The following is a 57,003-nucleotide window of genomic DNA, read 5'->3' as shown; positions in this document are numbered from 1 at the left end:
AAACACTGAAGCGTACTACTCCATTACTGTAAGCACATTATTTAAACAGCATACATTTTTAAAAAGGTTAGAAAGGTTTTTTAACAGGAAGCATGGAAAAAATAATTAAAAGGCTCATGCACACCTTCAGTTTCCTGTAGAGAGGTGCGCAGGAGAAAAATCCCCGGAAAAGAGAAGAACTACGCAACTACACGCTTTGGGACACCCTCGCCTTTCTCTGGTGGAAACAGGAACATTGATCATGATGGATGTTGTGACTGAATAAAGATTAAAACGATGAACGTATAAACAGCGTTGACAAAGATGTAAGTAGAACAATCATTACATCCGTGACATCATGAGCTTGTGAAAGGAAAAGTGATTGATTAAATGAATAAAAACTCGCTGCCACGCTTCTTTGGCCACATCTGTTTTGTTGAACATTTTTTCATCATGTCATTAGGTCAGTAAAGTAACTTAATGCTGATCCTCTGATCTGAACGAACTTCTGTGGCATTTCCTCCATCAAGGACACAACAGAGGTGCTGCACCTGAGAGGAGTCTGGTTTGTGAGCCTGCATCGATGCGGCGCTGGAGAGCTTTATAATCCACTCCCCCTTCAGGCTGACTGGTTTGGGACGACACTCCATGTGGTGGAACCTCCACTGGAACATGTAAACGGAGTGGCAGTGTGTTCGGACTGGTTTGTGACAGAGCTGTACTCTGATTGGACAGGCGATCAGTCCCACAGGCTGTGCACATTGAGCCCATTAGAGCGTACATCCCACCCAGGAGTTAGTTTCACCCACAACTAGCAAACCGAATCATGAACAGCTTCGATAATAACACAGATTCTAACTGTCACAAACCTCAGCCAGATTAAAGATTAATGAGTCAACTAGCTGCTCTGCCACTGCAGCCTCTCTGCTAACAGGGGACTGAGAGCGGGGGTGGCAAGTTAGCAAAGATGAAGCATTTTTGTCATTTTGCTAACAAAGATGGCCTCCCCCCTCATCCCCCTGTGTAGTGACTGTACAGGAATGATTCTGCCCCAAGCTGCAACCATATATATATAACTGTATTTTCTTTCTGTTGAACTACACCCATCAACCAGGGTGGGAAATCAACTAAAAATAATGTTCAAATTCACCAGCCACTCAATAGTAAATCATTACTTTGTGCTATAATTTCCAATCCTGCCGCCAACTATATCAGCGCGCTAGCTAGCTCAGTGTTGCTAATGTTACTGCTCAGCCGAGGAGGACGCCATTAATGTTTACATGCTGCGCCTTAACAAGCAGGAGCCTCTCCTCTATGAGTAGATGCACACTTCCTTCAGACAGTGACACATTCAGTGGATGTAGTTTGGTAGAAAGAAAATAGTTCCTACATGAAGCTACTCTCAATAAGGCCTGTGGTAGACAAGGGTGGACCGATTCTGCGGGATCAATACATCGATTCTATTGATTATAATATTATAAAAATACAAAAGATGGGTGGCAGCATTTTGTAAAATATCGGTGCCAACAAACAGCTAATTTTTATTTATCTGGTCCGTGTCAGATGAGTGTCACAAACGTCTACATCAAGCTTGTGAGATAACGGCAGAAAAGAAATGTAATGTGGTGTGGTTGTGCTACTTTTTACCTACAGATAAAAATACAGCAGATGCATTATTTGTGACAAGAAAGAAGTGCACAACATGAACACAAGTAACTTCTTCAAACATTTAAAAAGAACACAACCTGGAATTTATGAAGCTAAACAAAACAAGAATATAATTATCTTTTTATTATCAATTTTATTATTGCATTTATGTAAAAATAGATGATTTTTACACATATTTATATTTGCTTTTGTTTTGTTTTTTTTACAATATTTTTTCTTTTTTTTTCTAAAAATTTGGTATCCATATCTGTAAAATTGTGACAAAAAGTCTAGATATCATATCAAATTTAAAAAATATATGTTATTATTATAGCAGGTCAATTCTAATTTCTGTAATTCTGTAAAGAGACATCACTGCTGAGTTTTTCAGGCAAACAGCTCTACAGCTGATATCTCTAAAACTTTGCAACACACACCTAAACTCTCTAGATGGATGAGCTGCATTACAGGTAAGAGGTAAATTTTTGATATTGTGGTGAACTGTCCCTTTAAACCTCACTGGACGGTCATTAAACAAACTCACGCTGTGCAGTCAAACATCATTCAGACTCAGAACTTTATTTCCAATTCTCGTCTCAGAAGATAGGAGACACGTCTGGCTGAGTTTGGGGGAAATGTGTTTAAAATGATGCAGAGGACATCTGGAGCATTTCCATTTGATTAAATGGTGCAGCCTTAAAAAAAAAAAAAAAACATCTTGGCTTTGAATATTTTACCCGTCGTGTGGCTTCGGCGAGGAGAGACGCAGACGCTGACACAGAATATAAATGATGTCAGACAGTGTGGAATCAGATGAGGTTAATAATTGTGAAGCTAAAGGGGAAAAAAGGGCGGAACTGTATGTTAGGAGGTTAAATGACGACCTGCTGATCTGCAGGTTGGTCCCACAGGGGAGCTGTCATGCCAACAGGTTCTCAGTGGTGCATTTATATGCATGAGGGTCCAGCTCATAACGTGGTTACTGGAGTAACCAGTCCCCATGTAAACAGTGTAACTCTGTTAGAATAACCCAGCTGAGCTCAAATTTCATTTAAACATCTGCCCCCTTTAAACATCTCACTGCTGCATGCAAACATGGAAGTTGATAAACAGCTCAACCCCCCCCCCCCCCACACACACACACACACACACACACACACAGTCTTTAGGAGGTCCATCATGACAGTTTCCTGTTGTGGCACCAAATCATGTAAGATGACAATGTTCCCAAATACTGAGCTGCAGCAAAATGCAAATAAAGTGATGCACAAGAGAGAAGAGTTCTTTTTTCATGATGCAACAGACATTATCATGCTGATGGGAGCGTTTGTTGTCTCACCTGTGTCTCAGTAATTGGATGATCCATTAAGAAGAAAAGAGACGCTGAGGAGTACCAGTCGGCTGAGAGTTTTTTTGTTTGTTTTTTTTTAATCATTTATGGAGGGAAAAAAAAACACCTTTTGATATAATAGTGCACTGCAGATATTGAACAATGTCTGACAATAATATTGGACTCAAATGTTATTGTTGAACAGGGTGTGAAGAATGACTGTGTATGCTGTAAAAAAAAAAAAAAAATTTTGTATAAAATCACTTTAAAATGACAGACATCTGTAAATAACGCTGCTGTTATTTTAAGATTATTCCAGTAATGACAAATTACATTTATTCCTTTTTTTGCACGTGAAAATTACATTTACAGTACTTTTACGGTATTTTTCTGCTTCTTAAATTCCATGCAAATGTATGCAAAATGACAACAATTAAACATAATTAAATATTTTATAACAACTTATGAAGTCAAGTATCATAATAGCTCATAACTTCTGGTGAGATTTTTTGCAGGGATCATAGTGTATTATAATTCTTACTGTTGTAATACATTATGATTTATAATGGATTATAATCACTGATGTAATGCATTACAAGGTGATTACAAGTTACTCTAAGTGGTCATTGGCTGCGTTTAGTGAAGTCATGAAATTCTATATCAAAATAATCACATTAATAATGAAAAAAACAATAATCATAACACATTTTAAACAGTTTCATAATAACTTATACAGTAAAGCACAGGGCCGTTTCTAGCTTTTTGAAGGCCCTTTGCAAAATGTTGTTTGGGGCCCCTGTTTTGTGAAATGATGGTGGAGGGATTTCAGATCCTGTAAGTTGGTTAAATACATCAATCTGGAGCTCCATCAGTGGATCTTAGGAAACCTCTTAAACACCGAGGCTCCAGTACATCAAGAAACTCCTGAAAACTTACAAGAGTTACAGAATCTGCATTATAATATCTGCCAACTGTGCGTAAATGAGAGAGAGGCTGTATAAAATGTTGATTTCAAATGGAGCAAATTTGTTAAGGAATAAAAAAAATTACTAAATATATAAAAATTTCTCCTTTTCCCTTCAAAAATATTAAATTAAATAAACACTTCCGTTACACAGAATTAATCAAATAAATTTCCCAACTTAACTAATTTGGGGTACTAATTTTAGACTGAAAAAATAAAATAAAAAAAATAAAATAATGGCGAGCATTCTAGTGGGACAGAGTTTCCCCACTGATATCCACATCACACTGTTTTGAGGCCCCCTGGTGGCTGTGGGGGCCCTTTGCAACCACACACACCACACATAGCAAGAATACATCATAACGTCAGAACTTGTTGTCGTTGTTACAGTGATCATAGTGTATTATAATACACCATAATCCCTGACATTAACCCTACAGCTAACCAATCACCCTAACCTTTAATAAATGATTAAATGGAAAGAAAAGATTAATAGCAGGAGTCAAATTGATTATCAGAGCTAAATTTATAGCCTGTGTGAAGTAACAGTGTTTTTCAGGCTGAAATAGGATTACTTTCATTAAGGTTTACATTACTTCAATTAAAACCCCCAGTGACCACTTAGAGTAGCTTATGATCATATTACAGTGCATTATAACAGTGATTATAATGCATTATTAAATGATGATAATAATGTGCTACGTCTACAGGCATTATAATACATTATGATTCTTACAAAAACAAATGAATGAGGTTTTATGATATTTGGCCATATAAGTCATTATAAATTGCTTTTTAATGTGTTATAATTATTGCTATACAGCTTTATGAGTATGTTTATTACACATCATTGCGCATTGTTATAAGCAGATTATAATGACAGAGGTGTTATAGAAAGTGTTACTGATATTAGGGCAAGTTGTAAACACTTTCCTTAATCGATCATTTGAAACATGAACAATCAATTACTGGATTAATTGTTATTTATAAAAGCCTATGCATATTCTCAGACATAAATATAAAAGCACATATACTTGAATTTCAGATATCATGTGGCGCACACTCATAAAAATAATCTGTTATACTTCAGATGTCTGTTTGATAGTTGATTGATTAAATGTTACTTTTTAATTGTTGTCATTCCTAACCAATATGTCTTCATATAGATGTTATAAATACTCTGCATTAACGAACACTTGAAAATGTCCCCATATCTGCTTACAGCTACATTAGGGTGCGTAATAAATACTACATAGGGAGGATTTTTTTAACCAGTTTTCTCTGACAGCTGGAACCTGATCTCATTCACATCTGGAAGCTGCTGGCCACAGAGCAGCTCCACTGCAGCTGAACCAGATTTATCCTGCTGGTCACAAGTTACTGTTAAAAACCAGAGCAGAGCCAACAACTGAAGGACTTCATAGTAAAGACAGCAAAGAGAGAGCAGCCTGTTGTTGTCTGTGATGCTTCAGCTCCATCTAGTGTTCAATCACTACAACTACAGTCTGATGTTTCCAAAGGCCAAATTCATCTAACAATCAGGAATGAAGCTTGACAGAAAGATCAGATCTGAACTCTTGACAGCACTCTTATACAAATTCACATCTTATAAAGTTCTTTGACTGGAAGACAAGTAACTGCGGATGCCAAGACAGTTCGTGGATGAAGCTGCAGAATGATGGAGAGGCTGCAGAAAAGGCCGAGGATGATGGGAGGAACCAGAGCAGACAAACTTCAGATGTGGTGTAAAAAGCCAGACTGAGTTATTATTATCTGAGCTCATCGACTTCATCTATACAGCAGCTGGAGGTGGACGGTCTGACGAAGACTAAAGTCCAGTCTCTGATCTGAGGCCACGTCACACGTTAACTTTCTGTAAAATTTAACAGATGGTGACGAGGAACAGCATCACAGCTGGCGTCACAGGTCACACACAACTGTACAGATGTTTCTGACTGTGTGTGTGTGTGTGTGTGTGTGTGTGTGTGTGTGGCTTTAAAAGTTTCTTTCTCCACCGAACACATGGAGTTAAATGATCACAAGTAAAATACACTACAACAAAAAATTACACTGGCTTTGTTAATGTTTTCTTTATTTGTAACTTTATTTTTGAAGATGTGAAGCAGCATAGTGACATATGACCAAAGAATAGAACAAATGAAAACCCAATAAATATAGAATTAAAAAGCCATTTTCTAATAAAAAATAAATATATAAAAAAAATAATAAAGGGGAAAAAACAAAAATAAACACATACATATTATAATACAAGGAGGAAAAAAAAGAAATACTAATAAATAAATAAATGTATATATCCTCCAGACCCCCAAATCCCCACAACATCCAGTCCCTGTACACTAACCTCCGTCCTCCACCACTTTTTGAAAACAGGTCACACAATAATACAATTACACAACATTAAGAAAAGATGAGTTCTAATGAGCAGGAAGCTGGGGTACAAGTTAATTAAACAATCAAAATTAATTTCATGAATAATTCATAAACAGATCAGCAAAGTAATTAGATAAACAACTGAATAATAATCACACTGACGAAAAAAGAAAAACAAAAGGATAAAGGGATATTTTATCCTTTTTAAGTAATTAAGTTAAAGTAACTCTAACGTCCTCAAAGGATCAGTCAGGTGAAGCACATTATGGATCCATGTTATATGAATTATTTATAAAAAGTTCATGTCTGTAGTAACGTCTGTCATTATGGAAACAGCTCTAATTGATTCTGGAAGGTGGGAAAATTAAAAAAAATATTAAGCAGAAGTTGAAATGTTTCTTCATAAATCTGTCTTGGGTGGTGACACTCGAGAGGACAAAATGTCCCCTGTGACCACTGCATTATTGTCACGTCATTAGATTATTATGACTCAGTCATTTATGTGAAAGCAGGATTTTAATGTTGTCAGATTAAATTAATTCAAAGGAAAAGCTGCAAATTTGAGAACATTTGAGAAGCTGGAACCATGAAATGATTTTACATGAAAAATGATTTAAATGATTATTAAAATAGTCGCCGATTAATTTCACCGTGCAGGAAATAAGTGTTTCACTGCCCTCTCTGGTCGAAAATCTCAAGTCTGTGTTACCTCTGACCACATCGACATCACTGAGAGATAAAAAGTACAAGTACAAAGTAACATGAAATGATAATACTCAAGTAAAGTAACTCAGAATCGTTCCATGTACTTTTATCAGAATATTATAACTCGTGCATTAAAGCAGGATTTTACTGTTGTAGTTGTTTGAGGTGGAGCTCATTTTCAGCTGTTCTGTAGGACTCTAACTAGTGATTATTTTTTCCTTTTTCTTTGACACAACTAATCTGTTGATTATTTTCTCCACTGATCGATTGATTATAAAATCTGAAAAAAAGTGAGAAATGTAATTGACTGAGAGCCCAAAGTGACACCTTCACAATAACATCAGCAATATTAAAAATAAATTAAAATATTAAAATAATTAAAGGGAAAAGCAACATTTGTGATGGTGGAAACTTGAACTATTTTTCAAGTAAAGTAAAAGTACCTCAAATTAAATTAAATACAGATATATTACATATCATCACTGGTGGTGCTGCTACTTCAGTGAAGGATGTGATTATATCTAATAATATAAATAATATCTAATATTGGCTTATAAAATGGATAATTGAACGGAGATGCAGAGATTTGGTTGCACAGAATGCAAGCAGCAAATTCACAGGATGGTGTGTAGATATTATTGCACAGGATGGTTTCACAGTGAGGTGCAGTAAAGACATGATGCATCAACTGACACCAACAATGCATGCATTAAAAACTTGATAAGAAATAAATAACACATGGTAAATGTAGTCTATATGACTCCTCACTCCCACATTTCCAATATGCATTTGCAGCTGCTATCACACTTAATGTAAAATGTCATCCTCTACTTCAGGCCTTTGTTGTTGAGCTGTCATAGACGTGGGACGAGGATCATTTCCATTCAATATTTAAGTGTGGATGTGAGTGAGTGGGGTCAGACTGAAGCATCACTGACACTATGTGGGGGGACGCTCACTCACTGCATGGAAACTTCTGCAAACTGTCCCTCCGCAGTGCTGCATGATGCAAATCATTACAAGCCCAACGCTGCCTCACTAATTTAGATTTACCCCCATCCTCTGCCCCTTGCATAAATTTGTCTCCTGTCTCACCAGCTATCCAGCTTAAACTCCACTCTGGTGAAGTAAAAGTCTTCTCTTGTGTCTCCTGTCCTACTTTGAGACAAGGATTGAGGGACACAGACCATTCAAATGTCATTCCACCACCAAAATCTATTTAGCATTTGATGCAAGTAAAAAGACAGGATGAAATATGTTGAACAAACTAATTTGCAGCCATCTGCTTCATCTGCCTGTGACTTATCTTGTGCTGTGAAAACCTGCGGTTCATTTCTGAGTAAAGTCCCACAGACAAATCGTTAAAAATATTAGATATTGTAGTTACATTGAGTGAAAATACATCAGGTTGGACTGTGAGTAGCTAGCATGCGTGCGGAGTAAATAAACACTCATATAATGGCGCAGTAAAAGCAGCCATTTACAAATTATGGGGTGGTTGTGAGACTCAAGAAAACATTTTGAAATGAAAACAATATTTTTGGATAATGAAGTTTCGTGCTATGAACTTTCGTCCACATTTCCGCTGTACGGGCATTTGCCAAGACTGACAGCCGCGCGAGCCAATAGGAACCCGTAAATAGACGTTTAGACCAATAGGAGCGCGGGGGAGGGTTGTTATCAAGTCGTAAACGGTTAGTAACAGGACAAGCAGGTAAGTAAGATTTTGTCTTGTTATTTTCTCAAAATTAACGAACGCTGCGCTTGTCAGGAAAAAACTCTCATTTGGTTAAACGTTCGGCTGTTCGATTTGTGTAGGTTGGATTTTTTCAGCACACTTTTCTGCCAAACGTGCAAAAAACGGTAGTCATTGAGAAGTCAGTATGGGATCGGGAAGCAAACAAGCTAGCGAGTATTAGCTTAGCCTGCTAGCTAAGTTGGCTGTTATTGGCCAGCCTCTCGGCGTTAGCTTACTACGTCGGTGTACCTCCGTCTCAAACGGTCCTATCTACAAGGGAACCCTGTTTAGAAACTCTCGCGAGATTTAAGAAAGTTGTTTTCTTATGGTGTAAATACTTTTGATTTATAAAACGATAACACTGTGGTTAATAATATGGTTAGATTTATGAACAGAAAGAACTTTGATAGGGCTAAGGAAAGATTGTGGTTTGGGTTAAACTAACTAATCAATCGCGAGATTTTTCGCGAGTCTGAGGTTCCCCTCTATGCACGACCGTCTCAAACACTAGCTTGGCTAACGTTAGCTTCTCAACTAGCGCTGAGAGAAAGTACTGTTAATTGTATTACAAAAATCACTGGCAGTGCATTCCTTGACACGATAGTCAATAACGAAACACCCCACACAACTTGCTTTTAAATGTTCAAGCCCAGTGTTAAAAATATTCAACATGTAAAACTTTTTCATTATAAATTTGCAATGATAACGTTCGTGTAGGTAATGTTAGCCAGCTAGCGCTAGCTTGCCAGCTGGACGTAAAAAAAAATCCTTGAGACTCTCACCGCTGCCAAGACAGTTGACAACTTTATGCACTAAGCCTGAGTCTGCTCTGAAATGTTTAAATGGGGTTTAACTAATGTTTGTCTCTTCATTGTTTTTGTTTTTAGGTGTCCTGTTATTTCCATGTGTGGTAACTGGAACCATGGCCCCTTGGATTACTAAATGGAGTATTTCAACAATGGAGTATAAGGTATTATATTAATTATAATTTAATTTCTATGATTATTTTTGTGTATTTATGGCGGAACTGGATGGCGATGCTCTTTACCAGTCTTCATCAGTGGGCTCTGAGTGGTGACCTAAAACAAGCCTGAGATTGTGGATACTAGTGGCCAACATGAGTTGCCCTTCTCAGGTGCTGCGGCTCACCCCAACAGGAACAGCTGACTGGGAAGGAGCCACATGAGGTGCATCTAATAAGGAAACGCACACATCCCAGTGGAGGTATTTCAGACAACGGGTGTGTCCCGACTGGGAGGAGAACCGAAACATGCTGGATGGATTACATATCCCAGCAAGTGTGAGGATGCCTATGAACCGCCCAGGAGCGCCCAGGAGGAATTCAGTGATATGGCTTTGGAGCTGGAAGTGTAGGAAGCTTTGCCTAGCCTGTTGCTGCCTTAACCTAGAACAGCTTAAGAAGATGGATGGATGGATGATTTTACCAATTATCAGTATAGCAGAAAAGGATAAATACATCTCATTGGATAATATACTGGATGACAATCAACAACATCAGCAGCTATTTGATCCTGGCATTTGTAGTCTGCCTTCTGAGACTTTCATGTAGATATGAATTTGATATAATTTTCATAACAGGTCGTTAGACAGTTGCTCTCTCTCTCATTCACACATGCACACTCACACATTGATAATAACTTATTTATTATGCATGTCGTCTCTGGTAGCCTGATAATGCACAGGGGCCATGCAAGACCCGTAGGAAATGAGTGGTATGCATTAATTTGCATTACTTAACAGTAAAAGTGATATATAACAAGTCACAAGCATTGTCTGATCAGACGCACTGAGCCATTCTAGATTCACACTACTTATGTAATTCATTTCTAGTGATTAACAGGCTTAAATTAATGATGCATAACATTATTATAAACATTTATGCGTATTACTCATCAAAGGAAGGATGTAACACTATAAACATCTAATGTGCAATAAGTGTTTCCTGGGAAGATTTTGCATGCACAGGAAATCATAAGCAGTTTTTTATTTAAATGACCAAGAAGATAAGCTGAAAAAGCATGAGCAAAAGTATCATTAAATGAAAAACTACAAATAGGCGAGAAACTATAGAAATTCAAACACCCTCAAAACGAGATATGAGTACTATACACACTGACATGATCTTTGTGAAGAGAAGCAGGAAAAACCGCAGTTCAATAATAATAACTTTTATATTTAACCTTTCATACAAAACATGCAGCTTAAAGTACTTTACATTTCATGAAAAAATGACTAAAAACAGGAAATACAATAATTAAAAATCAGGTAATTTGGTATAGAAAAGCATAGTTTTGATTTACCAAAAACAGGGTCATTACATCTAATGATTTCAGTTACACAAGTACTTATGTGATACACTTAAAAAATGTGAGATATCTATAAATTATTCAGTGTAATACAACATATGTCCCACCACAACCCTGTAGCATCATCAATGTTTCCCCTAGAAGCTTTTTCTCAGGCTGGTTGGTAAACACCAGAAAAAACCCTGAATAGTTATCGGCTTCTGTCAGATGGTGTAACAGGCAATCTCTAATATTTGTGTCCAAATTTTTGTTCGTTCTGTATGTTAAAGACTTAAATCAAAGTGATCCCAAAGAGAGGTTGGCGTAATAAGCTGCATTTGTTGCATATTAATAAGCCATATAACCTATGACCTTTGCAAAAGATCATGAACACAATGTGCATGATTCATTGCTGCACTTTATCTTCCTCGGCTTGGAGGAAAAAAATCACCATGGCACCCATAAACACAAACAAAAATACAAGTTTAACATATTTCTGTTTGTTTTATAATGATGTGAGATCAAAACTTGCTTCCAAGAGTTTCCAAGACAACAACACCGGTCGACTTTTCGGCATTTAAAAAAAATATATATACACATTTTTTTTGGTCTTCTGGCAGTTCCCATTATTTTTGCTTTATTTATAATAAATGCCAACAAATCCTGAGCAGAACTAAACATCAAAGAACTGAGGAAGTTACAGTTTCCCAGACACAAGTGTCACGTTTAATACTCATCACTGTAAGGCTAAAAACAGACTTTCATTGTGTAGCTAAATCTATTAAATTCTTCATCTTAATTTAGAGCTACATGCTTTTAAATATGAAGGAATTCCTTTTCTTATCATCCAATGTAAACACGCCACAATAGCTGAGCGCTTATACAAAGCCTCATATCTACACTAGTACAGTCAAGAGTATATGGGGTGGACACACACATATAGCAAAACCTGTACAGTGTAATGCAATCCAATACAAATGTGTCCATCAGGGTTTCTGTAGGTCCTTTAAAAGTCTTAAAAATCTGAATTTTATATCTTTAAATGTCTTCAGTAAAATTTAAAAGGTCTTAAAAAATTGCATTATAAAGTTAATACTAGTTGTAAAGTTGCATTAACGTACGTCTTGCTTTTAAATATGTTTTTGAGAAAAAAAAATACCGGTCATGCTTTAACAACTACAAAATGAAACCAACATGGAACCACAAACCACTACTATTATTCCTCTTGTGTACGAATAGTTCTGTGTAGCCATGTTCACTTGATTTCCTTTATATTCTTCATAAATTTTAGCGATATGGACGTGACGTAGCTCCTAAATTGTCTCTTGTTTTGGACAGAATCTTAAATTTAATTTCACAGCTGTGTGCTTCGACAACATTAATTATGAGCTTGGTCTTCTTTTGTTAAATTCTAAAAGGGTTTTGTAGCATCAAAAAAACACAAGAAATATCAAAAATGTATATGTAACAATAAGAATGTAATAATATATAACCTTATTTATTGTTTGTATCCAGGTTATTACAGAGAACTAAAACTAAGATGAAAAACCAAAGCAGGTATGACAAACATTTTAGTTAACTGAAATAATAATAAAAACCAGACTCCAGAAAAAACTAACTCAAACAATAATGTGTGTTTACAAAACTAAGTAAAATAAAACTATCCAGGATATGTCTTTAGTGTCAATCTGGTCAAATTTGTCAACACTTCAAGCACGAGAAGACATCAGTGTGTGTGTACGTCTCTTCAAACTTGGATGTCAACATGACAGTGAGTTAGTTTTAGTCCCTATTTTGAACTTCCTCAACCAAACCCCCTGACCAAAACCCCCCATATTATATTAAAAAAACTAAAACTAATAGTGAAACTAATGAAAACTAAACATTTATAAACAATAAAAATTAAACTGAAACAAGTAAACAACAAAATAGCTACTGGAAGTTAACTGAAATTAAACTGAATGGAAAACAAAAACAAAAAAAAAGAAACTAATGAAAAGTTGAAAACTATAATAACCCTGCTCAGTTTTGTTGAAGCTGTGTCAAATGTTTTGTGTTTTAGTGGTGTTGCAATTTCAATATTGAATCAAAAATATCGATCAAACTGAGCTTTCAATTTCGATAATCGAATCGAAAGGTAGAATCTGTTATTCTTCCAGTATTTCAGCACATGTCTGAAGAAAAAAACAAAACAAAAACAACACAGTGTAGCTTACCCACCATTATGTCACACTTTATACCACATCCTTTTGAAGAAGAATATGAAGACGTAAATTATATCAGGATGTGAAACCTGTGATTTGTTGATGTTTACAAATCAGGACTCGATAATTTAACAATGGCATAACTGTCAGGAAAAAAAAAGAAAGTCACAAAATTGAATTGCATCCTGACGTTAAAATAGAAAGTGAAATAGAATCATGGATTTGGAAAGTCGTGACTCACTATATGAACTACCAGTTATTTTTCTTGATATCTGTCGATAAATTGATTAGTTATTTGGCCCATAAAATGTTAAAAAATGTTGATCAGTGTTTCCCAAAGCTTACAGAGATGTCGTTAATGTCTTGTTTTCTCCACAAACCAAAGATATTCAGTTTAGAAGACTAAAGAGACCAGAAAATATTCACATTTTAGAAGCTGAAATCAGAGAATTTTTTCATTTTTTCTTATTAAAAAAAAATCAAATCGTTGACGATTAATTTGGTGATTAATATGCTATCACTGTAGCTCTAATCTCAATCCACTACAGCCATTCCCAAATTTAAGAATGCCAAGGCCCAGTTTGAAAGCTGAAAATCTTTTAGGGTCCACCCAAACCTTTAATCACAACTCCGATCAATACATGAGACTAATCAGACCAATGACAAAATACAAAACATGTTCCGACAGCTCACAAAATATGCTTCAACATTTATTAAACTAAAATACCATGGCTTTATTTGTTTATTTTTAGTTCTGATTACCTTTTAAAATAAATCGTATATATTTTACTGTAATTTAAAATGTATAAAATTGAAACATTTTATTTATTTATTTTTCATGAACTCTCTGGCTCACACGTTGGGAATCACTACACTGCAACTCAACCAACTAGCTAGTCTTAAAGGCCAGTGCATTATTAGTATGTTTTATTTAATGTCCACCCCTGTACTTTCAGAGATCAATGCTTGTGCAGTAGTTTTTCTTTTAGTTTTGTATTTATTTTTTGTATTATTTGGTGGTTCCCCCTCCCTGATCGTACACAGCTGTACAGTATGATGTATTATATTTGGCTCATGACTGTATTTAACAGTCAGGTGGAGAATAGCTCCTTCACGTGGTCACTAGCTGTACTTTCACTAAGGTTGCTGTAGTGGTGGGCGATCCTGTAGAAAGTGACAGGCCCAGTTTTTCCTCAAAGGGGTGATCCCCTCTACTATAATGCCCAATGGAAACTAGGAGCTAATGAGCCATTCCCTGCTTTTATAATCGCCATAATTAAGCCATTTTAGAGGATAAAATCTAACCTGTAATGTAAAAATATATGAGTTATCTGTGTAAATTATTAAGTTTGTGTACAGGTGCTTTATGTGGATAAAACAGGTGGTTAAATGCAGATATTTACAGTACATGAGGTGGAGTAGCGTCATAAATAGCAGTGGAAATTTTCCAGCTGAACCACCAGCAGCACCTTTTACCCCGCGTCCATAACAGTCTGTGTCTTTAACAAGTGCAACATTGACATTGCGCTGTGTTTTGGAAGACAATGCCCTCCTGTGGTATCTTCTTTTGAGCTTTTATGTCGTTTCTTATCTGCCCTTTACTCTAGTGGTGAGTATGAGAAATGTCTCCCGCCTACCACACACACACACGCACACACACACACACACACACAGCCCTTCTATGTTTGTCAGACTCAAATCCGAGGGAGAGGAGCTAGCCGCCATTTTCTAAGCGTCTCTCCCTAAAACGAGAGAAAAAGGCTCTCGACAAACTGCCATCTGGATTACCTTTCGCTTACTGAGAATCGGATTTTTTGGTGAAGGATTGCTGTGAAATCGCCTACATTTGAAGTAAATTGGAGTAGAAAGGAGTGTTTCACGGCCTGGTCGTATATTCAGCAGAGCGAGGTGTAGATCGGTGATTCGCCTGAATCCGGAACGAACCCGAGCGGCTGTGTGTGTGAAACCGGGCCCCTTTCGGCAATCTGGCTGCATTTTTGGATTAATTAATGGCAGAGTGATCGAATCGAGCCGTGTTTTTGTGTTAGCACTGTTGGGTTTTTTCCACCAAAAACTGCAGGGGATTGTTGCCGAAATTCCCTCGGATAGTGCAACCTCGTCACGTGGTAGGTTCCTCCTTTTTCTTTGTTAGCGAGCTAGCTAGACTGGCAGGGTCTACTCCCAACTTCTCAGCTTTTCACATATGTACATTTACATTACGTGCTATTTAATCACCCACCAGATACCAGGCTCGTGTGGGGCTAAACGACCACCATCACCGTAGATTTACACCAACAGGCTGCCTGTATTTATTTCCTCAGTCTAATTGCAATGCACAGCATGTCTCCGCTCTGCAATAGGTCTGTTTAAAATAAGTTGTGATGCATAACGAGTGGAGGTGTCTTGTTATTATGGTGTTTCATGCCCTGACGCGTTAGTATGGCTTTTTACCCATAAAACATATCACTTATTGACTTAAACTACCACTGACGGGAGCGTAGGTTACGTAGTTACTGACTGACTCGTCCTAACGAGGTTTGCGTAAAGCTCAAAGTCACTGAAAGCAGACCTGTCTCAAGTGGTGCTGCTAAAAGGAAAAGCTACAAAATGATCTATAATGTGATCTGATGAGGAGGGCAGGTCGGCAGCGTTTCACTGCAGTTGCACGCTAGCTTGCGAGCAGGTTGTGTTTCTTACATCAGCAGCTTTCCCGAGCTAACGTTAGCTAGAAGCGAAGCGCATTAATTTGCACGCAGTGTATAGAGTGACACGGTTTATATAGATATTTATCTTTCGTTCCGTGCAGTTTGGGTGATGAAGCAATGATCGGCTGCCGATTTTTGTTGATATAAAAACAGTGATGTGGTATGTTTTTTTTTTCCGCGGAAGCTGATGTGAATCGGATAATGTGAAATAAATAACGCTAATACACTTGTGCGCATCCAGCCTTCCTTTTAAAATGTTTTTGTAAACATCAGGAAGACATTTTGGTGATTACGTTATGGTTGGCTAAGGTTGGATGTGGACATTTTTGTCGCATCTCCAGCAAGACAGTTCCTATAGAAGCTGGAGCTATAATGCATAATGAATTAAAGTGATGCGTTTACTAACGTTGGTTATTTAATTTCCTGCCTTGTAGCATGAACAAGTTCGGTGTGTTTGGAGCGGAATGGGCGGTTTTAGGTAGATGAATTGCATTGCATAATCTGCTTCGGAAATACCAACATGGCGTAGTGCGCGCTGACTAGAAACTGCGGTGAAATACTGAGCCCCCATTCATCTGACCCTGCAGACGATACGAGGAGATGCAGCTCGCTTTTATCTCTTGTATTTGAAGGGAGGCTTTTTAAAAGTTTGATTTGGATATACAGACAGTCGGTGTGGATGACATGTTAACTACTGGAACAGTGATTCACTTTAATCCTTCCTTCCTCTCTACATATTTAATTTGAGAATCATGTTGCTGGTAATAATATTTTGAAAAATTGGGAGGGTTTAATAGGTACAACTGAAATTGACACAGGAACACAGTCAGGATGACATCATGTGCTTTGGACTAATGCTGGGGCCTAAATCCACCTACTTACACTGCCTGTGTGGAACCTTGCTGCACACTGACTTACCAGGGCACATGCAGGGCAGTGGGGTTTGGATAATTTGCATGGGCCTTTCCTGTTTCTTCTTTCATCAGAATTGAATTCCAAAGCTTATTCTATAAAGAGGAGCCTTGTAAGGAAATGACAATGAAGGCTTGTTCACACAAGCATGGGTGTAGTGGGAATTATTTATTGGCCTGGGATGTAGTTCTAGCTCAGATGTCTGCTGTTATTTCATCTATATCGTTAGCATCCCATTCACCAAGGTCAGTGTATATCGTTCATTTTTTCATGGTGGAAGAAGGCCCCTGTAGACAAATGCATTATTGTGATTACAACGGAGTCAAATTACATTTTCTGGAATTTTGTAAGAGCTTAGTGACCGATCAGAAAGATAAGAGTAAATTTGATCATCTCAGATGTTCCCCCTCATCACCTGAAGTGTTTTTCCTGGTCTGTTTTGGAGGATCATTTTTAGCAACACTTGCAACCAGTAGGTCAACAAAATGTCAGTGACTCACCGGTTAATATCGTTAGGCCTTTAACTAGATTAGTTGTAGACATTTATTGCAGGTTTGTTTTTGAGTCAGTATGTTAGACTTGATATTAAGTGGTGATATTAGTGCAGTTTCAACATCATATTTGGTGCCAAATATTTTGAAAATGTTAGTTTCTTTTTGGGTGGTGGTTAGTAATTTTCCACTCACTCTAATGGCTTACAGAACCTGTAGTGCAAGTATTTGAGTTGTGTGTTTTATTGTATATATGTACAGCCCTCCTCCATGTTGCTTTTCACTTATGTAGTATTCAATGTGGAGATATATGTAAAACATATTTTTGTGTTTATTTGAGTAAAATGAAGATTTTGAACCATTCTCACTGCCTTTGTGTCTGAACATTTTTATTTTATGTACAGTTTCTATGTAATCTATGAAGTTAACTGTCATTCCTCACTCAGTTGCCTTTTGAATAATTGTGAATGTACTTTGTACTTACATGGGGATACAACTAACGATTACTTTCATTGTCTGTTAATCCTTTGATTATTTTCCTGACTAATCTGTTAGTTTGGTCTATAAAATATCATATCAAAATATCAAAATACACGCCTCCAACCCTAATATATTCATTTTAATGTCATAAAGAAGTAAAGATACCAGAAAATATTTACATTTAAGAACTTGGAATTAGATTTATTATTTATTTTTTTTTTGTTATCACAGTAGTCAGTAATTAATCTAATTGTTCACGATTGAGCAAGAAAACTTCTGTAGAACAGCTGGTTTCAGGATTAAATCACTATTTACAACATTTTTCAACATTTTCTGGGCAGTGTCTGTATGTTTATCTCTGTGGTTGTGGTTTACCTTTGAATTGTTGATGGGAAAAGATCTCCACCCAACACCCTCCCATACCAACTAGGATCTGAATTTGATGCAGTAAGATTTTTATTCATGCTTGAGTTAACCAATTTCTTTAACTTTATTTCTTGTCTCCCCTCTCCTGTCTTTATTTTTTTCTTTTCTATCCAGGCTGTCCTCAGGTGGGGCAGTAAGCGGGTGGTGTGGAGCAGGCCGCGGTGCCCGTCCCTCTGCACTGCATGGCTGCGATGGCGCCCGCTCTCACCGACGCCCCAGCCGAAGCTCACCACATCCGCTTCAAACTGGCTGCCCCATCCTCAAGTCTCTCACCGGCCAGTGCAGAGAACAACGGTAACGCCAGCAACATCCTTATCCATAGCAGCGGCCCCGCTAAGTGCAAGGCCACCTCCGAAGAGTGCCCTCTTGACTTTTGTGGCAGCGACCAGGAACAGCAGCAGCAGCAGCCCCAAGCCGACCCCGTGGCTCAGGCCTCGGCCCTGGGCAAGCTCCAGCCGCTGGTGGCTTCTTACCTATGCTCTGATGTGACATCGGTCCCTTCAACTAAGGAGTCAATCAAGCTGCAAGGAGTCCTCATCAAACAGTCTGTGTTGAAAAGCCACAGAATACTGCCCAGCTCCCTGCTCAACGGCGGCGGAGACTTCCTGTTGAGGAAGAGGCAGGCGATAGAACTCTCTGGCGGCCAGCTCAAAAGCCTCATGAGTGGCAGCACCAACGGAGGTGGCCAGCCCACGGCACCTGTCAATGGCCTGGCCAAGAAGCTGGCCACTATGTCTGGCCCTGGATGCGTGGTGGCGGTGAATGGTGACAAGCCTTCTGCCACCACAGACTCTCAGTCCCAGAACCTGCCCTTGGACTCTGAGACCTTGACAGCGACCTTATCAGGGCATATCCCGCTGAAAGGAACCCTTAAACAGAAGCATTCCTCTGGGGTTTCTCAAAATACAGATGGAAAAAACCTTGAACCACCAGTGCTTCAGTCTGTTGCACTTTCCCCTTTTACTCATGACAACCCTAACCCCACTGAACAAGCAAATTTGGAGGAGGCTGATTCACACACGCCTATCAGTCAGCCACAGGGTTCTGATAGGGAGAGACCAGGTAGCAGCCAGCAGGGCTCCCCGTCTTGCACACCTGCATCACAGCCTCCTCTACCCTGTAGTTCTTCCTCGGACAGCCTTGACGCTCATGTTAGGGAGCGCACACTTCTCAACAGCAGCCGCCAAGCTGAGATCGAAAGCCGGCTACGGCGCCTGCGCAAACGTCTTCAGGTTGTACAGGCCAAGCAGGTGGAGCGGCACATTCAGCAGCAGCTGGGTGGCTTCTTGGACTCAGCTCTCAATCGGCTACTGGCTGGTAACCGCAAATCGGAGACGGCGACCCCTACGGCTTCATGGAGGACTGGACGCCACTCTTCCTCAAACAACAGAGACGGCCTCGGCCGCTTCCTGAAAAGCAGCGCCATGCCCTTGGAACTGGAGAGACTGTACCTGAGTGGATCGGCCAACCTTCATTCAGCAGAAAGAGCCTTTGACTCAGATGTAACAGAAAGTAGCTCTGGAGGGGACTCTGACCTGGAGGAGGAGGAACTGGCCAGAGTGGACATTGAGCAGCGACATGTCAAAATGTAAGTACAAGTGTCCTCACGCACAGAGATATCAAGCTAATTTAGGGCTGTACATGATTCTGCAGTAGAGGAGTATTAATCCAGGCATTTTCCCCCATAAGTGTGAGTCAACCTCACACCAATTGCAATGTAAACAAACTCAACAGGTTTTGTGTCACTTGAGGGGGGAAAAATAGATCACACCAATAAATATCAATGATTGTTGACAATAATGAATGTCAATAATGATAGCTTTTCAATAAAACTTGTCTTTATTACAAAATATTGCAAGGAGACTAACTCACTAGGTAATTTTGTCCCACTTGTCCTTTTTCATGTTCACTGCACTGCATCCAGTGTCATGTCTCATGTAAAACATAGTTTCTGGTTCATTGTTGAAACCACCGTGCTGTATGTGTGGACATCAGACTAGAAATACAAAAATCTTTTTATTCTTTTTTTCTAAAAAAAAAAATATTTATTGACAGTTAACAAATACCAACAAAGACTAAAGTTAATTGTCATGTTTAATCTAGAGCTGCAGCAAAGGCTGGAACAAACCAATGATTTGCATGGTTGATTAATCTGTCAATTATTTTCTCGATTCATTGATTAGTTGTTTCATCTATAAAATGTCAGAAAATGGTAAAAGTAGTCAATCAGTGTTTCCTAAAGCCTAAGATGATGTCTTTAGATAACTTGTTTTGCCCACAACCCAAAGATATTTAGAATACTGTCACACATGAGTAAAGAAACCATAAAATATTCACATTTAAAAAGGTGAAAAATTGACATCTCATCTGATTAATTGATTATTAAAGTAGTTGATACTTGTTGTTGAGCCCTGACTTGGATGTCTTAAAACTTCTGACATGTTATAAATAACGTGTTTATGAGACAAGAACAGTTGAAAGAGTTTCTGTTGCAGTTTGTGTGGGGTCATGTTGTGTAACGCCTGTACTAAAGTAACTGCTAAGGTTCATGTTGAATGCTGAAAGGAGCATTCATGTGAAAAAGGGTTTCTTGGTGAATAGGATTCATTTTCCCATTTCCAAGTAGCTCTCATAACCCTCAGATTTTCCTGGTGCAATTAAGGTCCCTGTATTTTGAGGCCCTGCAATATGCTATTTGGGCCTAGCAGGTGCTAATGACAATCATAACTGCCTGGTCTGCGCTTCAGTAGTGGTTGGGTCAAACTCCAGGGAGGGGTAGAGATATCGTTCGACCATAGAGCATGTGTAGTCGTGTGGGTGGTATCATCCTGTGGAGAACGCACAGGCTCGAATGGACTCGAAGTAAAAAATGCTCTCTCGTCACACAGAGCTTCCTCCTGAGAGGGCCAAGACTGAAACTGAACGTTCTGTTTATCTGCAGAGCGAACAAGTGAGCACCTACAGAGCCAGCAAATGTTTTGATTTAAACTGAAACCAAGAAGAAACCTAGAGTTGGGGCGGTGGTGGTTTTTGCAGAAGGTGTTGGTTTTGTGTTTGTACATGCTGCCTGTTGTGATGTCGGGTTTACCTCAGCAGGAGCTTGCAAATGTATTCCATGGGAAGTTCACACCAGAGTACTCGTTTCTGTGTCATTAGTGTGAGGAAGGGGGAAAAAAGATACAGCAGGTGGGTCAGCAGCGTTAATGGACTAACTGACCTGTGCAGGATTGGGTAGATTATTAACAATGTAGCTAAGAACACAGATTTTTATTATCCTTTACTGTGTTGACTTTAGACCTTTGACCTAAATAATCTTCATAACGTAACAGGAAGCTTGAGTGTGTGGCATGATCCAAAAGTAGAAAAGTTGCTTGTAATGTATTCATGCTGTGTCTTGTACCTTTTTAAGGTCAAAGGAGGCATTAGAGCAGTTTGTGTGCTAATTTATAGCACATCATTTTCAAGGGGACTGGACAGCTACAGGGTGCAAAATTATTTATTTCTTTGTCCCTCAGCCAAATGGCAAGTGAATGTTCAAATTTTACCAGGCATACAGTAGATTACCATATTTTTTTTTTGCCTCATGAATGAAGCAAATCTCCCAGCTACTTGCAAATTTTTACCAGCACGTGGCTGGTGGTAATTTTGGTCCCTGGTGATCTACATTTATGTGGCCTGAGACTGTAGGTAGAGTGAGAGAAAGTGACAAGTCATTATGAATGTGATGGTTCATGTAAACAAAGCGAAGCAAAGCAAACAAAGCATTGTTTTGTGTTTCATATCTTTAATTCACTAAAACAAAATTCTACAGTTTCTTCTTTTAAAATGTAAATATTGTAGGGCTGCAACTACAACGATTATTTCCTTTATTGTTGATAGCACTTATCAAATACAAATACAACAAAGACTAAAGGCAGTTGTCATCTTTAATCTAGAGCAGCAACTAACAATTATTTTCATAGCTGATTAATCTGTTGATTATGTTCTTGATTAATCGATTAGTGGTTTGGTCCATAAAGTGTCAAAAAATGGTGAAAAATTTTTATCACTGTTTTCCAAAGCCCAAGGTTACAACCTCAAATGTTTTTTTTTTAATTAAAAAATTACTCAAAAAGAGTAATCAATTATCAGAATAGTTGATTAATTAAATTATCAATTATTGTTGCAGCTCTGTCCATAACTGTCAAGTAACAATGCAATACTTTCAGTACTTTTGTTTTTAACAACTGTAGTATAATTGTTAAAATTGGAGCCTTATGTTGACCTATCACAGCCTGTTATCGTATCAGTGCTTATGTTGTCTGATATGTGCCTATATGAAAACGTTTTCCTAAACAGTAGTTTTAATAGCAGCATTTTCTGTATATTCAAGCCTTTTTAAATTAAAATAGATGTTTATATACTGTATGTAAGACATCCTATGTCAAAATATCTTTTAAAAAAAGAGTATTACATTAGGGGAGATATCATCATGACTCATGGTTAATCGGTATAGCAGTTTTGAAAGAATGACAGCAAAATATGAATAATTTTTTGAAAAAGTCCAGCACATCTAACAAGTCGTGAAAAAATAGTGTTATTCTTAATGTCATACGAAACAAGTAACACTATATGAAAATAAGTGTTTAACAATGAAGATAAGACTCTCATGTTATTTGCATGTCATGTAAGAGTTCTTCTTTTTTAATGTTGCACCACAGGAGACATTTGTAGTGCAGCTCAGTCAACATGTTGAGAAAGTTAGTGACCCCTCTGTATTTTCTCAAATATCAGGTTTCACACTACATGAATATTTGTGTATTTATCTTCAAAAATGGTATTAAACTGTGTATTTCTCAACTACCCACATAGTGTGTATAAACAATACTGGCCATCATATATATATAGCAGATAACGTATAGATTTATTTTATTGCCTGATATTGGTTTTGGTCACAGCAGTTTAGTTCTGGTTGGGCCCTACTTAAAATTCAGAAGTAATCCTGTTGATAATTTTTTCCTTTTAATCTCCTCAGACTTAGACAGATCCAATGTTTCTTATTATGGAGTCGGCTGATCAATTATTTGTTAATCATCCCCACTCTGGATTATAATCATTTTATTTAGTTACTTTCTGAAATGAAAGTGAAAGGTGGACCTATCCAGAGGGTTTTTTTTTTTTTTTTTAAAGCGGAGACCCTTGGGAGTTGCAGGTGCTTTCCAAAAATAGTAAATCTTCTTATAATACTGGGCTCATGGCAACATTTTAAGTACCAGTTTCTCATTAGATTAAGAATATAATGATTCAAAATGATCAAATTGGATATATTTTGGTGTGTCTGTGTACTGTCATTCTGAATTTGGCTTGGATCAAGAGTACTTGTTTTGGGTTGTTTTTTTTTTTTGTAGACACATTAGAGCTGCAACTAGCAATTACTTTCATTATTGACTAGTTTCTTGTTTAATCAATAGTTTTTTGGTCCAGAAAATGCTGAAAATGGTAAGTTATTTCCCAAAGCCCAAGATGATGTCTTCAAATGTCTTGTTTTGTCCACAACTCAATGATATTTAGTTTACTGTCATAGAGGAGTAACAAAGTTTTATAAGTCTTCTCCTCTCATAAATATAAATGCCACACTGAGGAAAAATAGGTTAAAGGTTGTGTTAATTATGGGCCATCACGTTGTTCATGAATGGGGGATTGATTTATAGGTGATTGTAATATTTAACCTGTTGTGGTAGCAGTACCTCTGCAGAGATAATTGTGTTGTACATTATCGTGCAGTGTTGTGCATTTTTTGCATACCAGAGTAACTGTGTTTCCATTCTGTCATTATATTCAGGCTCTGAGTAAAGCAACCAGCTCTGAGACCAAGTAGACCAATCATATTTCTCCTCACGGTCTCCAGACAGCCTGTTAAGTACTGCCTACATGCAGTCTCATTATTTTAAAAAGCAACTGAAAGACATGGAGGCATTATTGAGATTCAACAGTATGGATAATGCAGATACCTTTAGTACAGTTGTAAGATGACTTCTACCTATCTTATTACAGTCGTCACTGCTTTTTCTCTAATCTTCCTGAAACACTATTTAATGTCCACAAACAGTCAGGCAAAATTACTAGTCACAAGTTCCATTTTTTCCCCCATCGTCTTCCTTTTGAGCTGCAGTAAATCTTCTGTTCTAGCAAACATGACACATCTTGTTCCTGCTTTACCATGAAAGTGTTCCAGCAGCCTGCCATTGTAAGGGTTTTATTGTGAAGCAGCTCCAGCCTTCTTGCAACATTAGTCACCGTTGTTAACGATTGCTAAGTCCTTGGTGTGTAGAAATAGGTCTTCATAAATGTATGAGCATTTTTAGTGCTTCCTTTGTCAGTGGATCAGTATTAAATAAAGAGGGTGGTGATATAAAAGACAGTAAGACAGACAATATTAATACTCCAGCAAAACAAACAAATAGTTGCTTTTGTATACCTACTTGAAAAAGCTGCTGTAAGTGTATGTTCATAAACTACAGCATTGCTAGCATGTTCATTAACTACATTAACTGTTGTACTTTGACTAAATTCCTTGTTTCTTTCTCTGTTTATAGAAAAAAAAATCTGCTAGTCTAGGTGTACTACAGTATATTGGTCTGTATAGTTAACTATCAATTCTACGAGGAATGGTATCGTTAAGACTTTATTGATACAGATTCCAATACTTGGTGATTGTCTTATTGATACTACTCACCATAACTTAGTACAAAAAATTTAGTTGTTTTATTATGTAAAATTATGTAAAAATGTTTATTTTTAATTAAGTAAATTGAGCCCTCAATTTTGAACATTTTGCCCTGTCAGTTGTTGAAGTGACGTTACGTAAATACCAATAGCACTATTTTTTATTCAGGAGTGTATCGATATTTCAAAGTTAGGAACTTGTACTGTTTCAGTTGGGGTTATCAACACCCATCCCTACCCTCCTCAACTCAGAAATGTGTTTTTCTTATGCTTATGTCTGCTAAAATGTCTGTCCTTGACTATACTATCTTGTATCAGGCGAGCTAGATTTGGTACATAACAAATTCTTAAACCAATCGCTGTCTAATATGCTTTATGCAGTCAAAGAAACCTGAAACCTCCAGCACAGAGCAGACATGTCAGCACAGAGAGCGAAAGTAAGCATTATCTGTCAGCTACTGCAAGTGACAAGCTAACAAAAAAACATTTTTTTTTTTTAAATTAAAGACTCTTAACTACATGGTCACACTCATACATCCGCTTGTCGTTGATTTTGGTTCACAACAGAGTCCTCATCTGAGTCTGGGTCTGACTGAGGCTCAAATATGTATGGCTTAATCTCACCGATGTTTATGCTAACACGAGCCATTTATTGCAAACTGCTTTTTCATTCTTCAGCTAAGTGCAAGCAGCAGCAGTGGTGGACAGAGCATGAGGCCAGATCTTAATCTTAATCATGACAAATGTGTCTGGGGGATGTGAACTTGAACTAATTTTAACTTAAAGTATTTTACTATGAATTGTTTCTTCGTGTACCTGTTGAAAAAAAAATATGCCAGACCAGATGCATTACAGTATATTGTAGAGGTGCACAGAGACAACATTATTTGTGTCTGTATTTGGATAGAAGATCAGAAGTGGGTGTAGTTTATACCAGAAGGCAAATGTTTCACGTTCTAACCTAATATTCATTGACAATACAATTGTTGTGCCCATAAAGCATCAAAATTATTTAATATAGCCATGTAATTAAATATAAAATTTTAGCACATCCTCAGACTGTTCTTTTTATGTTTTTATGTTGATCTGAACAAAATTTTATGAACTGTTTGAAACCCACCACCTTCCATTTAATTAGGGGATATTGAAAAATCAGAAATGTAATTTACCATGGTAATCATGGAGCTCCCATCACACATTGTGCTTTCCTGTCGGGCTGCAACTAATGATTATTTTCTCCATTGTTTACTCCATTAGTTGTTTGATCTGTGTTATAAAATGGTGAAAAATGTTGTTTCCCAAAGCCCAAGATGATGTTCTCAAATGGCTTGTGTTGCCCACAACCCAAAGATATTCATTTTACTGTTATAAAGAAGTAAAGAAATCAGAAAATATAAAAAAATACTCAAAACGATCATTAATAACAAATAGTTGGCAGTTAATTTAACAAACGATAAGTCATTGCAGCTCTAATTTCCTGAAGAACTTATTCAGATTTGGGTGCTGGTTTGTAAGGTTAAATATAATCGTTAAGTTGAGTCAAATATAATTTATATAGCCCAATATCACAAATCACACTTGCCTTTACAGTATGTACAGCGTATGACACCCTCTGTCCTTTAGACCCTCGATTCTGTTAAGGAAAAACTCTTTTAACGGGGAAAAAAATGGAAGAAAGCCCAAGGGAGCCACAGTGGAGGGATCCTCCTGGATAGACAGACATGCAATAGATGCTGTGTGTACAGATGCAGTTAAGGATTACTGTAATACATTAGCCGATCTGGGTTTCTTGTTGTGTGTGTGTGTGTGTGTGTGTGTATGCGTATAAGTTACATAAATGTTCATTGGTTATAACCCCACAGTCCATATGAGGAAAGAGTCGGCACGCTTTGAATTCATTTTTTTAAAGAATCTAGTTGACTGGGAAAAATCACTGATTAATCAGTAACTGTGATCTTTAGAGGCCGCTGATCCACATAACACCCTGCTGCTGAAGCAAATATTGAGATGTTGCCTTTCCTGCAGCAGTTCCTGTTAAGCAACCTCATGTCATTTTTCACTCATAAAAATAACCCAAACCTGAGTACACCTGACAACTGGTTTAGCCATGCTTTTTAAAGGCACAATAGTTTTTTGACCTGTATTGCTTGCTCCACAATACAGGAAAATTATGCAATTTGAGGCGAACAAACAGGCTCAGAGAGCTAGGTTAGTGTGCTCAGATGTTCCTGTCTAAGCCATGTGTGAAAGTTTTTGTATTGCCGTCACCAAAGCACCTGTCATTTATAGGTTTGCAAATGTTTGCCAAGTGGTAGCACATGTAAGCCTAATAATTCTCTGTACACGGAGTGAAAGCTGCCATGGAAATTTAAAACTGTCCATCTGTAATGCCTTCATAAGCAGCTGTCTGATGCACATTGTATAATCATCCATCCCACAACAAGTAAAGAACTGGTTCTCAGCTCCCAGCCCTCACAGGAAAAACCCTACCTCATTGTGAACATGCTAGTCCTGCAGCAATAGGGTGTGTGTGTGTGTATATATACCCATAATGCCACATTCTCACAACTGACATTTTGTCTCAGTTACCAATTAATGGCTTACAGCACTACACCAGTCAACACTACAGACAATGTAATGTCTTCTCCAGGCAGCAGCACCTCAATTATTTAACGTCAGCTGAGTTTACAGCAGTGTGGAAAATAACCTATTTGGGCAGCTTGTTTGGATGCGCTGACTGCTTACAACTGATCCTGTCATCCCTGTCTATACTGTAGACGTGGTTTCCCGTATCTCGGAGGATTGGGGCCCAGCCAACATCTGTTGCTGTGCTTATGCTGCAGGGCCTTTCTGCTCTGCTTCTAGCCAGTGTGTCTGTCTGTGAATGTGACGTCCATAATGGCCTCTGCTAGGGTGTGGGTGCTGCTAGCTCTCAGAGCTGAAGTCTGCCTCTGTACTAGCTGCAAAAACACTGATACATTAGAATAAGATATTCATGGGAAGTCAGTTATTTAGGCATGTTACATGGAGCTCGGGTTGTTCTGTGTTAAGAAGCGAGTGGGCACCGTTTTCTTGTTTCTGAGGCAACAATAATGCTCATCAGGAAATCTCAGAGCTTACATAATGGCTCATAGACAGAACAATGAAAATGTCTGAAATTTGGTTGTCTGATCAACACCAGAATGTATTTTTGTCTGTCAGATGATAAAACTAGGTGATCCAGAGTACATGTTTGCATGCTCTTTATGCAGTAAGACTGTAAGAACGCCTGTCTGCCGGCTGCTCGTGAACTAGGGTAACTAGGTTGGCTGAGACTACAGCGTGCCTTTCATGCTTATGGCTCAGCATTACTCTGCAGTCTGAGTGGCTTAGCTATGTTTTTCCCTTTTTTTCATTCTTCTCCCTCTATGTGTGTGTGTGTGTGTGTGTGTGTGTGTGTGTGTGTGTTTATATATGCATGTGAGTGCCTGTATAGTATAGGTTTCTGTGCTGTTTGACACATCTGGATGTGTTTAGTTCGGCCCAAGTTCCTCAACACGAACCCACAGGCGTTACATAACCCCCCTCTTTTATGTAATGACTGCTGCAGCTCTCTGGCTGAATTTGCCCTCTCTAGATTTTCCTGCCCCACACCCTGTCGGCCTGCCTCGCTCACAATCCCGGCTCCCGAGCACTTTCTTCCTGTGTAAAAGATGAGTTTCACCAGCTGTCCTGTGAAAGTCCAGCCAGCCGTCCTGGCATAGCAGAATAAACCTGAAAAATAAGCCCATTTTCTGTCTCCATAAATGTTTCAGTGTTTGGATAATTTTCAGCTCTTTTAATGTGCTTTGAAAATCCTTGACTCTAGAGAACAAAGAAATTAAAATGACAGCTGCTGCTTTGATTTCCCTTGTTCTTGTTACTGAGCATGAATGATGACTGAATGGTTTGTGAAGCATAATTGCAAAGTGGTTTTTTATTGCGTTTCATATGGAAAAGCAGCATGTCTGCAGGCCTTTGTTTTGCTTTACCTCTATTCATAACCATGTTCCTTTGCCAGAATATTATACAAAGAGAACATGTTTCAAAAAGGAACAGTATGGAATCATTAGTTGTCGCCTAATGCACATAAAAACCAAGATAAAATTGTCCTGTGTAAGTCAGACATGGGATTGGTAAGAGCTAAGTCCAGATTTTGAAATTTGTTGGTTCAAGCCTACATGAGCACACTAGAGCTGCAAGTAATGGTTATTTCCTTTATCAATTTATCTGTCAATTATTTTCCAGATTTATTGTCTTGTCATTAGGTTTATAAAAAGAACATGTGAAAAATCTTGATCAGCACAAAGTGACGTTCTCTTTTGTCAAGGATATTCATTTTGCTGTCACAGAGGATTAAATAAATCAGTAAATATTCACATTTTAGAAGCTAATAAATAGTTCGCACTTAATTTAATAGATGACAGCAAGGGCCTAATTGACTAATCGTTGCAGCTGTAAAGGACATATTTTGTCTTACAGGAAGAAAGCATGATTTTTGGTATATATTGTTAAAAAGATTTACAATATGACTGGCATCTTTCTGGGGTGGTTATGAACAGCTCTGACAAATCTTATTGACGCTACCTTTAATACTGAGTATCTGTCATTAGTACTACTACAATAATAATTTGTTTTCACTCAATCTATGTAGCTGCACAGTGCACTGTTAGTTCAGATTAAATACCAATCCACTTTAGATTAGATGCATTTGGCAGCCTAATCACTATATTTAGAAAATATATCTTGCATCACAGTGTTGCTTTAATGGCCTTGTATAATCAGTGTTTTTGTGGGGTGTGCAAAGGAAACAGTATAATGCCAAAACTTATGGCAGGACAGTTTAGAGACCCTTACCTTCATTTCATTACCAGGCTCAGCAAAATATGGACATTGAAATCCTGTTTGCAAGTAACAGCAGCAATTTATAGTTGTGTCACCTCTGCAAAACCTTGTGGAAACAACAGAATCTAAGTGAGGAAGAAGAGAAGGGACAGATGCAATCTGCACTTCCAACTAGAACTCAAAAGTGTATTATAATTTGTGTCAGGAGGCAGCAGAGCACAGGTCCAAAGATGAGCAGCGAACGTGCGATGGGTATAAGGTGGATGGCTGCATATTTTTTGCTGTTTAGAGGCAGTTCTGTTGAATGCCAATGTGTTCATCAATATTTATTGTGCTTTATGCTCACTGTTTTGCCCTGGATTTATTTTTTGGCATTGTTATACATATGTTATATAGAAAATAATTGTTTTCTAACATATTCTACAAGTATAATTGATTTTTGAATTGAGCCCTCAAATGTATTGTATTGATTTTCCATAAACTAAGGTTAGGTAGAAGTTAGGTAGTTGAATCACCAGAACAGAAAAATCAAAATGAAGTTTTTGAGTTATGTTTCCTGCCTTGGGAGTCTTGCCTGCTCCAGTTTAATAACTGTGGCAGTAGTATATCCTGATAAAACTGCACAGCAGCAAACAAATAATGGTGCAGTCAGGTCCTTCTGGTGTAAAAATGTCTCTGTAGTGGGGTGTGGGATAAGGCATAATGGGTATGTCAGAACACTTGTTTAGAGCCCTTTCATACAGCACGTCTACGCTCTGCTGAACATGTGCTCAAGTGCTGAGTGATGACATGATAAGCATAATATAACAGAGCAAATAACAAATTTCTAGAGACTGACATACTAAGTGTACAGCAAAATTACACTGTTTTTTTTACAAAGGTTAATCAAATGGAGAGTTAATGTCCATTCTTCAGCCATGTATGTGTCCATATAGAAGGGAAGTGCATCCTCCTCTAGTATTAACCAAACACTATAGGAGGGCTAAAAGATGAATGAGTGTTGCAGAGAAACAATTAAACAATTGACTGTGTTTACATGTGTGCACAAGTATGCTGGTTATGTTTTGTACCTTTAAACATCATATCCTGGTTTTAGAAACCCACATATAAAGTCTTAGCCCACTTTTGAGAAACCTGGATGCTACCTGTTGGTACAGAACAGAGCCACTGAAATGTTGAGAAATCAAGATATATCTGCACACAAATAATTAGAAAATTGGATATTGTTAGAATAATGTATACAGGGACATGAATTACCAGGTTTCTTGTAGCAAAACCAGAATACTGTGGTGAAAAAGCAACATATTCCCATGGGATGGCGGTTGACTATGACTGCCCAAATAATGACATTTTTGGACTTTACTGAAGGATGCTGTTATAAGTGTAGCTCCTTAAAGGAACACAGCAGTGGGTAATGTGTGTACGGCGTGCAAGACATTTAAGGATGTCATCTCAGTCATTGAGAAACACCGATCAACGTTTTTCACCATTTTCTGACATTTTATAGCCAAACAACTATGAATCAATTAATCAACTATGAAAATAATCATTAGTTGCAGCCCTATTTTGTCTATTATTTTCCAACTGCTGGAAAGGGGAAGGTTAGCCCTGAAGCAAGCTGAGCAGGAAAGGCTAATGATAACATTACCTTTGTGGACCCTGATGTGATTCTGTCTCTTTCAGAAGCTTTGTAATCCAGCTTTCAACAGCAGCATCTTTTTGCAGGCATGGTAAAATAAATCCATAATAATGATTCCAACAGTTGTTAGCCGTCCACTGGCACTCCCATGGTTCCTTGGGTTGAGTCTGTCAACCAGTTGCGTTCTTGACTTGTCAAGATGTGTTTCTGACTTGTCATGTGTGACAGCACTGATCCATAGATATATTAGTAGATCCATGTGCTGATCCCAAATGCATTGCACATTTGAATAGCATGAGATTGACCCTTCAAAATAAAATTTGTGGTATTGAGCTCAACCCCCCTGGTATTGCCGTAAACGTCTCGGTGTGCATGGAAACATGGTCAGTGTAAATTTAACCAAAGAGGATGAAATCGTTGACTATGATGCTTTTGATTTGGCATACAGATGGTGATATTAATTGATATTGGGTTTCTTAGCATGAAGGAACATCACATGTGTCTTTTCTATTTTAGGATTGTTCCAATACTGATAACAGTATTGTAATTTATTAACCCTGAAACAGGACCCTGTTTCTTCCCAGCTGTACAACAATGATAGCAATCATATTTCATCTATACAGGGTCAGTAGTACATAGCTGTTACAAAATAATATTTATATAATTTTTTAATGCACCGGTATTTGATTGTTACCTAGTCTCTGCCAATACACAAAGCTCAGGTACTGAAAACCGGAAACAGGAAAGAAATAATGGTATTGTAGCATCACTAGTAAATTTCCAGTGGAAGTGTCTAACAGGTGTAAATGGGTCGGCCAGCTCTGGGGCCATCTCTCAGTTCAGAGGCCTGTTGATTTTTTTTTTTTTTTTTTTTTTTGGTGAACAGCCAGGCCACGTTTTTTGAGCGGTTGTGTTGGTTTTGGAGGGGACAGTATGGTACAGGGGGTGACCAGCACCATACAACATATGTGCTGCATCCAGAGAAGCACCACAATGGAGAATGTGCTGACAGCCAGAAAACGACGGCTGTAGTGATTGCCGCTGGTGCTTTGTGTGTGGGAGTTGGGGGGGAGGAAAATATGTCCTGGTTAGAGGGGGGGGTGGAGCTTCTAGTGTCGGGAGGGGGGGATTTCTCAATGCTGCTCACTGACCCCTCCTCCTCTTCATCCTCCTCCGTCACTCTGACGATTAAGGTCATTGGACTTGTAAAGGCCTCTGTGTGTTTATATTTGACTAAAATACAGTTTTAGCTCTTCCTGTATCCTTTTTGCTATAATCTTCATGAGTAGCTGGCAGCTCTTGTCCACTGGACCCTGAGAACTGATGAGTTTTCTACTCTCTCTGCAGTTATTCATTTTAATTCACCTGGCATGTCTAAATAAGTCTGTGTAATAAAGCCCAAGGACTGGAGTTTGGATCTACTGTTCCTCAAATTCTCTGCCTTTCTTGATCAGCTCTCAGTTTCTTTTTTTGCTATGACCTTTGTGGCCTTGCTTGCCTTTGTATGCAAGCCAGTACTTTGATGTCTGCTCTCTGCAATATATTCAGTCTTCTCTGTCATTGAGACTATGAATCTCCTTGATCATTTTTTAGTTCACCCTGTGGGACATTACTCCTGGCAAGGGCTGCAACTAACAATTATTGTCATAATCGAATAATCTGCTGATCACTTTCATGATTAATCATGTATAAAAGGTCAAAAATGTGTGAAAAATGCTCATCACAATTTCCCAGAGCACAAACTGAAGGCTTTGAATTGCTTCTTTTGTCCACCCAATAGTCCAAAACCCAAAGACTCTTCATTTACTATCATAAATGACAGAAAAAGCAGCAAATTATTGCTTTAAAATGACTGAAACTATTAATTGATTATCAAAATAGTTAATTTAATAGTTAATAGTTAATTTTCTTCCAGTTGCTTAATTGATCAAGTGACAGTTGGTGCACCTCTATAGCCCAGAGGACTGGAGTTGTCCACTGTTCCTCAACCTTAATTGCCCCCCATTTCTTAATCAGCTCTCAATGTCTCTTTTTTTTCTGTGACCTCTGTGAACTTACTTGCCTTTAGATGCAGGCCAATGCTGAGATGCTCAATCGCACAAGTGGTAAAAAAGAAACTGTTTTGATGGTTGACAGATTTTCATGCAGAAAATGCTGGTTTCAATGGATTTTCTGAATCTCTGATTATTATCTTATCAAACTGAGTATCTTTAGGTTCTGACAAAACAAGAAATTTAAAGGCATCACAATGGATGAAAAACTAGGATGGACATTTTTCAGCATTTTCTAGCATATTATCAGTGTTACAGCCCTAGATTAAACATGACCATTAACTGTACTTGTTTTGTTGACATTTAATAACTGCTAATAAAATTATTTGTTCAGGAGCAAGTAGATTTCTGATGCATTTGCTGGACTGGGCAAGTGAAAAAAAAAAAATGTATATATTACATTGAGCCCTGCACAATTTTCCAGAGCCCAAAGAGACCTCTTTAAATTGCTTTTTTTGTCCAACCAACGGCCCCAAACCCAGAGACTCTCACACAGGGAAAAGCAGCAAATATTTAACATTTTTGCTTGAAAAATAACTGAAACAATTTATCTTATTGTTGTACTTCTAAAGCCCAACTGACTGGAGTTGTCCACTGTTCTTAAACCTTAATTCCCCCTTTCTTTATCAGCTCTGAGTCTGTTTTTTTTTTCTGTGACCTTCGTGGCCTTCCTCGCCTTTGTATGCAGGCCGGTGCTGTGGTGTCTGCTCCCTGCAATTTATTCACAGACTTTTCTGTCATTGACAGTATGAATCTCCTTGAGATCATTTTCCAGTTCACCCTGAGGGACACCACACCTGGCCTGTCCTCCCCTTTTGGTGGATCGGTTGTCCACCCACCACTGGGTGAATCATGGCACAGAGCTTCAGACTAATTTGTGCAGTAGTTTGTGCGACGCCAGTGTTGTTCTAAGATGGGTCTCCACAGGGACTCGGATGCAAATGACTTGCCAGTGCATTGATCTGATGCACCAGCCATGGGCGTGTTCAGGAGTGTTGCAGTGTTGGTGAACATCCACCACCACCAGGCTGTGTGGAAGATGAGTACATGTATGTTTATCTATGCAGAGTCTGTAGAATAGCAGTAGGAAATGTGATTAGCAGGTAACACTGCAGCTGTGTTTGCAGCAGTGTCCTTGATACTGTATTGCAGTGAACGAGCCATAGATTGCTAAATGTTGTGGCTGAGTGAAGAAAGGAATCAAGACATCTTCCACTGCTCTGATTGGTGGCTGATGTCTGCATCAGAGCCACAATAACTCTCCTTCCGCTCAGCTCCACAATAAGACAGGATGCCTGGCTGGATTATTGGTTATCCCAGTGTCTGCCGCACTGTTCCCTGACCCAGCCCCACCCCCTCCAGCACCCTGTGGCCTGTAGATTGCTTTTAAAGCCCGTCTGTTCCTCCCCAGGCTGCCTGAGCTTCCCAGTCTGTGTTGTCCCCCCTTCCCTCCCCCTCTTTCTTCCCTGTCTCCTCTCCTTTCTCCCAGCAGTAGCATTTTCTCCACTTCCTCCATCCTTGTGGAGCTCTGAAAATTGAAAACAGAGACGGGTGTGGGGAGGAGAAAGCGCAGAGGAGTGCAAGGTCTATCTTTGTCTGCCATCTGAGTCATTTTTTTATTGTTCAGCCACGGTCACTGCAGCCTGTATTTTGATGAAACAGCGCCATCTGTGGTCGCTGTGGCACAGTGCAGGAGCAGACATTTTCCTCTCATGTCTGCCTTTGAAATGCCCATTCTGTGTGTCATACTGGTAAAATGGAGTACTCTGCTCTCTGTTGGCATTCACTCCCTGCCATGGAATAAATCAGTGAAATAAAAATACTTTTTATTTTTCTCACACACTTAAGATGCACGCATGATGATATAGTTTTTTGACTAGAATGTTTTCCAGGGTGCCTGCAGTTGCCATTGCTGGGAGCTTTATTTAATGCTGATTCACTGACCTCTGCAGTCTGACAGGGGAAATGCTTGAGGCTCAATAAATAATGTGATCTAAATGATCAGTTTTATTTTAAAAATATTTCAGTGTATTATGTTTGACAGGACCAGACATTAATCATACTGTCCTTTACACTTTTTTACAAGTGAAAAAAAATTCTCTGTTTGCCCTAGTTTTCATAAACATCAGCATTTTTCTGTGATCGACAGATGAATTGATTGCTGCAGATGATTTTTAATCTAATCTAGACTAATCTGCCAGAACATAGTAAAAAATGTCCGTCCCATATTCTAAGGTGATGTCTTCAGATGTCTTGTTTTATCCGACCAAGAATTGGAAAGAATTCAAATTTAAATTTGAAATTATATGTAACAGATAAAAACTTCATATTTTACAGACTTTTTCTTTTTCTATTTAAACCTGTAAAAAGACTGAAAGGATTATTTTTCTGATGATGGAGTAGTCCAGTGTTTTTCAAACTGGGGTCTGAGACCAACAGGGATCCTTGAGCTGGTTATAGGGGTTCTTGGCAGAAGAAGGATAAAATTTTTAAACTTTTATCACATTCTTTTGAAGGTTGGAACAGCTGTGCATCTATTCTGAGGGTCCTTAATGAGAAAAAGTCTGGGAAACCTTGGACTAATGGACTAATCGCTGTAGCTCTATAGCAAAAAAGGGAATTACAACTTAATCTTGTGTTATATAATTAGAAATAAATCCACCTTGTTTTTGAAGTATATAAATGATTACTTTTGTATGTGTTTTTTATGGTGGATATACATTTTTCACTGCATTCTGTCAACCATAATCTCATCTGTTCACCTTAAAACGAGCACTCAAATCCTGTTTTGACCCCTAGATGGAAGCGGGCGGAGAGCCGCTACACCGTGGAGAGAGCTGCTATCATCAGCCACTGGAACTGGCTCCAGGCCCACATCTCGGACTTGGAGTACCGCATCCGACAGCAGACGGACATCTACAGGCAGATCCGCGCCAGCAAGGTCAGTCGCTCGCTCTCTTGTTAGCTGTGTTTGTTTGTGTGAGTGTTAAATACTAGATTATTATGTAGCTGTCTCTCTGATGTGTTGGATTATGTGCAGCTGAGCTTGTCAGTCAGTTGGTCACTTGAACATGATATTTATCTTTGGGGTGGAAGTGTAACACTCAGGTCTTGATTCTGTAGGGCTCAGTAGAGTTGGGAGGTGTTGCCCCCAGCGCAGTGTCTGCAGGTGGGACAGAAGTGAAGACAGAGCCTGTAAATACTCAGGTAAGCCGAGTTAATAGAGGGTGGTATTCCTGTTCAGATTTGCTTTGGTCATGTTGTGTCTCTTGGGGCTAAACCAAATTAATTTGTGATGTCCACAGCCTCTAAGCAGACTTGTCAGTTAAGATTCATGCACGGTTTGAGGCGTTCTTAAATCTGGCTTTCATGTAATATTCAGCATTTTGTGCTGCATCCTAGTCAATAAGTCTCACCAGGATCTTGTGGAGTTTTCTGTGATTAGTGAAGCAAAACTAACTGGATTTGTTTGTCTTTTTTAATTAGCTGATACATTGTGGTAATGATTAAAAATTGCCATTGGGGAAGAGGAAGAAGTGCTTGTTTAAAGAGCTCACTGTTGATGTGAATGTGTAAAAGAAAGAGATCCTGAAAAAACTTTAATTTAGGTCATATTTCTTAGAACAAAGGCTCAGCAAAAAACTGCACTGGATTAAATCTGCAAGCTTCAAACATTCTCATAAAACAACATCCAAATGCTGTTTGAATAACATGTCAGCCCATTCAAGTGAACCTACAATTCAAGTGTGAAAAACAATAATAATAATAATAATAATAATAATAATAATAATAATAATAATAATAATGCTTGTTACAAAATAAATTCCAGAAATTTGTTTTCTGTTTGTAGAAGTGTGAAATTCACAGCAAATATTTGATTAAACCAGCCTTCATTCAGCACTTCAATTGTGTGAGCCTTGGTTGGTATACTGGGAGGTTAATGGAGTACCTGATGATCAGTGAAACATTCAACTTGTTTGTTCTTGTCAAAGCATCTGGTGCTAATGAAATGTTAAATGTTCACAGGAAATTGTTTTTTTTTGTTTTGTTTTTTTTTGTTTTTTTGATCTGTCTCTCAGGTCTGAAAGGAATCAGAAGAGCTTTTGTGTAATCTCAAGCCCCTTCAACATTCATTTCCACATAATTACAAAATAATTTATCACAGGATCTCTCTCTCCCTGGATGTTTATATTGTGTGTACAAATGTTAAACCAGTTAAACCAGCAGAACTGCAGGAGTGGCCTCTTGCCCTGGTGGTTTACATGTGGACGTCTTTGTTTTGATTAGTCATACTCTCAGTTTTCACTTTAGCCTTGTTAAATAGTATGATTTTGATTCGTTGCTGAGTCATTATGTTGGTTTTTAAACAAAATAAATCTCCTTTTATAGCAGGATTTTTGCATAAATATTATAGAAAAATGAAAAACTAGATGATAATTTCAGTTTGATTGAAGCCATGAAATTGTGTTCATTTGTGTGTGAAAGCTGGTGAAGAAGGAGCTCCAAGGGAGGCATCTTGATGACAGTGCAGAAGAGGTTTTTAGGTTTTGGGAGAGCCCTTTTCACAAATCAGTCCTGAATAATTGAAAGCCACAGGACCGGGATGATTCAGTTAGTCTGTTATGTCGTTTCCTTAAATATCCCGGGTTCTGTTAAGTGCTGTTGGTCAGCCTGTGCCGCTGTGCCAGTTAACATGAGGTGTAACCTCACTGGTTTTGTCTTATCTGTCAATGCAGGATGTTGGTTCAGAACGGCTGGAGCACACAGGCACCGCCCACATCACCAACACAGAGGCTGGCCCCTGGAAAGGTCAAAACGGACAACCCGTGAACGGCGTCCTCAGCAGGTACTGCTCACAGTGATTACCTCATTTCAATGACACACAAAAGGGGAGTTCTGCATGACGTATTTTAGGGGTTTGTAAATATTTTTTTTATTGTTTATTTAGCAGAGACAATGCACAATACATGTACCAAATGCAGCTAAAAGGTCATTTTGATCTGTTGTCCCTTGGTAACAGAGCTAAAAGTTGTCTGTCATAGTAAATCAAACCCTTCAACACTCTGTAAAACAGTCAGAAACATAATGTGAACAAAATAAGAAACAAAAGGACACAAACAACTGACGAACAACATTAAATCCCCCCTGAACCAACCAGACAGCTCAGTACCAATACCTCCAACATTCAGTGTTTTTTAGTTCAACACATACAGACCTGATTTTCAGATTAACTTTAAAATGTTCAAATGTGTTGGACACTGATACTCTGGTAAAGAATTGCACATCAAATGTAAAAGTCTGTTTCGAGGACAAAATGAATAACTGGTGGAGGATATGAATGCCAGACTCATCAGTTAAGAAAATAATGTTCACTTGCAGGACTAGTGTTAGTGTTGCTGTGGCATCTTAACCTCTTCTAGGTCACGCCTCGCCACAATAAGCCCGTTTTTTGCCATTTTTAATGAAGAAAATTTACAAAAATGGAAACCTGAATGGCATCTGAATGCTGGGAACTTATAAATGAGTTTGCGATGCAGCTCAGCTCTGTGTCAAGTGTTTCTAGTCATAAATCTGTCAAACACTGTGATTTCTTTAAAAGTGCTGCACACTCTGATAGTCTGTCCTTCACTAAGAAGCAGTTTTGCCGTAAATGTTTTAGACTGAAATTTAACATAACAGTCCCTCTAGAGGAGCTCCTGTTAACCTTGAGCCTGCTCTAACTGTTTTTACAAACTATTGAAGAGGTTGTTGTGCTAAATTGTGAATGATGTTATATAATAAACCAACATTGGCCACGGTGCTGGGAAATGTATCAATCTTATGTCATTATTATGACATGAGGCTGGATATTGACTCAGATTTTGGATAAAAGTAATGTCTTTTCCTGGTTCCTGTTTTATTATTTGCCTTTACACACTTAGTCATGATATTAACATTACTCATCAACATTGTCATCGGTTTCATATTTTGTGAAAGCATCATTAGTCATTCCTTCAGTATTGTTGCAATATTGATATTGAAGTATTTGGTTAAAACTATTGTGATACTTGATTTTGTCTCACCCAGCTCTAACAGTATCTCAGAGAAAATGTGTATATTGAGAGTCTTTCCTCTGTGTGCATTTAGTAGTGGTAGTGTGCTGCTGCTGAAGTAGGACCAAAACTGCTGGAACAAGATGAGAGAGGAAAGGACAGGGCTGCATGTTGTCTCTTTAAGAAACAAATGTTATGTTATTTTGTGCTACAAATGCTTCATATGAAGCTAAATTAGCACATGAGGTCACATGTCTCATGTCTTAAGAAACCTTTATATTAGATTGCGCCATGGCTGCTTCATATCCTGGTCAGGAACACTGAGTTTTGTCACTCCTGTGGCCCCTTCTTCAAGACTTTTTAGTAATGTCATAATTATCACCTTCTTGCAATGATATGGTGCTGACACCATGTTATTGAAACAAATAGTGTTACTGAAATAAATACCAAGCATGGTAATTTTTTTTTTTTTTTTTTTTGCACCATTACTTTGTGTGCTATTACTACCCGTGTCACATGTGCCCCTCTGACAAATCAACTGGCCCCATCCTGACATCCCAGTAAAACTGGTCTATAACCGCCACCACATTACTGTGCACAAACATGGGCCGACTGGTGACAGCAGACACAGAAATCTGCACACAAAAAAATGTGCATGCAAAAAATAAATACTTTTTGGACATGCTTCACTTCTGCTGCTACAAGTCCATCCTCAGGGAAACATGGTTAGATATATATTGTATATTGTGGAATAGCCTAAAGATATTGAGATATTGTTTATAAGCCAGATCACTCAGCCCTATTTGGCCGTAAATGATTTTTTTTTAGCATAAATATTGAAGATTTACTAGTTTCACCTTCTCAAATGTGAGGATTTAATGTTCTTATTTATCATATACGAAAATAAATGTAAATGCCTTTGTGTTTTACTCTGTTGGTTGAATAAAACAAGCAATTTTACGGGGCTGTTGGAAATTATAACCAACATTTTTCACCATGTTCTGACATTTCATAAACAAAACCATTGAGGAAATGATTGTCAGGCTCATCACTCCAGAAAATAATCAGCAGTTGTAGCACAAATGTTACTGTTGCTATGGCATCGTAATCTCTTTCAGATTACTCCTCCACACAATAAAACCATTTTTTTTCCATTTTTATTGAAGAAAAATCAACCTGAACAGCAACAGGATGTTTAGGGGAAGAAGGCAGGTCAACAGTATGTGCCACATAGAAGTAGTTTGCATCATCTGCTCAGCACTGTGTGTTTTTCTACTGATAAATCTGTCATATACATTCTGATTTATTTAGGCTAGGGTTTAGAGCATAGTGATATAAGTGTATGATGGTCATTTCCAAGCTCAATTATGTCTCATAAGTTGTTGCAGTAATTTAAATTTGAACAGCCTCTGAATGACAGTAATGTCAGCTGCAGACGTAGGCGTCTGCACAGAGTTGAGGAAGTTAAATCCTAAGAGGATTTTACAACATACTCCTAATATTGATTCACTTCTCTTTCTCAAAAAATAAGTTGATAAAATAACCATCCGTGTCTGTTTTGGCTTAAATTTTAACTTGCGTTGACAGACTAAAAATAGATTTATACAGGCTACTGATGTCTTTAATTAACTTTGTCGTCACTTGAGACAAAATGTGTTTCTGTTTAATTTGAATTTGTGTAAAATCTGTGACCTCATTTCTATCTGTTGGCTGTTCTTGTGACAGGATGGCAGAGAGTGCAGACACCAAGCACCAGCAGCCGTTGGCCTTTGACAGCACATGTGTGGCTGCGCGCACACGACCGCTAGTCAGCTGTCGACGACGGCGGCTCATTCAGCCCAACACGGTGCCCAACCTCAACGGCAAGGTGAGTGTCACTGTCAGTGTTTGTAGGCTTGGTCATGGTTACAGGCAGTATATGTGCAGTATAAACTCATCATTACATCATGCAGTGCTTTCACCTTAAAGGAACCGACACGGTGTATTTTTATGAATCAGCTTGATACGGAAATATGTGAGGAAGTGCTGTGAAGATGTTGCATGCAGAGCGCCATGAATTGAACTTTTATTCTTGGACAGCATCTTATGTTTTAAGCTGCAATCAGTGATTAGTTCCTCGATTTGTAAACTAATAGCTGAGTAAACAAGAGATGGCTGACTTGGTTATGAAAAACTAGGGCAAACAACAAAGAAGAGTAATTGCCCTTGTGACGACTCACAAGTTTGAGATGAGATAAACAGAAACATTAGCTGGTTGTTGATGCTGTATGCTACAACTCAGAGTTCTGTGGGACCGTAAGGCTTTTAAATGTCATTTATGTACTTACTGCTCACATTTTTCATAATATGGTGAGATTTGTTGGTGACACTTGTACAGTTTTCTCTGTAAACAGATATCTGTAGAATCTCTCAGCAAGAGGCAAGATTTTGGTATCTGAAGCATTCAGGTTTCTGTTTGTAGTCCGAGTAGTATTGACCAATCAGGTTTGAGTGAGCTTTGGTGGCATGCAAGCAGACAGTCTGTGTGGAGAGCAAAAGAGGAACTTGTTGGCCCTAATACAGTCTCAGAACCCAGCAGCTATCGTCTGACAGCAACAACTTTTTTTAAAAAATGTATCTACATTCATGTATATGTCTTCTACTGATTATTCCATCACTTAATCAAGTAACAGTATAAAAAATACTTTGGTTTTATGAAATATCAATATTAAGTATACAAAAGAGAAAATAAGTCTCTTCAAATTAAAAGCTAATTGGTTCACTTTTCAGAAAAAAAACAACTGTACAGTATATTATTAATACTGTACTCTACTGTATTATAGTAAACTATAATACATGTTATAGATAAACAAATTGCAGTATTATTGAAATAACAGTCAAGTGCAAAATCCAAAGCTCAGAAGCTGTGATTCTTTTGATAAGGGAGAAATATGTGACCAAACAGTGTAATGATGAGTACTGTGGTGCTGCAGATGTCAGGGCAGATGCCCTGACCGACAGATGTTGTTCTCCAGATGTAACAAAACATGTTTGCTTGGTACAGACCTCAATAAATGTCACATTATGTTTTTCATTAGAGCTGGGCCGTGTGTTGATATTATATTGATCATGATTTGGATTAGTGTTTTCCTGGTTGTAAAGGCACGTGGCTCTGAAGTCTACTTGCCCAAAATCAATTTTTACTTGCCCCTGTACAAATTGCTTTATTTATTAGAAGTAATCAGATGACAAAAAAAGACTTGCATTAATTGTCATGTTTGAACTAGGTTTGCAATGTTTATAAAATGTCAGAAAATCGTGGAAAAAAAATATCCATCCCAGTCTAGTTTGGTCAGTCTAAAACCCAAAGATATTCAGTTTAATATTACAATAAAATATGAAAAGCTTGAAATCTCCATATTTGAGAGGCTAAAAACTGCATTTCTGCCAGTGTGCATGAAAAAAACACTGAAAACATTAATTGATTATTTAAAAAGTTAGATCACGTGAGTTGGCAGATTTAGGCGTCCGACATGGCTTTTCACACGTCCTGAGCAACCTTTACTATTGCGCCCTGTGACGGCATACTCACATCTCAAACTGCTGATTGGACTGTAAACAATGACCAGTGCAAGGAAGAGGAAGTCTTGGTCCGGATATCCGGATAACAGATAACGGATATCCGGACTGGCTACCCTGGAAAGATTGACCGTTCCCCCCCAGACGCTAAATTGTCATCAGATGATCACTGACTTCAAAGATATCATCAGGACAGGATTTAAGTATAATTTTGTATAGTTTGTTCTGTTTTTTGAGTTTTCCAGCAATTCAGTGCAAAGTAGAACTAATATTAGAGCCTGAAATTTACAGGTACTCTGTCACCATGACGCCAGTGGCTTCAAAAATGTTATCTGTGGTGACTCACTGAACTCCTGTGGTGCATTAAATTGTAGAGGATTTCTAGAAACCATTTGTTCTTCACAGAGTAATAAAATCTACTTAATGTGTTCATGTAGAAGCTGAATCATGAAGATACACAGCTGAGCTTTTCATGGTTTACAACATGTTTTTTTTTTTTTTTTTTTTTGGTTCCCACACAGGCCCCGAGAAGCAGCTGCATCCAGTGTAACTGCAGGGTTAACCCCAGCTGTGTGATGTGTGGTGGCTGGCCCACCCCCAGAGAGGACCCTCAGTTCGAGCTGCCCACCCTGGAGCGCCTGTCAAGACTGGATCTTGGCGTCCACCCCATCCTCTCCTTCCCTGACGGTCAGTGCCGAGCTCCTCGCTCAAAGGAGAACTCAGTTTACGCAGTCATTTCCTACTTTACAACTAGAGGGGAAGACAAACAAGGAGTGGCTGTAGAGAGACTTCTGCAGGAAGTTCTCAGAGAACATTTTCTGCGATTTAGACAATCTTTTCTATCTGGAACGTGTGTCATATTCTCCTGAATAACTGTTGTGTTCTCAGTGCCTGACTGCCTTTACCATTCAGTGATAATAATGTCCTGTTTGCTTTCAGAATCTTATTTTTCCTTTGTATTTTCATGTGTAACAATGCAAGGAATCTGTGGCATTTGTTTTGTTTTGTCTCAAATACAAAATGAGCTGCACTACACTGATACATAATTGAGACAAAGTTGTATTTACAACCACAAGATAACAATGGATTTGGCATCAGCTTGTATAGTAGATTGCCTATGGCTTATTATAAATCCTGCATGCCATTGTGAATTACTAATGTTGAACTACAGATGGCAGATCTCAAGTATCCAGCTTTACACTTCACACATGGTTGCATGCTGGTGAAATCTCCTGATTTAGTTTTCTAAGACGTTTAACGCTCTTTTGTTTACATCTCCCTCAGACGTTTGTATAGGCCTCCGTCTGCAGCAGGTGATGAAGAGCCAGTGGCAGACCAAGTCACTGGAGAGGAGCAAACCACTGAAGAAGCTCTCCCTCAAACACAAGCTCTCCTCGTCCAAAGAGAAGCACAAGTTCACCAACTCACTTATGGCAGTCAGTAAGTACAGAGTGTCTTTTAACCTTTTTAACCTTTTAAGCTCCGCCCCTCCTTCCCATACACTTGTCATTTTTAGGGATGGACAGGGGTCTCTAGGGGGAGGTGGCAGGTCAGGAGTATATGCCATAAAGATGTGGCCTACATCATCTAAAAGCTGGGAATCAGAAGATTAATTTGAGAAGTTCATAAATCTGGTTTTCTTTATGGCCTACTCACATTTTGAAAGTTGAGTGTTTAAAGGATTAGAACATTATATTTGAAGCATATGATGCCCATTCCCATGCTCTTATCATTTGTCTGCCGCAGTTTTTGCATTTATACCATCTATCACGCAGATTTAGTGCAAAACTTAACCAAGCTACTGCTAGAAAATCATGCTGTGATATCAAAACCTTTGACATATGGAGTTTTTTCTGCACATCTGCTCTAGGGATTGCTCAGAAAAACCTTACTGTTAGCACACATAGGAACTGGAGTCTCCAGGTCTCTAGTTTGAGGTTGTGAAGTTTGATCAGGCTGTTATTATCCTAGAGGTCACTGTAGGTCATTTTATACAGACAGGTCAAGTTTCAAAAATGGTTGCACTACAAGATTGTAGATTACAAGATACTAAGATTGTCAAAAATAGTATATGTTTCAGAGCAATAGAATACCAACATTTGGTATTATGGAAAGTACCAAAGCTACAAAAAAGAAGATATGTAAGTGCTCATTCAAGACATCTGCTCAGTTTAGTCCTCATTTTCCTGCTTGAAATTTGGCTTGCAGCAAAACCAGACAATGTTCAGTGATGTTTTTCTGTAGCAGCAGGTTGTAATGTTTTTTACAATGTTTTATTTTTTACTAGTAGTGTAGTGTAAAGTCTGGTATCGTAACAACTGTACTCCATACTGTGGACAGTAACATGAACACAACTGGGATCACTGAATCCACAAGAGTGTCAGCTCTCCAGACAGACCCAGTTTATGCAGTTCCACCACAGCTCAGGGTATGCAGGATGCAGAAATGTTGGAGTTGAAGTTAACAGACACACAAGACTGACACAGTGAAACTTCAGGAGCTTTGTGCAAGTCATCTAAATGTCCCCTAAAGGCCTGAAATTATCCTGCCTTCAAACTGTAAACTGTAAAAAAAAAAAAATTACAGGAGATGAAAAAAGATATAAAATATATCAACATAAAACTGCAATAAGTTCTTAAAACTCATTATTAAGTAATGTTTCATCCTGCTTCTTTTGACAGAAACAGTTTATTACAGGTTGTTCTTGTTTCACAGTTTGTCCCAGTAACCGTTGGGTTTATTTCACAATGTCACAGACACAGCTGTGTGATTGGCTGCTGTAGCTCAGTCCCACTTTCTAACAACCTATGTTCTGACAGGTACACACTAGCTTTCTTTATTTCTTCTATTTTAGTGATGAGACATCCAAACATTTCATCCCCTGTGTAATGAATCTCTTTAATTTCTCTTTAACTTGTGTAACCCCAAAATCTTGAAATTTAGGAAGTTCATTCTGAGAACTTGCATCGACCGTGCTTAAACATTTGGAAGATGCTTAATTATAACTGGTATGGTGTCATGGTTAGGAATATACATAATCTGGTGTTTCACAATCACTCATGCTAACAAATGAATTGAAATGAGCTGAATCAGATTCAAAAGCAGTATCTGCAGTTCCCCCAGTGTGTTTTTTCCACCTATTTTGCATGTCTCTGGCTTGTGTTTAAAGGGGAAAAAAACAACACTTCGACATAGACGACTTACAGGCCAGAGGAGACTTACCTGTAGCCTGCAGCTACATTTTTTACTGACAGCGTCTGAGATGTGTCCAGTTCTTCGATTGACCCTCACTCTAAACCTTTGCTATGGTTATCTAGCAGCTAACTAAATGTTTCCATGGTTAATATTTATCTGTTTGTTTTTTAAAGAATAATCTGGCAGTTGTCAGGGCATAAAACCAATAATCTGTTGATTTTTACAAATCAAGACTTGGCATGGCAGAGCTGTAAGTGCTGAGAAAATGTATAAAATTCAATATTGTATCGAATTGTGACCTTAAAATTGAGAGTAAAATCGGATCGTGGATTTTGAGAATCAAAACACTGCTAATAACTAGAAATGTCCTCTGTTGATGCCTTATTCTGGAAATAAGTGAACATTAAATCATCACAATCAAAACATCAAATTTAACATGAGCAGCATCAAAAATAAAATGACAATGTACATTGCTTGATTTGTGGAATTTTTTAAAGTTTTTTTTTTGCAGTTGCATTCATAGAAACAATTTAGATGTGATGATAAAGGCTTTGAGTCTGGAAATTTCTGGTTTGATATGCTTGAATTTGGGAAAGCTTTATGAATCATGATCAGCTTCCTGTCTCATAATGATGTGACTCTCTCCTTGGTGTTGCAGGACTGAGCCACTATAAGAACCGTGCTGAGAAGCCGAGGACAGTTGACAGCAGCGTGGGCAGCAGCAGTGCTGTTCTGAACACAGCCCGGCTCGAGGGCCAGGCCGTGTGCAAGACGGAGCGGCTGCAGGCCATCTCCACCCCACTCGGGCCCTACGACAAGAACTACAGCCGCAAGAGGTTAAGAGAGCACTCGCTGGACAGGACTGACTGTGAGTCTTTTATGAATGAAGCCCTGGTCAAACACTGTGTGGTATTTTGTGTTGGTGTAAATGCACTTGGTTTTCAGGTTGTTTTTATGTAACTCCAAGTGATGAGTCCTCTGTCTCCTCCAGCCTCCCCCAAACTGTTCCTGGACTCAAGCAGCCCCTGCCAGACTCTGGCCAACATGCACTCGTCCCTTCACAGCCCCCTCACACGCCAGCTGTCCACGTCTTCAGAGAACTCCACACCGCTGGGCCCCAGCAGCCAGAGCGTCCCCAGCACACCTGTAAGGAAGACAGTCTCACTTTCTTTTTGCTTGCTTCATTTTCTGATCATTAACCGGGACACCAGTAGGGCCGCCCCTAGACATCCAAGATAGACATCAGCAGTTCAGGAGCTCCACTTTCACTTTTGGCTGTGAAGGAATCTGATGTTAGAACATGACAGTCTTTGACTGTGTTATTGTCTATAGATGGAGTTTGTTGTGGGGTGGCTGCTCTGCTGTGAACAAGACATCGAATTGATTAAGAAAATGTTTCATCCAAAATACAAGGGGCATGGACACAGAGCAACATGTCTGCTGCAGCATAGCATTATATTACTATTATTATTATTACATTGCATATATTAAAATTATTGAAAGTCAATGTGTATCTGTGATCTTGCACTTAAAACTAGGGATGCATAATAAATATTGGGGCCACTAAATGATCAATATTGGCCTGTCAAGCTATATCATTCTATATTGACGTATATTAGCCATTGTATTTATTTGCATATATTAGTCAATAAATATTGGTTATACTGATGTCTGACTTAACATTTTGTCAGAGCGTTTAATTTGAATTCTGAGACAAAATTCTCCATATACACCAAAGTATATTTATATGATAAAAACTAACAACGTTTGAAGAGTTAGAACTGTTCTTTGTTTTTGTTTCTTTGTCACAGTGATGTTAGGTTTGGTTCACTCAGAGATGTAGAGTATTTAATCATCTATCTTTGCTGACTACATCTGAGCTTTTCTTACCATCAGATGTCCATAAACTGCAGGTTATATGAATTTGTTCAAATACAAAAATGAAATTATGGGTTATCTTATCAGTACTGGCCATGAGAAGCAGGTCTATCCATTATCTGTATCAGCTGAAAAAAAAAACCTCATATCCTTCAACCCTACGTAAAAATATCTAGTTAATTCAATACTGCTTAATGTTGTCAACTGTTTTAAGGCAGAGAGTGTGTGAGTCCATCCCGCCTGCATGATGCGGCTGTCCCCTGAGTATTTCAGCCGTTAGAGAAGATGTCACTTAAATCCAGCCTGATATCAGACACTGTTGACATGCGAGGTGATGATAAAGTCAGTGGGAGGGCAGGTGAAAAAGGGAAACTAAAACCACAAAAACACCACACACATGAAGTTTCGTTTTGACTGAGAAGTCAAACAGTTTATGAGGCCAGCGGTAGTTTCCGGCACTGCTGAGCTGATGTTCACAACGCAGGTGGATTTTTTTTTTTTTTTTTTTTGCTGTTTTGCACACAGGACTCTAACAGAGACATCAGTATCTAAATGACTCCTGCATGTCTTTTTGACAGTGACAAGAATAACAGATGTTTTTAACCTTCTTGTCTGTTAAATCCTCCTTCCTAGTGACACAACAAAACTTGTCTAACATAATGTTTAGTCTAAAACAGTAGTCGTGCATTTATAAGATGGATGAAGTGTGGAATTATCCTTACTGATATGTTAATGAATGTTTACAGACTTATTCAGAATGACATTATGAACGGGTTAAACTCATCCCATTGAGTCAAATGCTGTTAGAGTTTCTTACAATGTCTCAAATCCTATAATTTTCCAAAAAGAAATGTTGTCGGCTGGCTTATTCAGCCTTAGAACTGAAACCTTGATATTTTTTTTAACAGCAAATCTTTCTCAGCACGACTAGATTGACAGATAAATTATAATAATGAGTGATATCTAATTAACTCTCAGCTCCACCTGCAGTGAAAACTACATTTCATTGTTCAGTTGTTGTTGAAACTGTGTCATCAAATTGTTGATTAAACCCTGTGTTTTTTTATGAGGTCATACATTAAGTGGTGTTGTATAAACTCTGTGTTCATCCATATTGAATCCTCACACTGCATGCTGACGTGTTCCTTTGTCCCCCAGCAGCAGCCCATCAAGAGGAGGCGAGGTGAAAGCTCCTTTGACATCAACAACATTGTAATCCCCATGTCTGTGGCCGCCACCACCAGAGTGGAGAAGCTGCAGTACAAAGAGATTCTCACACCCAGGTAAAGAAATGCATAAATAAAAGGGATGAATGCGATTAGCCAACTTCGGTGCCTATAAAAAGTATTCGCCCCCTTGGGTGTTTTCCCCTCTTATTGTTTTTATTAATAGAATCCTGGTCAATAGAAATTGGCTCTTTTGCCAAAAAAAATGTTACAAAAAACCCTCTTTAATGTCAGAGTGTAAACAGGTTTGACAGTAATGTCAAATAAATAAAAATGTCATGTTAAATAAGTAATTATATAAATATTATAATAATGAGTGAGGGGTTGAATACTTTTTATAGGTACAGTACACGATTAAACGTCGCCACCCCTGCTAGTCCGACCCAACCCCAGATGTTATCAGTAAAGTCGGTCAGATGACAGCATGTGAAACCAGCGCGGTGTGGCAGTTTTTTCATCTAGAAAAAGAAACTAAGGTTGACTGTAGGCTTTGACAGAATAAACTGACATATAACCACTCGACTGAGCAACGTGACCACATTCAGCACAGATACGTACATTAACCAGCAAGGAGAGCAGCAGCAGCTGCTGCTTCTTCTGCTATCGTTAGCCACACTGTGTGTCAGGCCAGCAGCTCTGCAGACATCCACAGTGATAGTTTTCAATCTGAAAAGGTGAAGCATTTAGTGAGTTGTCGTCATGTTTTGTAGGTTACTGTGTAACGTTTGTATTGCACAACACAAAGTGCCGCATGTTACAACAGCATTTAAAATTTGATTTGGTGATTGTAGACTGTGATTAATGGCTTCAAATGGCTCTTAATACGCACAGTATTTTTCAAACAGTGTTTAACATTATCACTTAATAAAGTGTGCTCAGTTTTAACTGGTTTCCAAGTGTTTTCTTACCATTAGACTAGCCAATTAGTATAAATTAAAACTTGTGTTTAGTCAACAGAGAAATAAGTTGCCAGGAACATCCCTAATGAATACCTGCTTCATGTTTCTCCTCTGGACTGTAAGATGGTTAAAAACTAACACCAACTCTTCACTTTTTATTTTTCTGTTTTTATAGTTGGCGATCGGTGGATATTTTTTCCCAGCCCATCACTGAAGAGGAAAATGAGCGGGAGGTGAGTGTTTTACTGACTTTAAGTATCCTGTCTTTGTCCCAGGTGGTATTTATTTATTTACCCGGTGTCCTACATTAGAACACACTGAGTCACACACTTGTTTCATATTGTTCTCTTTAAAACGTGCCCATGCTTTCTGAGATGAATCACTGTTTAATCATACACTGTATCATCTGCACTTCTAAGATGTAAACTCAGACATGCAGTCTGTCGATGAGTGAACAGTGACACCTGGTGGTCAAACACTGCAGCAGAAACACTTCAGTGGAAAACTCAGTGGAAAATTCCCAGCCTATTGTTTCAGACTTCTGACCACATATCAGATTTATATGTGGACCTTAAATTAGTTAGTTATTTTTAAACTGGTTAATCCATCCCTCCATTTTCTGCTGCTTGTCCAGGTCAGATTGTTTTTAATGACTCATTAATAAACCCTGGCAGGATGATGCAGGACTTGACTCATCCTGAAGGGGTTTTATTTTGCAGTAATGACCCACTCACCGTGTATTATCCTGCTTATTACATGGCTGGAAAAAAACAGTAATATGACACAAAATATTGATTTAAGAATGTTTTTATTGCTTCCATAAAGTCCTCCAGAGAATGGCTTCCATAGCAACGGGCAGTTATTCATAGCAGTGGTCCGAGATTCAGAAATAAGAGTGTAAAATGCTTTGTAATTCAACAAAGCTGTGTAATAAATGCCAATGAATTCATGCACTTTGTTAATAATTCTAGGCTTCATCATCTCCACTGGTTTTCATTGATATTAATGGTCCTCTGATCAAAATTTTTGAGGCTGTTCACTGACGTAGTAACTTTTTGTATATCAAGTATAAGTACAAAACAACTTGAAAAATGATCACAGAGGTACTTGGAGATGTAGGCCTTTGTATGTAAAATAGGAACTGTACCATTTTTTGTAGCCAATCAGTATATTTCTGAGTCTGAGATGCACTTGAATGCACCATGAAGTGACTCAGTATACTTTGTTTTTTTATTGCATGACTATTCTGGTACAAACATCTACCTGCATTTTGCATTTATGAAAGTGTAGTTTCAGATCCTGCCACCTCATCATCTGATTGGCTCTTCTGCCTTTACAGATCCCACCTATCAAACTATTTAAAACAAGATATCTGCAGATAATGAACAGTGGATGATCCATCGGAGCCTCTTTAATTGATATATTTCATATTTGGCCAGTGTAACAAGTGAAACAAGTATTAAATTAGATTAAATGTCTAAAAAACTCTGTAGGAACTCTGCAAAGGAACCAGAGATTTTTTTTTCTATTAATAAATGACCTAAATGATAAATCAGTTAGCAAAATTGTGGCCATTAGTTTTCTTTCAGCAGATTACTGTTTGAGATTCAGGCAGACTTCCAGGGAGTCTGATGGTATTTTTTGTGTGTGTAGGTGGAGGACCTGACAGACGCAGCCTTCACTCAGCTCCATCAGCCCTACGAGGACCAGGAGCGTTCCCGCTGGACTTGGATGGCTCTGGCTCCTGCCAAGAGGAGGGGCAGCAGGTAGAGTTGATAGAGTCGATACAATACTCAACACCTCTTTTGATACCGTGGTGAAAATCATAAATAAATGTGAACTGTGGATTTGGTGTTCCAGGTCGTATAAATCTGTCGACGGGCGGACCACACCGTTGCTGTGCGGGACCAACCCTCCCACCCCCCAGCCTGCGTCTCCTGACCCGGGCCACTGCCCCATGCTGCACGACTACAGCCACGTGCCGTCGCCCATGAGCCCCGCCAGCCCCGACACCACGTCCAACCCCCACACACCCTGCTCCAGGGACTCCCATCGGCTGCTGTCCAGTGAGGACACGCGGTGCTCAACGCCAGACTTCACCTTTGAAGAGCGGGTACGTACTGAGATCAGCTGTTGATCAGATAGTCACGGCAGGGTTTGTACGTCTGGAAAGGTTTGGGGAAAAAATGTTGCTTGAATTTGAATATACTCCTAGAAAATTAATTTCAACATGAACTGGTTTCGTCTACATAAAATGCTCGTGTAAACTAAGGATGTCCCAGTATACCAGTATTGATGATAAATCCTATATTTAAGAAATAAATTGCAAAGTTTTCTATTTTCTCAATTTTGCCAAAGTTAATAGAAACAGTTGGTAAAATAAACAACGTGATGATTGTTGTGGGTCTAAAGTAATTTTGCAAACTTAACAATTCCATTGTGACGTTAAAGGCTTTGATAGTCAGGAAATGTTTGGTCGAAGTACCTTGAAAGTGCTTGAAAAGGGCCTAAATTTTACCCTTAAGGTGTGTTCACACCCAGCATGTTTGTTAAAACAAACCCTGGTAGTTTGTTTGGCCTGGTGTAAAAGCTGTCAGTTGAACCCTGCGGTGCTTTTCCACTCGCGCATTTGGTCGCGCTACGTCAAACTGTGCCGTGCTGATTTGCATTTCCATTAAAACTTTTATTGTGCCGAGCCACGCCCGAGACGGACCTGCTCTGGAGCAGGGCCAAAGAGAGCCTGAGCCGGCCACGGCCAACCCATGATGGGCCTCCTCTCTCCCCCTCAAACAAATAAGCTCATGTGTGCTCGTGTGTGTAGGTTGTGCATGTATGCAAATCATTAGGTGACATGTATGCACCTCAGCACGGATAGTTTCTCTTATCAACAGGCCAAACGCAACTAAAACTGTGCTTTGTCAGTTCATTAAAGAAGCCCAGAATTATTGCTTTACGAGACTCCTCCGTTTCATCCTGTCATCAGTTTGCTGTCAGTTGTTTCTCCATGAGCTCTTTGTGTCACCAAAGAACATAAACATACACATCAGAAACATTAAATTGCTCCCTAAACTTCTGTCAATGCAACAATGAATCATTTACATAACAACAGGAATGAAAACGCCCTTTAAAAAGTTGTTCGAAACATGAATTTATAGGAACACTGAAGATTTAAAGTTGTGTTTTCAGGGTCTTTATCAAACGTTCTCTGATGTTCCACAGACGGTAGCGCCGTGGGAACGTCGCAGCTTCCCGTTGCCAGAGGACCCGGCCCCGGAGCCCGAGGCGGAGAGCGACCACCACATCAGGCCCAGAATGCGCAGCATCTCAGGTTGCCGAGCGACAGCCTACGGCCGGCTGGACTCGGACGACATGGAGCTGCCTTGCGACGACGACAGCGGCAGCGGCCCCAAACACAAGGCCTCCACCCACCGATGAATGACTGACAGGCTGAGGTCCCGCCCCGCCCACCTGCCCTCCTGCTCTCCCCCTCTCCACCCACAGCTCCTCTCTGGCATTAACAAGCAGAACCTCAACGCAGAATAAGATGTTAAATGGGTTCCTGTTGTTTGATATTCAAACATCAGTCTAATACTTTTCACAGTTTTTAGTGAACATTATGGAGATAGAAGCCTTTCCCTACACTTGTTTTTGTCACAGGAAAAAAAAGGATAAATGTAAAAAAAAAAAAGTATAAAACAACACGTTACAAAAAATGTTTTCTGTAGTAGGCTAAACAATGTACATGGGGGCTTAGTGGTGTTTCATATGTCGCGTGTACACTTGTAGCGCACTATGTAGCGGACTCCTCAAAATATGGCCAAAGGGTGTTTTCTATTGACTAGTTTGCTTGTAATTCCCATGTACATTTTTAGTGGAGTGACAAATAACAAAACAAGAAAAAATACCCTCCCACTTCCCCGTTCCTCCTCCCTCTTCCTCCTCCTCATCCAAATAAACAGGTACATTTGAGATGTGGTTCCTTCTTCTCCCTCTAGAGGTCGCCTGAAATCACCAGAGCACTTCTCCAAACTGCCAAGTCCAGTTTTGTTGGTTTGCTTTTCTCTGTTTGTTTGTTTGTTTTTTCATTCCTGACATGTTTTATTTGTATCTGTTCTGTCTGTTCCAGCGTTACACATTCTTTGTGTTTTTGAATAGTAAAATCATTCCTTTTTACAGTCTCTTTTGGAGAGTGTCCAGCCCCACAGTCTCTTAACTCTCAGTTCTGTTTTAAAAAAAAAAAAAAAGAGGGTGATGGCATATAGAGGACTGGGGTGTCTTTTCGAGCACTTGCCCTACAGAAAGAAAAGCGCTGCTGCATGCTGAAAAACATGCTCATGTTAGTCTTATCACAACAGCACACAGTAAGATTTCCACTTATTAAAGAAAAAAAAACAGTAATAAATCGCAGGTAACAGGGATTGTACCATCTGCTAATTTCACTCCCTCCTCCTCCTCTTTTGCGTACAGTCGTTGCTGTATTAGAAAAAGTTAAATTGTGGCAAAATAAAGACGTGACACAATTACCTTCCCCTCCTTCCCCATCCTGTTCTTTCTGGTTCAGCTTGACAAGTTTTCTCTTGCAGAACATTTCAAATGTAGCAGCTCTCAGCTAGAAGCCACCCCCGAGCTCAGGTTTTTCAATTTAAGGGAATATTTTCTGCTGTTTCATAGTTTTCACTCTCAGATTGATCAGATCTAGACTACTCTGTTGCAAGATGGATTTTATTTTTATTTTTTGTTTTTGTTTTGTTTTGTTTTTGCCACCCCACAACATCATAACCACACTCTTTGCCCCCCCCTCCAACCCAACCAACCCCCACCTTAAGTAACTAATTGCTATGCAAAAAAAATCTATGGTTTTCATTTTACACCTTTTTATGCCACAGCCATTCAATCACTGTTTTTTTTCTTTTGTAGTTAAGCAAGATGTCAATGTACCTGTTCGATTGTTGCAGCAGTTAACCTAATCAAAGAGCAGAATTGTTTTTTCTTTTTTGTAAATAGTACCATTAAAACATTTATGTTTAACTTGGCGTCATTGTTCTGGCCTCAAGTCCTTCAAACTGTCTGAATTCACTCCCTCATTCACTCACTCACTGTTCACTGTGTAACAAACAATAATTCACTTGTTCACACTTTCTAGCATCATGTTGGTCTCACTTCTGTAAACAGGATCTTTGAGGACACATCAGTCTGTAGATATGGTTTTGGTAAAAAAGAAATTGGTCACAGGTTGTTAAAAGTATTGATACTTCAATAACAAAGGTTTAAAACAATACAAAACAATCATGTCTAATACGGGCTGTCTTCAACCAATCAGATCAAACCAGTCGGCACAAAAGCAAAAACACCTTTTCCACGGAGAAAAGCCTTCAGTGTCGTTCTTTGCTCCTCTTTCAGTGAATAAATCCTCTCCAAGTCTGATAAAACTGATGCTATCACAGTATCTACACTAACCTCTTCAGGAGCTGCCATTGTTTGAGACGAGTCGCCTCCATGGACAGTTCCAGTAGTCTGTCCCAGGAAGCTGATTGGCTCACACCACACTTTTTTTATACTAGTATATCGAAGATTAAAATTCCAGTATTGTGACAACTGCAGTAAATTAGTGCTGAACCTGAAAAGTTGGTTCCCACCTAGAACTTAAAAAAAAAAAAGAAGAAAGAAAAAAGTAGGCTCACAACACATTCAAGAGCCAGTGTCAATTTGGTGTAAAAAAAAAAAAAAAAAGATTGAATCGATGGAGACCAGTGTGACAACCGGGAATTCAGCACCGAGGTGATTTACAGCTGCTTCAACCAGGACTCTGACTCCGAGGACGACGGAGACACGGTGGGTTCAGGCAGGAGGGTAGGTCAGAGGTCTGAGTCATACTCTTGAGGCACAAAGTAGGATAATGAGTCAGGGCAGACAGGGGCTAGCTGATTAGCATGCTAACTTTAGTAGTTTAGTCAGTATCAGATTGTAACAGTTCATCTCAGAGTACTTTTCATGTAGAGCAGTGGCCTCATTCATAAATAATGCTTTACAAACATCCCAAGTCGAATAAAATAATAATGATTATTATTATTTACATTGTGTTGTTAGCACGTTCACGTTCAGATGCACACCGTCTGAACTGGGTGTGTGTGGTGTGACGGTGTGCAAAACAACCTGTTGGGGCTTTAGGAGACTTTGATTACACCACATGAGCAGTATGGAGTCTTTTTGTTTGAAAACTGGTCAGCATTGACTTACATTCTGCAAAGCTATTTTCCTATAAAACTTTGTGGAAACTAAACTTGACCTTTAGTCGGTGTGAGGATTAGTAGATAATACAAATATAAATCTAAGAACATTTTTTATAAATAAGGCTGTACATTATTGACAGAGACCCAAAAATTCCCACCCTGAGGAAGCACTTGGTGAGGAAAAACTCCACAGGCAGAAACTTGAGTAGATATCTCTGTAAAACTGTGCACACACATCTTTGACATGTCAAAAATGACATTTCTGAATGTTAAAACAAATTCTTACATGTTGCACCTTCGGACAGAGCGTGTGGTGTTTGTTGTGTTGCAAACTCTTCACGACCACAGTGACTTCATAGCATTTATTTTCAAATACACATATACAGCAACAAGAATCATCATAAACCAGTTATTGATAAAATGCACAATAACGAGAACAATCACATTTC

General features: G+C 38.7%; 1 protein-coding gene across 4 annotated transcripts; it reads left to right on the top strand.

Annotated features, from left to right (window-relative positions):
• Window positions 1-8,668: 8,668 nt before the first annotated feature.
• On the top strand, window positions 8,669-54,847 carry LOC146312398 (KAT8 regulatory NSL complex subunit 1-like). 4 transcript variants are annotated; one of them, XM_084740133.1, is made up of 16 exons: window positions 8,669-8,730; window positions 9,642-9,724; window positions 18,393-19,866; window positions 36,336-36,477; window positions 36,660-36,743; window positions 38,273-38,382; window positions 41,294-41,435; window positions 43,648-43,813; window positions 44,411-44,566; window positions 46,980-47,189; window positions 47,313-47,467; window positions 49,358-49,482; window positions 50,500-50,557; window positions 51,978-52,090; window positions 52,185-52,437; window positions 53,544-54,847. In XM_084740133.1, the coding sequence occupies exons 3-16, from the start codon at window positions 18,461-18,463 to the stop codon at window positions 53,757-53,759; spliced, it is 3,336 nt and encodes a 1,111-aa protein (XP_084596259.1). In that variant the 5' UTR covers window positions 8,669-8,730; window positions 9,642-9,724; window positions 18,393-18,460; the 3' UTR covers window positions 53,760-54,847. The 4 variants fall into 4 exon arrangements, with proteins under 4 accessions (XP_084596259.1, XP_084596258.1, XP_084596261.1 ...); XM_084740132.1 differs by lacking the exons at window positions 8,669-8,730; window positions 9,642-9,724 and adding an exon at window positions 14,199-15,390; XM_084740134.1 differs by lacking the exons at window positions 8,669-8,730; window positions 9,642-9,724 and adding an exon at window positions 14,201-15,390 and having other exon boundaries at window positions 49,361-49,482.
• Window positions 54,848-57,003: the final 2,156 nt, after the last annotated feature.

The sequence above is a fragment of the Lutjanus erythropterus genome, chromosome 17, assembly GCF_056507025.1.
Source record: "Lutjanus erythropterus isolate fLutEry1 chromosome 17, fLutEry1.hap2, whole genome shotgun sequence".
In the NCBI taxonomy this organism is placed as follows: domain Eukaryota; kingdom Metazoa; phylum Chordata; class Actinopteri; order Lutjaniformes; family Lutjanidae; genus Lutjanus; species Lutjanus erythropterus.
Note: the sequence above shows the minus strand (reverse complement) of the source record. Positions and strands in the feature narration are given on the sequence as shown.

Coding starts and splice junctions, on each gene's coding strand:
- LOC146312398 (XM_084740133.1), top strand. CDS start 18,461: ATGGCTGCGATGGCGCCCGCTCTCACCGACGCCCCAGCCGAAGCTCAC. Junction 43,814..44,410: donor CATCCTCTCCTTCCCTGACG/GTCAGTGCCGAG, acceptor CATCTCCCTCAG/ACGTTTGTATAGGCCTCCGT. Junction 50,558..51,977: donor AAGAGGAAAATGAGCGGGAG/GTGAGTGTTTTA, acceptor TTGTGTGTGTAG/GTGGAGGACCTGACAGACGC.